Source organism: Varanus komodoensis, unplaced genomic scaffold (genome assembly GCF_004798865.1).
Source record: "Varanus komodoensis strain SLA01 unplaced genomic scaffold, ASM479886v1 scaffold71, whole genome shotgun sequence".
NCBI classification, from domain to species: Eukaryota; Metazoa; Chordata; class Lepidosauria; order Squamata; family Varanidae; genus Varanus; species Varanus komodoensis.
This window is the reverse complement of record NW_025336360.1, coordinates 852027-922851: the sequence shown is the minus strand read 5'-3', so window position 1 is coordinate 922851 and position 70825 is coordinate 852027. Positions and strand designations below refer to the sequence as shown.

Below are 70825 nucleotides of genomic sequence, written 5' to 3'. Positions count from 1 at the left end.
TAACCATCAGGAAGTTCTTCCCGGCATCCAACCTAAAGACCAGTTCCTTTAGCTGTGCCCCATTGGATCACATCCTTTCCTCTCCCTCAGGGGAGAACAGCTCACGGCCCTCCTCCACATGACATCCCCTCACATAGTCATAAGCTGTTAGAAGATCCCCTCGGAGTCTCCTCTTCTCCAGGCTGAAAAGACACAGTTCCCTCCATCTGTCCTCACATCCCACCCCTTTCGGCCTGGCTGCCGTTCTTGTGACCCTGCACCGGACGGATTCCAACATGGCAGGTCCATTTGCCTTTGGCTCTGGATTCCCTGGAATGCAGTCGTGAAGATCTCCTCAAAACCGAACTGGGGCCATGGGCTAAACAAGTTGTGATACCCACCACAAGAGAGAGAAAATTTTTCCTTGCTACCGGCTACCATATAAATTCCCCCCCAAGAAATAAACAACGGATTGTGCCCATGCTTAGAAATACTTCTGCTTTCTTTGGCTTGCATATAAAGAAAAGTTTTATTGTACTTCCTGAATTGTAATTTTCATGCAATTATTTATGATGACTGAAATTAAAAGGGTCTTTATAGCTTATCGATTCAGAATTTTGTCTTTTATAGTAAATTGGAGAGTTTTAAAAGAGCTTGTGTTGGTTTTTGTATCTTTCAGAAGCATAAGGCCAAGAAGAGGAAGTATGTGAATTCACATATATTTTCCTGTGATGCTATCTTCATGCTATTACAGGATATGCAGTGACATGAAGGATGTGTCCTTATCTTATAAAGGGGGGGGGAGGAGACAGTACCCCCTCCCGCCAAATAATTGGTTAATGATAACCTCCAATTTTGCTCTCCAAATTTCCCCAAAGCCGCAGTGAACTTAAGATGCATCATCTGCCTGGAGCGCAGCAGTGCAAACCCAGTTTGAAATCCTGGGTTCATAAACTCAGTTAAGAACACAAGAAGAGCCACTCAGGATCAGACCCAGGCTCCAGGGTTCACACAGTGGCCACCTGGCTGCTCGTGGGAACCCAAGAGCCGACGCGAGTACAACGGCGTTTTTCGGCCTGTGTTTCTTGGAGACTGGCGACCCTAGCACACCGTCCTGCTTCTGAGGATCCAGTGGCCATCAGGACCACCGAATTCCTCCAGGAATCTGCCCAATCTCCTTTCAGAGCCATCCGGACTGGTGGCCATCACTTCAGCATGGGGAGTCTTAGGTAAGCCACTACAACTCCAAATGACTCCTTTGCAGTGTGGATTCGGCAGAGATCGCAGGTTTGTTGCAAGGATAACTGGAGGTGCTTATGAATCACTCAAGGCTTGTCAGTTCCACTCTTTGCAATGTGGGTGCTGCTGGGAAGCAACCCGGAGAGACAAGTTTGCTCTCACGATTAGGAGACCAGATACAGAGAAAGGAAAGAGGCAATTTCAGCAGTTGGGCAGGAGAGACAATTCCAGCTGCCGTAGCTTGTCCGGAGAAGACCATCAATGCCAGGGAAAGTCAAAGGCACAGGAAGGGAAAGGGCGGCTATGAGAGCGAACAGTTCCATCAGGGAAGTCACAGCCTGCGCCTGCCAAGGACACGCCATTCCAGCGGGCAGGCATTGCTGTAAGTCAGAAACAAATTCATGGCACATCCCAGGATCAGCTTGAACGATAAACCACGTCTTTTGCATTTTCCGCCACTTCACAGTGGCAGAAGGTGCAGAAGCCTTGTCCTTTCTGGCTACCCTAGTTTGCAATAGCCCAGCCATTGTATTTATTTCTGTCTTCATCACATTTCTATGCCGCTCCATAGCCAAAGGCTCGCTGGGTGGCTCACGGTGCAGTATAAAATACAAATAAAAATAAATAACAACAGCAAACCAAAACCATAAACCGTAAAATACAATATAAATACAACAAAGGCACAGGACAGGGGGAAATAAACACAATGAACCAATAATAACAACCAATAAAACAATAAGCCAGCGGCAAACGAGGTCCAATCTAAAAACAAATGCTAAATCAAAAAGTCTTGCCTCGGCACGGGAAGCAAGATAAAGTGGGCGCCGGTTGTAAACCAACGTCAGCTATGGGGCAGCAAATGGGTTCATTTCCTGGCCCTACTAGCAGCAGTCAGCGATGTGGTGAGGAAGCCAACCGTGGCGACGGTGGTGCGGGCAGCATAATGGCGAGCTGCTTTCTTTTGCAAAAGCGTGGCATTCTGCCCACGTGCATTCTCTGGGCCAGCAGGAAAAGATTCGCACTGCCGTGGTGTGGAATAAAAGGCTTCGGCGAACGGGGCGGCATAAACATGTTTTAATAAATAAATAAAATATTTAAAATAAAATACTAAAACAACCAGCGCAATGGTGCTAGGGGAGGGAAGAATGCTCCTGATCATTCCCAGAGAAGCTGGAGACTGTTTATTAATTATCGGAATAGATTCTGGCCTTGGGAATGAATTACCAATCTATGACAGGTGTGTAGAGCTGCAGACTTGGAAGAGTCTAGAAGGACTGTACCAGGGAAGAGTGTGTGTGTGTGTGTGTGTGTGTGTGTGTGTGTGTGTGTGTGTGATGAAAAATAGCATGAAAGAAAAGAAAGCTGGCAAAGATCCAGCACTCAACGTTGCATTCTCAGAGGAAGCAACGAGAGGGAGACACCAAGGCACACGCTTGTTCCACAAGCCAGAGGTTACCGATGTGGCTCATGACCCAGAGGGGCAGGGGAATTCCTGTCCCCCAGACTGCAAGGTCCCTGCATGGAACCGGGGCTTGGCCTGGCTGGCCTCCACCTTCTCTTCCACCTCCCCCACCCTGACTTGCGATGGTGCCAGGTAGATCACCTCTCGTCTCAGCCTGGGGGCCAGGAGGGGCTCCGTGCGGGATTCCCCTGCTGGTACAATGCACGCCCAGAGCAGGACATCTGTGGTGGCTCTCTCCCCTGCCTCCTCAGTCCACGCCTTTTTTGCTCACTCCGCATGCAGATGGCTTCTCAAAATTCTCCAGCATGCAGGATTTCTTCGCGGGCGCCCTCTTGCTCCTTCCCTCCAGTGGGAGCAGAAGTTCTCCCGCGTTTTCTCAAGGGTGGCGCTTCCATCAGCAGTGGCAGCTGCCTTTCTCCTTAAGCAGGCGTGTCGCGCCAGCGCTCTTTCCATAGCATGGTTGCTCTGGCATTCTCCACATTTTGCATCTTTCCAGAGCACCATGTGTGCGTGTGCGTAAGTGGGGAGGGGGAAATGCTAGCCGCCCCCCGAAACTGGACAATATCTGGGGCGAACCATCTGCAAAGCCGTCTTCTCTTGTATCCTTGTATCCTTTGCATCCTTCTCCAGATTTCTCTCAGATCACCGCCTTCTGAGAAATTTTGTCCATGCTCTCCTTTACGCCAGCAAACCCCTGTTTTCTCAACATAAACACCCTTTCCGCATTCCCCCCACTGCTTTTATTTCTGCCTTTCTGCACCAAAGGTTACGAAGCAGAACCGTCATGCTGGACACCTTTTCCGTCCTGGTATGATGTGCAGAGTGATGAGTGAGGCAGGAATGGTGTTCCAGCGCAAACGCTCTCAGGCAGGAAATGGCACACCTTTCATCACGTGCTGTTTAGCAAGCCGAGTCCAGTGGACGATTTCAGTGCAGAGTTTCAAGGAAATCAATGACTTGAGGAGAATGGATAAGAACATATGAAAAACCCTGCAGGATCAGACCGAGGGTCCGCCTGCCTGGCACTTCGTGCACTCAGTGGATCCCTCCAGCAGGATGGGTGCGAGACCCCCTCCTGCCCAAGCAACTGGTGCAGCAGGCAGGCCAGCCCTGGGGAAGGAGGTAGCCCCTGGCCAGCAAGGCTAGTAGCCGCTAGTGGCCTCCCCCATCCATGAATCTGCCCAATCCCCTTCACCCGGATTAATGGTCATCGTCATTTCCTGTGGCAGCAAATTCCATAGTTTAACTATAGGCCATATGAAGGAGGACTTCCTTTTATTTGTCCTAAACCTCCCTCTCATCAGCTTCATGGGGTGATCCGGGGTTCCAGTGTTATGGCAGAAGGGGAAAAATCCCTCCCTCTCTACTTTCTCAACGCTATATAGCATCTTCAACACCTGTCTCCCGTCTGCCCTTCCTCTTCCTCAACCAAACAGCCCCAGTTGTTGTAGCCACTCCAGCCCCCTCATCCTCCTTGTGGCCCTTCTCTGCACCTTCTCCCATTCTAAAATCTCCTTTTGCACAGAAGGCGACCAGAACAGAACACAAATTTCCAAGTGCAGTTGCATAAGAGGAGTAAAGATTTGCATAAGAGGAGTAAAATTCCGGCAGTTCTGTTTTCTATTCTGCTCCTAATGATGCCAAGCATGGACTCCTCCCCCCCGCCCCGCCACTGTGCCCTGAGCCCACATGTTCATCCAGCTGCCCCCCCACCCTAGATCCCTTTCCTGCCCAGCTCAGATCCCATCAGGCTGTACGTGAAGCTGGGCTTTTTCTTGTCACTGGCTTATCCTTGCTTCTACTATTAAAGAGCAAATCTGTAACCTTAAGCTCTCTCTCTCTCTAAATGTATTTGGTTGTGTAATCCCATCTCACTTGGCTGGTGCACATGGACACCCGTCCTTGAGGCTTTTGTGGCAAACCTCATGGTGAAGGGAGGGGACATCTTTACTTTCTTGGGGGACTTACTTATTTTTTCAGCTATTCTACATCCCATTTTTGAGATGTTATGGTCAAAGCAGAGAGAAAGCTCAGTCAAGCCATCTAAGTACAGCAGAGAAACAAACTGAGAAATCAGAAAAAACACCAGGGAAGAAAACAACCACAGTGAAACAGATGGAGCCCAGGGCAGGACTCATGAGAGTTCAAGGCCTTCTCGAACAAAGGGGTCTGAGCTATGCGCTGGATGCGAGGGGATTCTACGATGGAGGTACCACCACAAGCAACTGGCTCTGGTGTTCACTGTGGTACCTCCGATGGAGACAAGGTGCTTTCAGGCAACTTCGGACATGCAGAAAGGTTCAAATGGGCTGGCCCAAGCTGTTTCCTCCAGAGATGATGGGCGAGACGCGTCCTCTGTATTCCACAGACAAAAGCCCACCGGTCTGTCTTCTTGAGTCCAGCATCCTCCATCCTGTCTGAAGGTTCCTGGCGAGCTTCGAGAGCACAAGGCAGACCTTGAACTAGCAGCTTCCTTCTCCGACTCCTTGTGGCCAATCTCTTGATGGGACCATTTCCCAACCCACTGACCCAAGCACAGTTTCTGACAATAATAGAAGGAAATTTTCGCCCCACACCCTGAAGATACAGGGGGTATTTTTCCCTCTGTCTTGGAAAGGAGCAGAAACTCTGCCCTATTTTGGAAGTGAAGAAAAGTACCTGCAAAATTGAAGGGCCAAAGTTGGTTCAATCCTAGCTCGGCCTTCTTTCCACGTTTCCCTGCTTCTTTTTCGATCTGCATGAATGCCCACATTAGGTTATTGTTCATTTTTATGCTTACACTATCCTTGCATTTGGGGAGGGAAGTGTGAAAATGTGAGCAAAAATTCTTTACAAATTAAAAATTTGGCTTGAGATTGGAGGCTTACACTGATCCGGATAGTTCTATTGACCATTTTTGACTGTACTATATAATTCTGCAATTCTAAGGTTAAAATCCATATTGCACACATCGCGGCTGGACAGCCATCTGCCAGGGATGCTGGAGCTTGGAGTCCTGCATGGAGCAGGGGGTTGGATCCAATGACCTTCTTGGCCCCTTCCAGCTCTACTATTCTCTGATTCTATGAACATCGTTACTGAAATATATATTAAAAGACATGCTTGGATATTAAAATGCACATTCCTAAGTGCATGCTCTCAAAATATCTTGTTTTCATTTCATTTTGAGAAAAAATGCGCAAGTACCTGCCATTTAACATGCGGGAAGTGAAGAATGAGTAATACTGGAAGTTCATGCCTGTCTCTGCGAAAGAGCTACCGATTGCATTCAGCGGGACTTTGCAAGAGTAGGGCTTGAAACATGTCTACTCAGAAGTAAGCCGCATTCCCAGGTAAGAGTGCATAGATTGCAAGCAGGAATCCAATCCTTGCCATGTCTACCTAGGCAGGACTTCCTCCAATTCAGTGTGCATAGGCTGCATTCTGAAGTTGCAACCTGATGCTGTTTGGACATTAGAAGGGGCTGCAAATCTCAGCATACCCCAGTCAACCGTGCTTGACGCTGCAGGACTTTTGGTTGTGCCATAAACATGTTTAGAATGGCTTCTTTCATTGCAACTTTTGTATTAATCTGGAAAGTGGTTGTTCGCTTGGTTGGGGTCAGGATCCAGAAATTCAGACTCCACAAGCATCCTTCACGTATACCAAAGAAATCAAAAAGGTCTGAAATCTAGACTGCTTGTGCCTTGGTTTTAATCCTGTCTGCAAGAGGCCTAATAGACAGTAAATATATTTTTACATCCAAAAAGGTTATAAATATTATGTTTTGAACATTACATTGCTCTCTTCTTTCTCTCGCTCTCTCTCCCCCTCCCTCCCTTCCATCTATCCAATCTTTATTTCCTTCCTTCCTTCCATCCAATCTTTCCTTCCTTCCTTCCTTCCTTCCTTCCTTCCTTCCTTCCTTCCTTCCTTCCTTCCTTCCATCCATCCAATCTTTCCTTCCGTCCTTCCATCCAATCTTTCCTTCCTTCATCCATCCAATCTTTATTTCCTTCCTTCCTTCCATCCAATCTTTCCTTCCTTCCTTCCTTCCTTCCTTCCTTCCTTCCTTCCTTCCTCTCTCGCTCTCTCGCTCTCACTCTCGCTTGCTCCTTTTTTGTGCACAAGCTAAAAGCTGTGCTGGTAGAGATAATCCAGTGATGCTTCCCCTGGAGTAGAACACAGCATCAAATATTTAATAAAAGGCTTTCTCCAGCTTTGAGCATCAAATATTTAAATGGGGGAAGGGAATCCACTCCTGGAGCAGAAAGCGTCTATGTGAAAGGGGAAAAATACACATAGAAACCACAATCTGTGAAAGGTCCATGAATGAAGAGATGGTCATAGAGACACTTGAAGAATTTGACTCTTGTGAATTCGGGTGCATAGTGGCCTTTTCCGCCTCTCTTGGACTTCTCTGCAGTTCAGGGTAATATTCCCCCTCACATTTTGCCTTCTCCAAATTTTACAAGGCAGGTCTTCATTAAAAAAGTCAACAATCTGTATTTTTGGATAAAATACGATATAAATTGATATTTTATAATGCACAGTGTCTTAGGATCATCTTCTGAGGCTCTTCTCCAGATTTCTCCTTCAGGAGATTTTGGCAAGTTGGCAGTAAGGCGAAGGGCCAGCTTGGTGGTGGCCCCCAGTTTTGGAAAGCGCTTGCCACAGAGGGCTGCCTGGCGCTAACATTGTCATCTGTCTGGGACAAAGATAAGGCGTTCCTTCTCTGCTGAGGCCCGGATGACACGGGTGGGGCTTTCAATGTCAGCGTATCGTTTCCTGGCATTCTTGCACAATTTAGTCATTTCAGAATGTTCTGAATTTTACTATGCCAAAACCTTCATATTTGGCATCATTATATGTTTTCTGGCACCAGGTTAAGACCTTTTTATTTAATCAATATTTTAATAAGTTTTAATATTGAATTTTATCATCATATTTTAATTGCAGCCAGAGTGGGTCGTTAATTAATTTATTTTATGTTAGATATTTGTATTTTATTGTGTAAGCCGTCCTGAGGCTCTTGCAAAGGACGGCATACAAATATCCTAAATAAATATAAATAAACAAACAAACATTATATTTTGGAATTTTCATCTTTTGTGGCCTCCCCAGTGAACTTCAGCTATTGAACAGTTCAGTCATGTCATGTGAAGTGAATTATTTTGCAAGAGAAGGCATTCTGAAATCGACGCTTAACTATTTTTGTGTGGATTTTAAAAGAAAAGGGCAAGTTGGTATGGAGTGAGAGTGTGAACACTGACGGAACTGACAGACTAGAAGGGATTCTGTTTGAGGGTGTGCCTTTTTTGAGTGCCATCGGTCTCTGGTAAATTTAGGGTTGGCTTCACAGTGAACATAAAATAGTGGCCTTTCCCATCGGAACAGCTGTATGCAGGATGACGTATTCCGACATACGCTGGGCTGCTGCCAAAATCAGCCACCCTTGCTCCTTCTCTCCCTTCCCTAAGGGGCAGTAAAATTTTGGGATGCCCAAATGCCACTTCGTTTCTTTCTCTGTTATGCCCCTGACTGACTGTTTTCTGCATCTCACACCTCCCAACTTCTGCTTTATAAGGCACATTGTGTGGACAATTCCTCTCTCCGTGTTATGGGTTAGGGAATTCCCATATATACCTGCACAGAATTAAGTCCCCCAGAACACAGCCCGGGAGACTTTCAGGTCGATGGACAGAAAGTAAACTTGGTGGGAGTACGTTGGGAGACCTCCTTTGGGAACAGTGTTAGTCCATTAAGTTTATGTCCTGGCTTTTTCCTCTTGTGCGGAACCTGAGGTGGCTTTCTCAGCTTCATTTGAACCTCACACCAACCCTGTGATGTAGGTTGCGCTGAGCATGAGACTGGCCCGAGGCCCCCCAGTGGGCTTCAGCGCAGTGGGCTCTCCCCGGTCCCCCTCCGTGGCTTTGCCCATCCTCACATCCCTGCACTTCTCTCTCATCACTTCCCGCCCCGTGCCTGATTCTCACCCAGTCATCTTCTGCTACCTGAAGCGCCTCCCCTCCCCAAAAGCCACCCTCTCCGGGAAGCCTTTGGGCCATGCCGGTGCCGGACAGATGCGTTGAACCACAACTCCCATGATCCCCTGCCCGGGGCTGCTGAGAGTTTTGGTCCAACACATCTGGAATAGACCAGGTTGGGAAAAGCTGCTGTAGAAAGTGACTTCCAAGTTTCAGAGCCAGGTACTTTCCGAGCCTCTCTGTACAGCCTGCCGTGACAGCCTTGATCTTCTTTCCTGGAACTCTTGATGATTTAACTACCAAAATTGCTTCTCGCTTCTTTATCCCTCCCCCAACTGCCGGCTGCCGATGCAGATGTGGATTAGTCATTCTCTTGCTGTGCCAAAATCTGACGGAGCACATTCCACTTTTAAATCTCCAGCTGAGATGTGATCTATGGCAGATTTGCAACCAGGCTGGAAGTTCTTCTTTGGATGAGTTTGGGTCGAAACAAGGCCATCTTTGAGGAGGGTGGGCTCTTATCAGCCTCTTCTCATTTCTCTTTATTTAGTTATTTGAAGCAGCGAGTTTTATAGCAAGAATGAAAGGGAGAGAAGCATTTCCCTCACTCTGAGTTGACTTCGATTATCACTCGGTGATGTCATCACAAAGCCAAGTCAGGGAAGATGTTCTGCCTTCAATCTGATGGCACCTGGGACCATTATCCACAGCACCCTGGCCCTACTGTTTTGCTCTTGTTCATTTGCAAAATGTGCACCTTAGGTATAGAAGGCTGAAGCTGTGTGTGTGTGTGTGTGTGTGTGTGTGCCCACATGTCTGTGCACACACACACATCTTGGTGGCTGGAAGTGCAGAATTTCAGCTCATTGCTGGGCGTTGGAAAGGGAAGCTACCAGTACCTGAGGAAGGGACAACCTATTCTCCCATGTTATCCTGCTTGGGGTTTGAGATCTTGGGAAAGGTCCTTCTCCTGGTTCCAGAAGCGGGCCTGGTGGGGACATGAAATGTGTTTTTTCTGTGGCCATTTCCAAGCTTTGAAGCTCCTGCTGAGAAATGCTATGATGACCGATCTCTATTCTTCTTCCACTGACAAGTCACAGTTCTTGTGTTCAAACAGGCCATTGATGTGTGAGCTTATGGTTGCATTTATCTTGTTCCCAACTCCCAGTTTGCATTGCATAAGTTTTCTAATTTACATACATTTCCCCAGAAGATTGAATCACCCTCACTTTAGCTCATGAAGGAAATTAGTTAGGATCCTGTGTGTTAAGTTCTAATTAAGATTTTTTTCCAGCTGTATTTATTATTGTTTGGTTTCCTTGTGGTAGAAAGCAGGGCCATACAGTATATTAAAACATTTTAACAAGCGAACACAGAGAGAATGGATGCTGTTTCGCTCTTTGGACCAAAGTTTCTGGAGTCAGCAGTCTCAGCCGTCTTACCCTCGTAAGCACCTCTGCACACACTGAGTTGTGCGGAAGATTTCAACCACGCAGGTATCCATTCCCAATCACTCAGCGCCAGCAAAACGAAATTGCCTCTTTTTGTCTCTGCACAGCACGATTTGGGAGAGGCAAGGCTTACCAAGGGCGGCCCAGGCAGCTGCGGGTCCGTACAGGAATCTTTGGCTCGACATTTGAGCAACCAGGCTGGGATGAAATGACACGTCCCCATTATTGGTTTCCACCCCACATTGGCTTCCTGCCCTCCTCTTCCTCCTGACCCTTTTCTCTTGCCAAGAAGTGCAAAGGGAGAATGCTGCAAGGTGGCCTGCTGAGAACACCTCGCTCCGAGGCAACCCTGGGTCACTCCAAGGGCGGAGGATGGCTGGCGGCAGGGCCAGGAGACCCCGTGGAGAGCTGCTTGTCCACACGGCATCCTGGAGCCAGGCTCCGGCCGTCCCCATTGCCTGCCCTTTGCCGGGAAACAGCTGCCGCAGCGCAGTGGAGAACGACAAAGGCAAAATGCAGGTTGTCCCCACCGCTCGCTTTTTGCCACGTGGAGTAAAAGGAATTTCTACCGCCTACCCTGAGCTGGCCTCCTTCTCATAGCTTCTGAATTGCCCTGCCTTGTACTGCTTTAGTTGCCCTGAGCATCAATCCGAGGGTGAGGTGCAGGAAGGGAAAGCCCTAGCTAAGGGGGTGGAAGAGGCCCTTGTCACTGGGAATTTGATCCACACGCCGTGAATTTCTCTCCTTCCTTTTGCTCCAAGAACTGACAAGGTTGCTCACCATCAAAAAGCATGTACAGCATGCAAACTGACCACAACAACAACCCGAACCAGCAAATTTTCAGACTATCGGCGGAAGTTGTCAAGTTCATAACCGCGGAGTCTTCACTATTTAGCAAGAGAGAAGACCAGCATGCTCGGAAAAGTCAAAGGCAGAAGTCAGAAGACCAAATGTGAGATGGGCTGAATCCGTAAAGGAAGCCTCGGCCTTGGATTGGGAAGAGCTGTCATGGAGAAGAGGTTCTGGGGTGCTTTCATTCATGGGTTACTGTAAGTCAAAGGTGGCCTGACAGCACATAACCACAGCAAATTTAGCAAGAAAAGTTACACGGTGATTTGTAAAGCCAAACCCTTTACCTGCTGCTGTGTATTGGTCAGTCCATCCAGGAATGAACCTTGTGGCATCTCAATGATAAAACTAAGATAATCATAAAATTATCCTGACATAAGGATTTCTGGATTTTAATCCACCTTCGATGAAAGACTAAGAGGCAATAAAAAGCTCTCCCATGGGTGGGAACCCAGAATAAGGGCAATCCAGGAATCCAGAGATGGGCTGACTCCAGTGCTAACTGATGTGCTTTCTTCCTGAGCATAATCCCAAAACTGACCCATTGGAATCAGGCGCAAAAAGGGATTCCCCTTGCATTCCATGAATCCTACAGTGGGTCGAACTGGCTTGTTCCCAGTCTTGACCATGATGGGCCAATCCCCACTCCATGTATTGTATAATCGAGGCTCACCTAGAGAGAGGTGAGCAAAGACCTGCCCATCCACATCACCCACCACCCTTTGACCAGCGATGTTCCTTGTGATGTGACACCACTGGGAGAGGGAAAGCTTTCTGGATCTACTGCAGAGCTCCCCATGATCATACTGATTGACCCTTCTGCTCACACCTGCCATAAAGCTCGGGGTGTGTGTGTGTGTGTGTGTGTGTGTGGAAACGCTTCCTTCAGCTGGTGTTGTGGTCACAGCGAAGGAGGTGTTCCACGGCCACACGGTCTTTGCCATTGAGGAAGCCCTACCAGAGCCGTTCCTTTGCTAGCTCAGAGACGTCGTTGGAGTTCCCACCAGCTTTCTAGAAGAATCCCCAGAGTTTACTCAGGAACAAGGGTATGATCCTGAGACGCATGACACAGCCGTAGCCCATGACAAAGCAGGTCTAGCTGCATCTGGAGACAGGAAGTGCGCAGGCTCTCTCTTCTCCCCCAGCCTTTTACTGGTCTATATGTCATCACCATCTTGGGTGCCAAGGTGAAATTTCAACACCGGCTTCCTGTGTTCGTTCTGGCCAAGCCGCCCACCCCACCAATGTGCTGCCAGACACAAATGCCGTCCCAGCTGCAGCTCCCAAAAGTGCTGACCCACGGAACGTCAGCCTCCTGAATCAGTAGCCCTGCAAAGCATGAATCACCGCAGGCCGGTGATTCCTGACATGTCCCAGGAAGGCTGTAAGTCTTCCCGAAATATCGGGGAATTCTTGACATATCCCGGAGAGGCTGTATGTGCTATTCAGCATGGGGGAGAACCACTTGTCTGGGGTGGGGCCACGTGGTCCTTTCAGGGAAACGGCCTCATGCGTGAGGCTCTCTCTGCTTGCAGTGGCTGCCATCGCGCTCGTGTGCCTCTCGTTATTCCCGCCCCTTGGGGACAGGGAATGGGGGAAGGAGTGAGGAGGAAGGAGGAAGGGGCATCTCCTGCCCTCTGACCCTGCTTGGCCCAGAGAAGAGCAGGCTGGACAAGCCCGTTGCAGTGGCGAAAGGGAGCAGCAAGCCTGGGGCCCTTTTGTCAGTGGCCCCTCATTGGGACGTGGGCCCCTGGCAAGTGCCCAACCATGCCCACCGTCCACACTGGCCCTTGAGGATGCTGACGTATTCTCTCTGGGGTAAGAGAGAGCAGGGCGCTGGATGCCAGCTGCTGGGAGGGTGAGAGGAAGGGCGGCTCCCTCCGTCCCCCCCCCCCCCCCCCCCCCCCCCGCCCCCCCCCCCCCGGGGGGTCCCCCCTCCCCCCCCTCTTCAGGGGGGGGGAGAAGCCCATCACCCAGAGGGGCTGCTTGTAGGCATCTCAACAGCATTATGTCTGAATCCAACCATCAGCGTGGGGGGCTGCAGTGGGACCCGCCTGCAGGCGGACGAGACAACCTGCTCCAGCACAGGCCTTCTTGTGCTCCCACCGGAGGGAGCCATTTCCCCTCTTCTGGGCAGAAGACATGTTGCTGGGGCGTTGGGCAGAGAGGGGCTTTTCGAAGCCCGGGGCCCGGAAACTAGGAACCAAAATGGTGAGCAAGCAGACCTGAGGTGTTCAGAGCCTCCCCATGTAGGAACAGTCTGTCTTCCGCTGCATCTCTTCCCAGGGTCCCCGTGCCTGCTGCTTCCTGGGAACGTCCCGCATTTTGTTGCCAGAGGTCGCTCTAATGGTGTTTATGGGGCCTGAATCCGGGATTTGGAGGCGTCCGACTGCCGAACGTGTCTGAGCCCGCCGTGGCCTGGCCGTCGGTCCGGAAGCTCCATTCCCCAGCACATTGAGAAGAGGCCCTTTGGGGCATCACAGAGTCAGGGCCTGTTTGGTGCTGGCCCCACACTGCGGGGATTCAACCCCCACACCCTGGAAACAGGAGTAGCCCCTTCTTTGGAGAGTGTAAAGAAAAATGTTGCTCTCGGCCTGCTTTGTATTAATTGCTCTTTTATTAATTCACAACTACCACCCAGTGTAACTAGGAGAGCGTAAGCAGAAGTCGGGATGATTAAGGCATCTCATGCCCCACCCCGACTGGCCGCCCAATGAGGTGACAAACAAGCTAACACAAACAATAAAAGTGGGATGAATAAACGTTCCACGAGCAAAGGGCCTGTTTTAGAGGCTCCAGCTCTCCAAGAAAGCTACTGGTTCGGATCCAAGATTCGTCTTGCACAAGAGGTACCGATTTTCAGTGAGTGGGGGGGGGGCTTCCTGCCCCTCCACCCATGTGGGGGGTCCTCCATCCCACCCACTGCAGTTCACGAATGCAGCGAGGTCTCCCCAGAATTTTCAGGGTGCCGTGGGAAGGAGGCCGGGCAGGGAGCACACCTGGCATCGTGCAGAAGCTCCAAAATAGATCTGGATGCAACCCACAACCCGCAGCCCGCTGCCGTGCAATATGGGAGGGACCTGTGGCCAGCTGTGGCTTCGCTGACCCCTCCACCCCATCCTATTCCCTTCCCCACATCAGTGTTTTTTCATACCCCACCTGCAGTCCCTCAGCACAATATCCATGGAGCATAATCTGCCTAGGTTGGGCTTGGGGGGGGGGGGAATTCTCCCTCCCTCCCTCCCTTCCTCCCAGACTTCCATTCCCAGACTCTGCCGCACCCCTAACACCCCACTTCCTCTGTGTGGGTGATTCGGTTTTGGCTATATTTGCCACAGGTCAGATATTGCCTGAAATCTAGAAATAGAAAGATCACGAAAGAACCGCAAGCTATCGCATTAAGTTGGCCTTCTATGTGTGGGCATGAGAAGAAAAAGCTTATTTGTTTTCTTACAGGCACGGTTATTTCTCCTGGCTCTCAATACGTGCTGTAGGTGGCCTTTTTAATGTTTTGAAAATCCACAAAAGCGCAACGGATTTTACTTCACAGACGGACTTGAATTGTTCCGCCCTGCAACTAAGTACAGAAACTGTGTAAAACTTCCATTAATCACACAGAACTGCAGGTAAAAGTTATACTTATACGTCTTGGTTTTAGGGCTTTAATGTGATCTGTTATTTCATCCATTTCATGTGCAGTTTTTCTTTTTTAAATGTTGCCTTTGACTCATTTTATGGTTTCCTTACAAATCACCTGACTTGCTGGTTGAACAGTCGGGTGATTGCAAAACTACATTAAAAAGATAAAGTGGATCCGGACTTGCTATTTTCCAGACTTTAGGTCATTCCTGTTCTGTCTCCCTAGTTGGACAGCAGCGTAACTTACAGAATTGTTCTTACCTTCCTCCGCAACGATATGGAGAGACAGACTCCCAATCAGGAAAAGGACGAGCTGCATTTTCAGAAACATCCTTGATCCTTGTTCTTTCCTTTAAGAAAAGCCAGCTGCAAATTCCAGCCTTGAGCAAGCACGGATGCCAAACCTCGTCTTGTTTTGCAAAACTTTGTTTGGGTTTTCGCGTTCTCCTCCTCCTGCGGGGTTTGGGGCGTCTTTGGTTTCTCAGCAGCGCTGGCAAAGTGACGGCAAAGTTAATGAGTGCGGACTCGGCCCTCGCGCTCTTTAACTGTGGGCTGGGAGGGTATTCCGAGTGGTCCTGGACGGCGGGTCCGCCCTCCGCTCTCTGTTTGGTTGCCCATAAAAAATATGATCTCAGGTTTAAAGTTACAGGATGTTTGAGAAGATGCAAGGAAGGGTTATATTTAGTGAAGTGTGGAGAAGGGATTAAGCCAAAGGAGGTGAGGAAAAACCCACCCTCCTCAGAAAGCTCAGCGCATCATATGCCCAGTTTGTTCGGGGGGGGGAGGGGGGGCTGCCAGATCCTTTTTGCAATCTTTTTTTCAAGGCTGCACCGGGGGAAAGGAAACCTTCATGTGAGTCTCAAGGAGAAGAAAAAGCAACGGCCGTCTCCAAAGCCTGACATCAGTTTATCAGCACACGGAGGCCGTACAAAAAGTTCTTCCCAGAGTTTGGATTTCTGTTTTTTCTCATTTTTTAAGCTACCATGGAGGATTCCGACTTTGGAAAGAAGAAGTAATTTGGAATTTTCAGACTATGGGGTGAAACGGGAAATTTGTAAGTGTCTCTGGAACATGACAAGTGGCACTGTGTCCTCCCTGATCTTTTCTACAAAATAAAAGCAATCAGTGTTTGTGGAAATATCACTACATGCCCAATTCCAGCTCGTGTGTAGCAGCTCAGCGTGTTCATTTCTGGTTCAATTTGCCTCCCTTGAGTTCTCATATCTTGAAGTAAAGATGCTCTGTTTTTTTCTTGTATTCATTTATTTATTAAACATATACTCCCCCTTAGCCCACTGGGCTCTCTTGGCAGTTAATAAAATTTAAAAGACGCATTAAAAGCAATAAATAGTCATAATTAAACAATATAAACAATAGATTATAAACACTAAAAACAATACAACAAAATTTGACAACCCAGCAGCTATAATATTTATTTATTTAAAGCATTTTTATGCCGCCCCCATCACAGAAAGCCTCAGGGCGGCTTACAAATAACGACGGCGCCAGGCGGACCTCTCTGGGGAGCGCATTCCATAGGTGGGGCACCACCGCAGAGAAGGCCCTCCTCCGGGTACTCACCCTCCTAATATCTTTCACGGAGAGCTCCCGGAGAAGGGCCTCCTCCGCCAATCTCAGTGGGCGGGAGGGCAGATATGGATGCAAGCGCTCCTTTAGATAACAAGGTCCCAAGCCGTTGTTTAGGGCTTTATAGGTGATAAGCAACACCTTGAATTGGGCCCAGACTTCAATGGGGAGCCAGTGAAGCTGACGGAGAACATGTGAACATAATGCCCAGTCCCCATCAGCAGCCTGGCAGCTCTATTTTGAACCAATTGGAGTACCCGGTCCGTCTTCAAGGGCAGCCCCACGTAGAGTGTGTTACAGAAGTCCAATCGGGAAGCTACCAATGCATGTGTCACAGTCGCCAGGCAGTTGTTCTCCAGGTAGGGACGCAGCTGATGGATCAGCCGAAGCTGAAGGAAGGCGCTCCTCGCCACCGCTGTTACTTGAGCTTCTAATGACAGCTCTGGTTCGAGGAGCACTCCCAAGCTGCGAACCCTGTCCCTCAGAGGGAGTGCAACCCCATTCAAGACAAGGTCCAGGTCTCCCATCCCGAAGCCCGACCCGCCTACCAACGGGACCTCCGTCTTGTCTCAATTGAGCCTCAGTTTATTGGCCCTCATCCAGCCCATTACCTCGGCCAGGCACCGGTTCAGTACAGCCACTGCCTCACCTGGATTGGTGGAAAATGAGAGGTAGAGCTGGGTATCATCAGCGTACTGATGATTCCACAGCCCACAGCTCCTGATGACCTCTCCCAGCGGTTTCATGTAGATGTTGAATAGCAAGGGGGACAAAATGGACCCCTGCGGAACTCCGTGGCATAGCTGCCATGGCGCAGAGCCAAAGTCGCCCAGCACCACCTTCTGGAATCGGCCATTGAGATAGGAGTGGAACCACTGCAAAGCAGTGCCCTCAACTCCCAATCCTGCCAGCCTATCCAGAAGAATACCATGGTCAATGGTATCGAAAGCCACTGTGAGGTTCAGGAGAACCAACAGGGATGCACTCCCCCTGTCCTTCTCCCTGCACAGGTCATCGTACAGGGCGACCAAGGCAGATTCAGTACCATAATCGGGTCTGAAGCCGGACTGAAATGGGTCCAGATAATCAGTTTCATCCAAGAGTGCTTAGAGTTGTCCCGCCACCACCCACTCTAACACCTTGCCCAAGAACGGGATGTTGGCCACCGGTCAATAATTGGCAGCCACCTCTGGATCCAGGAATGCCTTCTTTAGAACTGGCCGGACTACTGCCTCCTTTAAAGGGACAGGTACCCGGCTGTCCCTTAGAGAGGTGTTGATAACCTCCAGGATCCAGGTCCCTATCCTGTCCTTGGCTTTCTTGAGTAGCCAAGATGGTCATGGGTCTAGTAAGCAAGTGGCAGGACGTACTTGTCCAAGCACCTTGTCCACATCATCAGGCCGCAGCAACTGAAATTCATCCATCAATTGTGGACCAGACGGCAGCATTGGCTCCTCCCCTGAAGGCTCTGAGTCACTAGTGGAGTCCAGCTCGTGATGAATCTGAGCGATTTTCTCCCTGAAATGCTTGGCCAAGTCGTCACAGTGGGCCTTCAAGGGTAGCACGAGATCTTTCTTTGGGCCCGGGTGTACCAGCCCCTGTACCACCCGAAATTGCTCTGCTGGACAGCATTGTGAGGAGGCAATGGAAGCAGAGAAGAATTTCTTCTTCGCCACCCTCACCGCCACAGCATAGGCCCAATAATGGGCTCTTAAGTGTGTTCAGTCAGATTCATCCCGTGATTTCCTCTACCTACGCTCTAGACATCTCCCAACCCACTTCATCTTCCGTAATTCAGGTGTATACCAAGGGGATGAACAGGCTCTGCCCGGCAGGAGAGGACGCTTAGGAGCGATCGTGTCAACAGCCCTGGTCATTTCCCCATTCCACAGTTCGACCAGAGCTTCGACAGGAGCACCAGCCTTATCAACCGGGAATTCTCCCAGGGCCTTCAGGAATCCATCCGGATCCATCCAGCTCCGGGGGCAGACCAGCACAATCGGGTCCACACCCTTGCAGAGGGAAAGGCCACTCTCGAGCTTAAACCACACGAGGAACTGATCTGACCATGACAGGGGTGTCAGACACAAGTTCCTCACTCTCAGATCACCCTCTTCCTGCCCCATTGAGAAAACCAGGTCCAGAGTGTGTCCACATTCATGGGTCGAGCCAATGACATGGGTCGGGCCAGTGTTGAGACAGCCCCATGGCCGCCATGGAGGCCATGAAGTCCTGAGCCGCCCCGGTCAGAACCATCTCGGCGTGGAGATTGAAGTCCCCCAGGACCAACATCCTGGGGGTCCTCAACACCAGGTCCGAGACGATCTCCGTCAGCTCAGGCAGGGAGTCTGTTGGGCAGAAGGGTGCACGGAACACCAACAGAATCCCCAGTCTGTCTCGGTCACCCAACGCCAGATAAAGGCAATCTAGACCCGGCCTTGAGAGAACAGGAAGCCCCGTGAGGGAGATGGAGGCTCAGTAAACCAAAGCGACCCCCCCTCCCCTCCCCTCCAGGCGTGGTCGGTGTTGGATCAGATATCAGATCAGATAATAAAATTTATTCACAGTCCAGCAGGAATAAAAACACTAAACAAATGTTACCTGTTAAAATGTTTGGACTGTAAAAAGGCTTTCATCACCTGGTGCCGAAAAGAGAACAATGATGGCTCCAGGAGCGCCTCCTTGGGAAGCATATTCCAAAGATGGGGTGCTACCCCCCTCGCTTCTTTGGCGGGGTTCCCTGAGAAGGACCTCAGTAGATGATTTTAAGGGCTGGGTAGGAACATATAGTGCAAAGCATTCCCTCAGGGAGCCTGGTCCCAATCCATTTAGGGCTTTAAATGTTAACACCAGCACTTGGAATTGGGCCTGAACTTCCACTGGCAGCCAATGTGGGTGAATGAGGACAAGTATCATAGGCTCTTGTGGGCTCTTGGAAGATGCCCCCCTCTCATCAAAACATTGCAGCTGCTCTTTAAAACACTCCTCCAGTCAAAGTTCCTTCTGCATCACTCATTGATTTCCCTTCGGTTTCCGTTTTGGTGCATCATCCTAGCAGTGACTCTTGAAAATATCACAGATCAACAAAATTTGGGTTGTTCTCAAATAAAACCCTGAAGTATAAAAACAGACGAATCCTGACACAAATGCTTAACTAAAGGCTAGAGGATAAAATCAGTAACAAAAAACAACAAGCATGCGAGAAACTTAACAACTGCTCAAACGAGCAGCCCTGGGGAAACAGCGTGTTAATGCGACGATTCCAGCGTTGGCCCTGGACAAGACTCCGGGGAGCTCATCTCGGCAAAAGAAGCCCTCCGTTCGGGGGCCCACCGTGTGCCTCCTCTAGCAGGGCTACCCCGAGAGGGGCATTGCCCAGAGAAGGGTCTTAGGGGCTGGGCAGGGGCAGGAGAGCACTGATGCCACCCCTGCCCTTGGAATGGTGCTTGAGAGCCAGAGTGGCGTTATGGCAAAGCACGGGGTCCTGTGGGCCAGACACAGCAAACCATTTTGCTGCTCCCTTTTGGAATAAGCGAAGCTTCCCATTTCCAAAGCGGCCCGTTTGTAGCACGTCGCACTGACCAAAAGACGGCTGGAACGCCGATTGTCCTGACAAGGTTCTGTCTCTGCTCCAACTGTATTGCACTTGGCAACTCAGTCTGAGCTAATGCATCCAGGCAGGGTAGCCAGACTTCAGGATCCAGCCCTCACATGGCCCTCCAGGGGGCCATGCCCCCTTCCTCCGGTCCTACATGCTTTTCCTTAGGATGGGAGTCGCCTTTTTTCTCAGGGTGCTGATGGACTACAGGCTAAACATGAGCCAGCAGTGTGACACAGCAGCCAAGAGGGCAAACGCCACCCTCGGATGCACGGCCAGAAGTGTGGCTTCCAGATCAAGGGAGGTGTTACTGCCGCTCTGTATGACTCTGGTGCGCCTGCAGCTGGAGTCCTGTTTTCAGTTTTGGGCCCCTCATTGCAAGACGGATATAGCAAGGTTGGAATCGGTGCAGCAACAGGCCCTCTCAGTGAGGGTGTTCAAGAATAGGCTGGACTTGCACATGGTGGGCATGTCATGAGTGGAGCTGGGGGTCAGACTAGATGGCCCGGGAGGCCCCTTCTGGCTTGCTCTGTTTCTATGTTTCTATGTTTTGTCTCAAGTGTTCAGGCTCAGTGCAGGGGCACCCCAAAGGGTGTGCCTGATCGCTCACGGGGAGAAACCCCCTGCAAAACAGAGCGAGCTTCACCCAGCCAGCCAGGCAAACCATTCCCTCACAGTACCTCCACTTTGTCTGGACTGAACAAAGCCATTCAGCCTGCCATGCTCCAAAATGGTTTGGATGGAGCGGTGCAGAAACAGGGCAACACGTTCTGTCGCTAGCCAGAGGGGAGTTGCTTGGCTAGCCAGGGAAGCAGCCGGCTCCATCTTTCTGTGCTCTGTCTTGCATTTTGGGCAGCCAAGGAGACAAATTTCCAGCAGTTTAGCAAGCTGCAGGACTGAGTAATTCAGCTTAGAAAAGAGACCAGATTATGAAAGGAAAACAAAAGCCTAGTTTATATGCAGGGGTTCCGCCTTCTCTGAGCTAAATTAAATCCAAACCTCACGAGGAAGAGCAGTGCCAGAAAACACACACAGAGCCTGTTGAATTCTCCCTGGGCAATTGCCGGTTTCATCTTGGGATGGGATGGTTCCTTCCTCCGGTTTCTTTACATTTCTCCATTTTACCCTGCCTGGTCCATCCGGCTTCTGGCATCACTCAGAGAATTTCTCACTCTGATTAAGGCGCTGGCATGCCTAGAATTCGCCCTCTTTCTCAGACACTACATTGCTCTTTACCATCACCTTTCCCAATTTTATACTGATGCTCCTTTTTTCATTGATAAAACTGATACCCCCCCCCCCGCCAAGTCATCTTGGGGCAAGCATGTGCAAAAATGCATCAGGGTTCATTTAGTTTTTGGGAAATGGCATACTGATGCCCTGTGAAGTTCGACACACACAGTTTCACATAAGGTGACACACAATCACAGTGATGTTCATTTATGTATGGTTTGCTTGCTTGGTTGGTTTTATTCCATTTTTCCAGATAATTATTGAGCCCCAAAAGGGGATCATGTCAATGAGAGAGAGAGAGAGAGACAATCCTCACATCAGGTCTATAAACTGCAGAGAAAGAAGAGACACACAGAAAGTGAGTGGAGGGAAAAGGAAGACAAGCAAGATCAGTTTTCCAAGGCCTGAACAAGGAGGTGAGCTGAAAGTGGGCATTTAAACCGAGAGACCCAGGAGAAGGGTGTAAGCTGCCTTGAGGTCTACCTGTGTTGTTTCCAAAAACCATCTCAGGGCGCAGGCGCGTGGCCACTGTAGCATATTCTTGGGAGGAGAGGACTCTTGGATTTTCCTTCCCAAAATTGTGCACACTGCTATGACTTTGGGAGGGGATCCTGAGATCTTGTTCCTCCTGCAGGCCCTCCCCTTGCCCCTCTCCTGCACTGCCCCTTTGCAGCTGTGACCGCCTGGGGTATGCTTGGCGAGGTCTAAGCACAGCCTTCTGGGGAGGAAAGGACCGGCTGGGCCATGGAAAATTTGTGTTTTCTGCAGCCATGGACCTGTCTCTACCCACATGCCTCATCCTGATGAGTCCAAAAGCCCATAGAATCATAGAATAGTAGAGTAGGAAGGGGCCACGGAGACCATCTAGTCCAACCCTCTGCTGCTGCAGGACACTGACTTATACCATCCCACTCAGATGGCTGTCCAGTTTCACCTTGAATGTCTCTGGTGTGGGAGCGCCCCCCACCTCTCCAGGAAGCTGGTCCCACTGGTGTATTGCTCTGACACTGAGGAAGATTTTCCTGATGTCCAGCCTGAATCTGGGTTGTCGCAACTTGAATTGATTATTCCATGTCCTGCACTCTGGGATCAGCAAGAAGAGACCATGACCTTCCTCTTTGTGACAGCCTTGGAGAGACTTCTAGAGGGACACCCTGGCCCCCCTCAGTCTTCTCTTCTCAAGGCTGAACATGCCCAGTTCCCTCAGTCTCTCCTGACAGAGCAGTGTTTCCAAACCCTGCATCATTTTTGTTGCCCTCCTCTGGACCCTTTCTAATTTTTCTGCATCTTTCTTAAATCTTGGTACCCAGAACTGCACACAGTATTCCAGGTGAGGTCTGACTAGTGAGGAGTATACAGGAACTCCTACTTCTCAGGATTTGGAAGTAATACTTCTGTTAATGCATCCCAAAATAGCATTTGCTCCTTTGGCGGCTGCATCCCATTGTTGGCTCAGGTTTAGCCTGTTGTCCACACTTACTCCAGGATCTAAACGGGAAGCCAGAGAGGCTCAGATGTTTAGCAGGTCTCAACCCAACTGAGTTGGGTCCTGAGGAAGAGAAATGTACTGGGGAATTGCTGTCCTGGCTTGCAGGACCCTCTGCGGATCGCCGCCCCCACTCGAACCTCTTTGGTGAGCCAAGTGCCCACCCTGTGCTTTCTTGAGATGTGTAAATCCAGTAAAGATGGATTGTTGGTGTGGTTGACAAGCCCCCAGGAGCAGTGTTCAGGTACAGCCTGCCTGGGCTGGAGCCCCGAATCTTGCATTGGAGCCCTGAATTTCTGGGAGACCCACCCTGCTGTCCTTGGGCACTTGCAGGAATAAGGCGAAGGCGATTATCTCTGTTGCATCTCAGCTTCGGGTGAGCCAGTTTTTGGTCCTGCGCTGCACACCTCCTGCTCTTTCCACACACGGTAGTTTGCTCTCGTGTTCTCCTTGTCCCTATTCAATACATCCATTTTTGCAAAAAGGGAGACAGGACCCTTTGAAGACAGACAGAGACGCACGTACTCAAAGCAGGGATTCCCAAGGAGAGCAGTGCTGCCCCCCGCAGGCGGTGGAGGGATCCGGGGGCAGTGAGGAAAAAGGGGTGCCAGGGGGGTTGATCCATCGCTCACCCACCCACCAAAGCTGCAGCACGTTTTAATAAGTGCATAAAGTATATATCAGTTTAATAACTGAACTGAAAATCTAATATTAAGCCATTCTTAAGAAATTGATTTTTTAGTTTCACATTTGTTGTTGCATTATTATCTCGTGCACTTTTCCTAGTAATTGCATTGCTATGCTATTTTTAAGGGTTTTTTCGCTGCACTTTGCTGTAATTGGCACGATTCCTTTACATTTGCAGTCAAGCAATAGACCTAATGCAGAGAGAGAGGCATGGGAGAGCCAGGGTTGTCTCATAAGAGGAAACAAGTTTGGGGATCACTCTTCCAGAGCACATGTCAGTTGGCATGTGGAAATTTGTCTATGCTAATCATGGACTGTCCTGGTTCTTTCGGGTACCTAGAAAGCCACCTAGAATGCACGGGCTATTTTAGGGTACCAGAAACAAAAGAACTCAAAAAAAGAAAGGGATAGCATTGGTAGCATTGGTTAACATTGGCCCCAAGTGAAATAATTGTCTTTTTCTGATCAGCTGCAATGCTCCCACTAAACCAACTAATGCTTGCACTGTAATTAATATTACCATTCTCTGCAAAGCTACTTAATGGAGGAATCTTTCTGCCTGATCAGAGGCAGCAGGCAATGAACAGCCAACACGGAGGCAGTACGTGCCTAGCAACATGGCTCACGGAAACTCAGCTGAACTAAACCCGCAGCTGTCGGGGTCTGAAAGGCTGGCTTTGTATCCCCGGCCAGCACTGAGCTGGTACCCTGCTTTCTTTTTATTTCTCCAGGCTAAGCATCCCACGAAACTCCCAAGAACCAAAGAAATGCTAAGCAAAGTTCATGACCCCCATTTCCCCACTGCAGTTCAATGTCTTCCTTGCCAAAATAACAGTTTCAACCCCCACCCCCACTCCTATTGCAATTAAAAAAAATGCATTCAAAGTTAAGGCCAGAACAAGAGGTTTGGTTAAGCATGCATCTCCTGCGAGTGTGCACGGACCTGATTTAAAAGGGGGTGCTTTAAGAGGGGGCTTGAGTCCTCCCCAGAAGATGGGGTGGGGTGTGAGGGTGAGAGAGAGAGAGACAGACATAAAAAATTGGAGGAAGTTTAAATGCCCCCCCTCTGAACTGGAGCCTACGTAACTCCGATACGAATTGAGGAATGGTGAGTTTTGCCTTAAGGCTGCTCCTGAGGACCGTGCAAGGGTGGATGAATCAGGAGCAGCTCCTGTATGTGAGTCCCACACTTTAAAAATTTCTAAATTTAAAGCTACGAAAGGCAGATTATAGTGTTGGGATGCTCCATTCTGAGCCAGGATTGCAACATGCCATTACGGTGGTTAAATAAAGAAAGCCCAGCTCGCAAACAACACAGAACAACGCGGCAATGGGAACGGTCATCCGCGCCGTGTCGGCCGGGTAACATCTTGAGCAGCAAACCTGGTGGAGAGCCAAGGGCACCGGATGGAGACAGGGCTGACCCAGGTCCGAATCCCAGCCCAGCCACGTGAAGCCCTCTTCCAAGGAGCAGCAAGAGCGGTCCGGTCGCCCGGAACGGCTTTGTCTTTGAAGGAGAAGGAAGAGACATACTTCCACAAACTTGGAATATTCCAAATCAAACTTGGGATAAGAGTTCAGGGGTTTCATTGGTTAGAGAAGCGGGGCCAAGCGTAGAACTGAATATGGTTGTTGAGTGTAAAAAAAGAGTGAGATGTGGACCCAGGGTGTCCAGTGTCCTGAATAATTGTTGTTTTAGTTTTGGATTTATAGAGGAAATGAAAAAAACCTTGATTAAGAGAGAGAGAGAGAGAGAGAGAGAGAGAGAGAGAGCGAGCAGTCAGGTCCACGTGCCCCTGGAGCAACTTGGAGGGAAACAAAGAATGAATTCACCGATCATGGGCTAGAACATCTGAAAGCCCAGGATGGAGGGGCCTGACCGAAATCCTCATAGCAACATTTCTACCTGCCCAGACTGGGTTATTCCCACAAGTGAGAGAATAGGAAATGCTGTGCTGGATCAGGCCCGATTTAGGCCTGAGTCCTTCAGGGCCCGATCCCTTGTGTGTGTGGACAGAAAAACACTCCACAGCCCGCAGTGTGCTGGAGCCGTCGCTTGCTCCCTTTGCGCGCCATCCAGCCTTGGAAGGCCATCGGCACGTTCAGAATCCCAGATCTGGGTTCCTGGGGACTTGCAGCTGGGACTCCAAAGACCATGCGCCTGCGCCCCGTCCCGCCAGCTGGGCCTGGGAGGAGGAAAACATGGTTTGCAGTGGTGCAGGGGCTCAGCGGCTCGGCTGAGGGCTTCCGCCACCTCCCGTTGGCGCCCCTGCCCTCTTTCCTCCTTCTCCGGCCTCACACCGGGGGGCTCGCAGTGCCCGGTGAGATGGTCACAGCTGCCTGGCCTTCCAGGCGTAGTTCAGGGGTTTCTGTGCACTGAGTGGAGAGCAGGGATCGGATCAGGACCCCAGTCCAGCCTCCCGTTGCGTCGGGTGGCCCAGAAGATGCCCCCGGGAAGCCCCGTGGCGAGACCTGTGGGTCGCGCACTGTCCGGCTGCCCTCCCACTTCTGGGCAAAACGTCCGCATTTGTTCATTTTATTTAACATTCATTTTAACAACTAATACTAGTTTAATAATACTGCTAATTTGTATACAGTTGTGCTTTTATTTTTTATTATTTGTATCAATTAAGAGAGGATATATTATGGAATGTGTTTATGTTATTTATAATATTTATTTATTTATTTATCAATTTATATCCTGCCTTTTTCCTACAAAGGACTCAAGGCAGCTTACATCTCCTCCTCCATCTTTTCACAACAACAACCCTGTGAGGTAGGTGGGGCTGAGAGTCGGTGACTGGCCCAAAGTCACCCAGGTGGCCCCATGGCTGAGCGGGGACTCGAACCCTATTATGTATTTTGGAATTTTATTCATGTAAGCAGTCCTGAGGCTCTTGCAAAGGATGGCATACAAATGTATTAATTAATTGATTAATTAACAGAGCCACAACTGGACCCCCCCCCTCCAAACATTTCCATTGGCTGCTGCTCATTGACTCAGTGAACTCTCTGTATAACCCATCAGTGTGGTTTTTTTAACATTTTTAATTGAAGAGGTCTTGAAAATATTATTAATAATATATGTGTCTACGTTTCTGCCCATGCGGGTCTGGCATCCGTGTTTGATGTGAGCTTAAAGTTAAACCTCCGGGATTCACACTAGAGGGAGACACAGTTTCGGAGATGGATGTCTTTGTTCATATCTGACAGATGTATGAGAACGACATTCCCGTTTGGAAAACAGGAACGTGACTCTTTTTAACCCTCAGTGCAAATGTGAGCATGAGCGCAGTTTTCTTTGTTTTTTTGCAATTTTGTGGAAGTGCATTTGTGTTCAAAGTGCAAACTTGCACAACTGCCTATTTTGACATCAATAATAATAATAATGATTATAATTATACTTATTTTATTATTTATTTCATTTCTATACCACCCCATAGCCTGCAGGATCTCTGGGCAGTGTACAAATTTAAAAGCCATATATACGTCCACATGGTGGGCATGTCGTGAGCGGAGCCGGCTGGAGCCGGGGGTCAGACTAGATGGCCCGGGAGACCCCTTCTGACTCACTCTGTTTTCTATGTTTCTATATACAGTTCATAAAATATTCATGTTAACAAACCCTAAGACAATAAAACCTTACAATGGGGCAACAACTGCAGGATGACAACCACAGCAATGAGAATAATTTAACCCTATGGCACAACAGCAAGTCATAAAACTGTATTTAAAGCTAGCACAACATGGCTTGATTATTGAAATAACTGGAAAATAAAAGGGTTTCATCAGGCACCAAAAAGATGGCGAGGATGGTGTACCACACTGGGAGCACATTCCAGAGATGGGGTACCGCTGCTGAAAGGGCCAGTCTTCTGGTTCTGGTTCTTCTTCTTCCCCCTTACTTCTTTGGGGGTGGGATTCCCTGAGAAGAAGCTCAGCAGATACTTATTTGCTGGTAAAACAAACAAGAGCTTCAGGAAAGAGTTTGCATATCACAAATTCCCTGAGATGGTGGTAAGAATTATTTATAAATATACAACCTACTCTCTAGGGTTTTGTTGCAGTTTATACTTTGGTCTCAACTATTTCATGCTGCACTGTATTTTACACTTTAAATTGCTTTTAAATTGCTGCGAACTGCCCGGACGGCATCAGCAACCGGACGGTGCAAACTTGTCGCCGGTACAGAAATACCGCAACTAAGTTGAAAGGAATTCCGGAACATGTGTGGGCGCAGCTCGGTGCAGCTTCCAGCCCGGGGCTTTAGGTCTTTCTCGGGCAGCCGTTTGCCATGGGCGTGCGGAGTTGTGGGTCCGAATGAGATGGTAAGGCAGGTCCCCCTCTCTCTGTGTGCATGCAAGTGGGGGCATGGACACAGCTTCAGTTGTGTATAGACTTTGTGTCTGTGTGCTGTACGTTGGAGAAGAGGACGCCGGTGTTTGAGGTTCCATCCGTGTGCGCGCACACGCGCTTGTTGGCGATTTCCCCAATGCAGAAATGTTTTTGCCTCACTGCTGGCCACGGTGGGCCATGTGGCGTGTTCATGCGGGTGCGCGCAAATAGGACGTCTGGGGTTAGTGCTGGGGGCTGCAGATGGCTTGCCCAGGGGCCGCCGTGTCCTTCGCGTGCCCTTGCAGAGCGCCTGGCCGCCCAGGACGGCTGCGAGCAGAGGACTGCAGGAAAACAGGGCAAGTGGCTTCGCTCTGTGGACCGGGCCCGGCAGAGGGGCAGCAGCCCGGCAGAAGTGCAGGGGAAATGGAGCACTTTGGGCTTCTTGCCCAAGCCCCAAAGCCACCTGGGAACCATCAATGATTTCACTATTATTGCTTTTCCTGTTAGCTGCACTAGATGTAAAAGCCAAAATAAACTGGGAGTGGGAGAGAAGTCGTGTTTTTTTAAATGCGGTGTTAACTCCTACAGAGCAATTCTGAGATCCCATGATATGGGGAGACACCTTTTGTCCTAGGAAGTCTTTACTGGATCAGAAAGGACCAGCAGTTTGAACAAAATGGAGCTGTTTTCGGCATAAGCTAATAGCCTGGAAGACAGAAATAAATGTTGATAGGTTGAAGTGCTGTGCAGAAATCAATGGAATGAAATTTAATAGGGACAAATGCAAGTTCTGCACCTAGGAAAAACATAGAAACAGAAACAGATCAAGTCAGAAGGGGCCTCCCAGGCCAGCTAGTCTGACCCCCCGGCTCCAGCCAGCTCCGCTCACGACATGCCCACCATGTGCATGTCCAGCCTATCCTTGAACATCCGCACCAATGGGGCCTCCACGACCTCCCGTGGAAGCCCATTCCACACCCTCGGGGTCCTGACTCTCAGGAAGTGCTTCCTGGCATCCAAACGGAACCTTGGCTCCCTGAGATTTGCTCCGTTGGAGCGCGTCCTGCCTTCCTCTGCAGGGGAGAACAGGTCTCTCCCCACCTCCGTGTGACACCCCCTCACATGCCTGGATGTCGCCAACAGATCCCCTCTGAGTCTCCTCTTCTCCAGGCTGAAGAGGCCCAGTTCCCTCAGTCTCGCCTCATACGGCATCCCCTGCAAACCGGCCACCAACCTTGTGGCCCTACGCTGCACTGACTCCAACCTGGCTATATCCTTCCTGTAATGAGGGGCCCAGAACTGAGCACAATACTCCACTTGCGGGTGCACCAGAGTCGTATAGAGTGGTAGTGATACCTCTCTCGATCTAGAAGCCACACTTCTGGCTATGGCTCCAAGAGTCACATGGCTCATGTTCATCCTGCAGTCAGCCAGCACGCGAGGTCCCTTCCACAGGTGCTGCTCTCCAGCCACTTGTCCCCTGGCCTGTACTCATGACAAGTGCAGGTTGGAAACCAAAAGCATTGTTACGTTTGGCTCAACCATGCTGCAAGTGAGAGGGATCTTGGGATTGCTGTAGATCACAGGAAGAGCAGGAGCCAACAGGGTGATGTGGCTGCCAAAAGGGCAAATGCTAGTTTAGGCTGCATTACTAGTTGCCCTTCACTCAGCAGTGGTTGGGCCCCATCCGGAGCGCTGTGTCCGGTTCTGGGCACCACAGTTGAAGAAAGATGCAGGCAAGCTGGGAAGGGTTCGGAGGAGGGCACCAGGGACGATCCGGGGACTGGAGACAAAGCCCTGTGAAGAGAGACTGAGGGAACCTTGGGAAGAGAAGACTGAGGGAAGATAGGAAAGCATTCTACAAGCACTTGAAGTGCGGTCACAAAGAGGAAGGACACGATCTCTTCCCCATCATCCCAGAATGCAGGGCAGGGAATTACAGCTCAAGTGACAGGAAGCCAGATTCTTTCTGACGACCAGGGAAAACTTACTGGTATTCAAGGAAATCAGCAATGGAACCCATGACCTGGGGAGCTGGTGGGCTCTCCCACCCTGGAGGCATTCAAGAGAAAGCTGGACAACCATTTGAGACGGATGCTGAAGCTGGGACCCCGCACTGAGCCGCGGGGGGGCCCAACAGCCTTCTTAGTCCCTTCAACCCTGTGAGTCTGTAGTTCTGTGACTGCGTGAATGGCACCATCAAGAACCATCACTAAAGAACTTTATTTTGCAAAAAGAGAAAGATTCTTCTGGAACCATAAAGTACAGCGGATTTATTCTGGCACCAGCTTTTGTGGACTGCAGCCTGCTTCATCAGATGTCCGGGGTGTTATGAGGAATTCATTAAGCTAGGTTCCTGCATTTAGACTTGGTGATATAATACACTGAGTTGAATTTAGGGCAGAGAGAAAGTCAGCTGGAGTCTGAGGAGCTTAGCTGAGATAATCCGGTGGCTTCCTAAGTGCAAACCAGATTTCTCACACATGGCTAAATTGTATGCCACAAATTAGGAAAAGTAGCACCCAGTCCAAGAGGTCACCAGCATGGTTAATCTGCAGTGTGGAGAAAAATTTAGAAAAAGAGAAAGGTTCCTTCAGAGAATGGAAGTCTTGTCCAAAGGAGGAACACAAAAGACAGCACAGACTTGCACAAGGGAAATGCAAGCAGACTATAAGGGATTTGAACAAGCTTTTCGAGGAGCATCTCACAAGCAACATCAAGGGCAACAACAAGGAACCCTTTCGACAAATCAGGATCAAGAAACCAGCTGCAGAGGGAGGATGATAAGGGAGTTAAAGGAGCACTAAATGAGGATAACGAGATTGCGGAGAAGCAGAATGCATTTTTTTCCTCTGTCTTCACTACAGAGATGATGCGACGAACCCGCCTCTGAGTTGTATTCTCAGGAACAGAGTTTGAGGAACTTGAGAAGTTAACGCTGAGCAAAGATGAAGTTCTCAGCCTTACTGGCAAATCGAAAGCTAATAAATCACCTGGCCCAGATGGTGACTCAGTTTGCAACTGTGCTGAAAGAGGCAACACAACAATATTGTGTTGCCGTGATGGCATGATGGGCTTCAGATACTGTGTTCAGTTGTGGTCACTGCATCTAAAAGGGGATATTGTAGAGTTGGACAAAGGACAGAGAAGGACAACTAAAATGACCAAGCAGCTGGAGCAATGGAAAGGATACGGAAGCTGTGCTTTTTTTAGCTTAGGAAGGAGGCGAGGAAGAGTCGGCAGGGTGGAGCTGCACACAGTTATGCGCGCCGTAGAGAAAGTGGAAAGGGAGATGCGTCTTCCCCTTCCCATAATGCCAGACTCCAAAGGGGCCATCCCAGGAAGCGGGTGGGTGGGAGGGGCAGGGCAGTTCAAAGGAAGAACTTCATTGCACGTGGTCCAGCTGTGCGATTCATTTCCATGGGGTGGCTGCGAGGAGAATCCTTTGGGGTGGCTTGGAAAGGGGAAAGGATGAATTCCTGGAGCAAGAGGAGGCTGTCTGTGGCTGCCAGTCCTGGCTGCTAAATGCCACCTCCAGTATCACAGGCTTCTATGCACCAGTTGTGTGTGTGTGTGGGGGGGTGGAGAGCGTTGTTGGTGGAGAGTGTTGTTGTGCTCATGTCCCGCTTGTGGGATCTTGTGGGTAGCTGGTTGCTCTCTGCAATGCACACTTGCCCTGATCCCACAGGGCTCCAGTGGCCTTTTCAGCCAGCAAACAGGCCATAATATCACAATCCTTCTGTGCATTCCACACATGCAGCCCCCTAGGAGCCCCCCCCCCCCCCTTTACACGAAAGCTAGACACCTGGTCAGGGCTGGTGGAGATGGCCGAGGCCCCCCAGCATTGCGTTCCTCCACTGCCAAAGCACAGCCTCCTGCCTGCTGAACCCCCCTCCTCTGGTGCTGTTGCCCAGGCAACCCACCCAGTTCCCTTTCCCACCCGCCACAGCTCCCCATTCGCCTACCAGCTGCACCACCAAGGCCACCCACCCAGCCCTCTGCCTGCTGGCCAAGCCCTCCCTGAAGCAGCCTTCCAACAAAGCTGCTGCCACCCCAGCTGCCCCCCTGCAACCCAGAGCCAAAGCTGCTTGCCACGGCTCCTGCCCCCTCCCTTCGTTGCACCTTGGTGGCCTCATGGGCCAGCCCCTCTCCAGGGCCCTGTCTGAGAGCTTCGGGCCACTCCCACGCAAAGACAGGCTCCCGAACCCTCGGAGCATCTCTGGTCAGCTGCCGTGGTGCAGAGAAGGCCTGAAACGGGAGGAGGACATTCTGGCAGGGGCTGTCGTGAGCTGGGCGTCCCTTCCCAATGAAGGCAATCGCCCCAGCAATCGCTGCAAGAGTCTTTATTCCAAATAGCTACACGTATTCACACACACCAGAAGCACACTCAAGGGAGGCAGTTGACCTCTCTCTCTGACTGACATCCCCCCACACTTGGCTATGATCCCTTCAGGGCCTGTTTCTGGGGGGCACTTGCTGCCACTCCAAGCACCCCAGCCAACAAGTGCGCCTGCGTGGTCGAGCATCCCAAACAACCCCAGAAACCTCCCCTGCCTGCTCTCTACCGGCTTCTTTCTTTCTCACAATTAAGAACAGGACGGGCCGTGTTTGTCCTTGAAGGCTTTGATCCTGCGCTGCCTCAGCCTGCCCCGCTGGGGGTAGGTCTCCACCTGGCGTCCCACTAGTCTCAACACTTGCAGGATCAGGCTGAGAACTCTGACCCTCTGCTGGGGCAATCATTAACGTCCCTTCTTCTAAGCCTCAGCTGTGGTTCCCACCAGAGCCCCCTCCCCACCCACCCCCGTGCGTGCCTGGGAGTCTCATCCGAGCGCACGCGCATGACGGGCTGGACCAGGTTTCTTTGGCTCCCTGGGCCCTTGGCTACTCTCCACCCATGCCAAGACCTGAGGCTGGCCTGAATCCAGGCTGGCTAGTGGTCCCCGTCAGACTGTAATTCAGGGGCTGCTGCATCTCAGTTGAAACGATAGAAGAACCCTTAAAAAAGCAGAGAAGGGCTTGGAAAAGGTGCATTAAGAATCAGCAGCTGGGCAGCAGGTGAAGAAGGCGTGCAGAACAGCAGAGAAGAACAGGATCAGCAATAGAGAAGTTGTGTGCAGAGGCAGATATCAAGTATGGGTGCTCATTTATAGGTATAGATGATCATTAAGATTTAAACAGAAATACAAAACATCTCGCCATGGTGGGGAAAGCTGAGCCAGAAGGCAAAGTTACTTTCGCTCGGGATGCAGTTATGGGGTGGGGTGGGGAAGAATATTTCCACCAAGGGACCCAATTCGGAGTTGGGGGACTGAGCAATAGAGACTCAAGAGCACCATTGAGGAGGCTAGGCTTGGGAAGAGGCCTGGGCGAGCCCAAAGGTATGCACTGAAGGGCCTGCGGGTCCCGCTGCATGAGCCCCAGGATCTGGGGACCCCTGGTGCAGCGTTTTCCTCTCGCCCTGATCAGTTGTATCGGCGGTGGGGAGCACAAGAAGAGCAAGGAGCGTCACACTCCCCCGGCACACACTCCCCGCTTTTCTCACTCTTGAACATCTGACTCGGTGTGCCGAAGCCAAGCGCAGAACACTTGTGTCATCACGGAGTGAAAGCGGGGAAAGGAAAGCTGAGCTTAATTGCAGGGATACTCGACCAAATCGATTTAGAAAGCTGTGCTTGTTAACTGTTAGGGCTGCGTGCACAATTCTGCCATTTTTGGTTTACAGCCGAGTCGTCCAACCCCCCACACCCAACACTGGCCGTGGGGCAATTGCTGCATAAGCTGATTTAATCCGCCCTGACAATTCACCCTTCATATTAGCAAGGCAAGTGAGACGTCAAAGAGTATCAAGTCACAAGCAGGCTGCTTTCTTGTCCTGGGGGAGCATGCAGGGAGCGACCCTCCGTTCTCGCTGGGCCGAGGAGCTCATTCTGAACGGGGAGCAGAACCGCTGTGGTGTGAACCTGACGGATCGATTAGCACAGCGCATTACATCCAGAGCAGTGTCTCAATTTCAAGCTGATGTGGAGAGCTGCTGCAGAATTACCAGTTCAGCTTGGGTGGATCTCCGAGACAGAATGGCTTGCTTCTTCCTTCAGCGGGTAGGGCGAGGGACACGAAGGAGCTCGACCCAGCCCCAGAGCGACTTCAGGCTGCATCAACTTGGCCCAAACCACTTCAGGAGAAGGAGGACCGCTTCAGTGGCTTGTCTTTCTCCAGGAGCCAATGAGGTGACCATGGAAAGCCCAGGAGAAACCTCCTCAAATGTTGGTCCCCAGCAAGATACACTTTTCCCGAACCTGAAGTTTCCATTTGGAGATGATGGTCAACACCCTCTTACTGACTCCATGAATTTCATTCGTCGGAAGGGTTCCTTCTCTCTCTGCAGCCAGCTGCAGCTTTAGGTTGGGATTTAGACTGGGGAGATGCTGGTGGAAGGACGTTCAACGTCCCCTCTCCCAGGCTGCTCCTACTCCGGTCTTTCAAAGACAAACCCTTCAAGAAATCTTAGGGTGTGATCGTATGATCTGTAACTACCTGAGGCACCATGCAAAGTCTATTTATTATAATTATATCCCACTGTTTTTCTTTCCAGGAACTGAAGGTGGCTTACATAATTATCCTCTTTCTCTCAATCTTATCCTCACAACAATGACCCTGTAAGGTGGGCTGGGCTGGGCTGAGACTGTGGCTCAGCATCACCCAGTGATCTCCATGGCTGAGTGGGGATTAGAAGCCAGATCTCCTGAGTCCCAGTCTTGCCCTTTTAACCATCACACAACCCTGGCTCTCGAAGCTCAGATATGGCAGCTTGGAGGTTGCATTTAGCCATGGGCCTTTGCAAAATTTACAAAAGACATAATAGAGTACAAGGCAAATTTGTTAGTAGCAGATGTCAAGACTGATAAAATAGTCATAAAGATAAAATAAAGCCTAGTTTAATCATAATCAACTAGCTCCTCCTTCCAGGCCACCTGCAAGCTAATCTTCATAGCTGCCAAAGCGAACTGAGACGCTCTATAGGATACGTAAGCATCGTTATCTGATAACAGAAAAACAATCTTCTCGGTTTCCGAGTATGTATCAGTGGCAGATAAAATTCCAGCTAAGAATTTATCTCTTGCAGCTCTATATAGTGAACTGGATATCATGTAATGGGGAAGGTTCTCCACCATAGGAAAACCACGAATGCACACACAACGCTCTATAGGAGTGCGAGAATAACAACCTTCCGAAAGGGCTGCTTGCCTGGGTTGAAAATGCAAAGCAGCAAAAGACTCTCTGGGGTCATAATTGGGGAAATTGGCTAAATAGCCAGATCTAGAGGGATCGAAATTGATTAATTTGTGCTTTAGATTGTATTTATTTATTTAAATTGTTCATACCCCTCCCTTTTCAGGGTCTCCTTTAAAATTAAAGAACAATTTAGCAATGGATCTGAAATGTTGATCCATTCCCTAATTGAGTATGAGACCCCCTAAAAGATAATCTGGAATGGAATATCTTGGGAGGATGGTATTGAGAAAATCAGTACCCCTAGAAACTTTGGAATAGTGCAAGTTATCTATTTGGCAACTTGTAGATTTGGAACTCAAAGATTTGTTCTTTTTTCCATATTTTATGACAACCAGAGGTCCTTCTGCCCTAAGAGAGAGAAGCCCCATTTCAGCTCTCATCAGAAGGGCTAGAACTCACCTTAAAATTGATTTTGAATTACCTCCAGCTTAGCCAGGAATCCTTCTTCCAAACCCAGACCTGAGCTCCACATAGGAGATGAGGAACTACCTTTCTTATAAATAATTTCAGTGCCGGGTCAATCAAACTCCAGCCCTTTGCAAAGAAAAAATGCAAAACTGAGCCCGCCGTCCTTCATGTTGAGGATTCAATGGTTGCAAGGTGAGTTTTCCAATTCAGAGTCGCTGTGAAAGTTACACCAAGATCTTTCAAGCAGCTGCATCGTTTGCCTGTATTGCCAAGGATATTCCAGTCAGATATTTTGGGCATTCGCTTGAAGAACATTACCTTGTGTAGTTTAAATTGAGAGTGTCTTCATCACCGTATTGTAAATGTCTTCTCAGGTCAATTTTAGTTGCAGAAATGGAAACCATATGGGCATTTTTCATGTACAGGGTCATGGACGTGGGCAATTGGGAAATGCAGCCTATCGGTGGGACATTGCAGTAGGTGGGAACTGTGGCCTGGACTACCTGTGAAGGCCCCTCCCAGACTCCGAGCCTCCGGTGCCCCCGGGTGGTTTTGCTCTGCATCTGAGTACGTGTTGGCAGATGTGCCTTGGCAGCCGGCCTCTTGCGAAGTCAGCAGCTTGCCAAAGAGCATCAATGCGCCATTGGGGCTGTCCTGATGGGAAAACCCTTCCCTGCTGATGGTGCACCTTTCCCAACTTGCCACGGACAAGAGAACATGTGGGCTCTGCTTTCAGGGAGGTGCCAAGCGGGCTGAGACCAGGGGGCTTCCCCTCATGGCAAACGATTCAAGACTTCAGAGAAAAGAGGCATATTGTTTGCACTGGTCCAACAAAGCTCTCCCCAACCACAACGAGGCGGGTTGCCCCGGCTCCTTCCCACCCTGCTCCATGGCCAGGCCAGGCCATGATCATTTCCATGGCAACTGGATAGACGGCAGCATTCTAACCTGCTCCTCATTCCACCTTCACTGTGCTTGCCACCTGGCTTCCTGACAAAGGAGGGGATCCATACGGTTCCTTATCCATTGCAGCTTTTATCTCGAGCTTCCTAGGAGCCATCCATGGTGCTGAAAAGCCCCGCTCTGCCCCCCCAGAGATTCAGCACTCTGACACACCATGGGGGGTTCCCAGGAAACAGGTGCACTGTGGAATGAGAGGTTGGCAGATGGAACATGTTGCACAAACTTTTGGCAGAAGTCTTTGGCTTTTAATCTGCCTTCCTGCTAGTTTCCCGGCTTGTGTAACTCCGCTGAACCTTGAGACGTTTGAAAGATATTTAGTACATTCGCAGCCTGGACCTGCGTTCCCAGTTCGAATGACCTCCATGCCCAATTATAAGGCAGGCAGTGCTGGGCCAGCCCCTCTAGTGTGAAATAGACCACATGGTGGGCATGTCATGAGCGGAGCCGGCTGGAGCCGGGGGTCAGACTAGATGGCCCAGGAAGCCCCTTCTGACTCGCCCTGCTTCTCTGTTTCGATATGGCTTAATGTTGCATCTCCTTTCGTGCTGTTTCATTCCCTTGCTCCCTTTTGCTCCGGCTCACCAACCACATGTGTGTCTGGCTAAGAGGAGCCTCAAGAACTGCTTGCTTGCTTTCCTGGTCTGGAATCGCCTTGCTATGGGATGGGCTGGGGCTGGTGTTTTGTTTCTCTCCATGAGGGTTTTCTATCCAGCCTGGCTTCGGATTTCTCGGGACTGCTGTCCTTCCAGGACAAGGCGTCTCCCTTGGAGTCTGGAATGGTCGCGTGGGGAGGAAAGGCAGTTGAACTGCATCTGCCACCCAACTGTACGATCTCCATTGGACCCGCCTGCTTTGAAACACACGATCAGATGCCTCCACACACGCTGAGCTCAAGCGTACGGATGAATCTGCCCTCTTCACATAGACCGTTTATCAAACACGATCCTTATCCTTTGGGGTGAGAAAAAGCCCATCCCGTCATGCCTGGCATCCCTCAGGCAGCCATGCTGGTTGAGCAACGTGGGAGTGGATGGGGATGCGGTGGCCACCATTCCTGGAACGCACCCCGGAGCCACGCTGATCTGGACTCCGAGTCGGAGGACGACGGGGAGGAGGCGGAGGGGGCTTGGGAGTGTGGCACTCCGGGCGCTGGCATGTAAGGAGTGCCACTTATCCCCGGCCACTCTCCCCCCCCCTCACATGAGCAGGTAGGCTCTGAGAATGGCCAGGGTGCACTGGGAGCAAGGAGAGGAGCGCTGGGAGTCGAGGAGCCCTGTGACCCCGGGGCCTGGTGCCAGGAAAGGAGGAAACGCCGATTAGAGGAGAGGTGGGTAGAAAGGAGGTGGCTCACTTCCGGATGGGCCCTTTGGAAGGGACTGGGCCCAGACCTACTGAAACGGAAGGCATCTGGAAATAGTTGTTTAGAATGGGTTCTTTAAAAAATTATAAGAACACAGTTGCAAAATACATCACACAATGAAAAGAAACACACGAAACACAAAGAACCCTGTATGAACAAGACAAGACACTCAGTGCCCGGGGACCAGGGCTTTATAATATTTTCCCCTTGATTTTAATTCTTCTTCCTCTAACTCTAACTTTCTGCTATTTCAGGAATGCCCTCTTCTATCCAAAATTGCATTGCATCAGCTGAAGGGCTAATACCCTTTCCTTTTATTAGTACATATTCAATAAACAGACCTCATATATCATTAAAATAATTCTTTGTCAATCTTTTTTTACCCTAATCCCACACACAAACTTATCATCAACAGCTATATCCCAGACTTCTTTACACCTTTCAATTAATTGAAGATCCCGTTTCGCCTTCCAATTCTTTGCTATTATCAGTTTTGACTGATGGAATGGGTTCAACAAGGCACTCAGTGCATGCTCAGAGATAGATTCTGTGGAGGTTGTGTTTATTGAGTATCTTTGATGAATAAAGAGCTTTTGCAAAGACTTGGTCTGTTGCCTTGAACCTGCAGAGGGAGGAAAACTTGGCATATGGAAGGAGTTGTAAATTTTTTTTCAGTCTAAACATGTTCAGAGTAACAGCACAAACCAATGTGGTAACCTGGAACTTCCTGGACGTGCAAGGTTAGAAACATGGAAACAGAGCAAGGAAGGCAGAGTGAGTCAGAAGGGGCCTCCCGGGCCATCTAGTCTGACCCCCGGCTTCAGCTGGCTCCACTCACAACATGCCCACCATGTGCATGTCCAGCCTATCCTTGAACACCCACACCAATGGGGCCTCAACGACCTCCCATGGGAGCCCATTCCATACCCTCGGGGTCCTGACTGTCAGGAAGGGCTTCCTGACACTCAAATGGAACCTTGGCTCCCTGAGCTTTGCTCCCTTGGAGCGCGTCCTGCCTTCCTCTGCAGGGGAGAACAGGTCTCTGCCCACCTCCGTGTGACACCCCCTCACATACCTGTATGTTGCCAACAGATCCCCTCTGAGTCTCCTCTTCTCCAGGCTGAAGAGACCCAGTTCCCTCAGCCTCGCCTCAGCCTACGGCATCCCCTGCAAACCGGCCACCAACCTTGTGGCCCTGCGCTGCACTGACTCCAACCTGGCTACATCCTTCCTGTAATAAAGGGCATTCCCATAAGAAGGGAAAGGAATGCAGGGGCAACGGCCATGTCTGTACATTTCCCATCCTGGGAAAGACGGGGAAGAGGGCAAGTGCCCTGGATGTCAAGGAGGGCGTGTGTTGAGTGTTATGCTGAAGTGTGTCTCCTCCCCCTCACCCATCACCTGGAAAGGTCCTCGTACCTCCAGCTCCAGAGGTCCTTCCAACCTCAGGTGGAAGGCAGGTGGAGTCCCTGGTGTGAGACAGGGGCAGGTGAGGGCCAATGGCCCAGAGCACTTTGAGCAAGCCCCCTTGTGGGCCAAGGGAGGGCACTTGGAGGCCCCCTGGAGTGCATTTCTGCAGCTGGAGCTGAGAATCAGCCTTTCCTTTGGGCATCCACGAAAACTGTCCCTCTTCAAGACACACCACTCCCGTTATGCATTCTCACACTCTAGTCAACGAATTTGGAAAAATGTGCAAGCAAGTGGACACTTTTCCTTTGAAATGTGATCTTTCCCTGTTGGATGTCAAGGAAGACAACCTGCATCCAGATCGTGCCAGCGTCTGGACGCGTGCAAACCTGCCTTGGACAACAGGAAACAACGCAGATGCAGCGTGCCCCGAGAGCCCTCATGCTGGTCGTGGCTTTCGGTACCCATGAAGAAGCCCCGGGCCGGGGAGAATTTTCTTGCTCTTTCTGCAGTGCTAATCCTCGGTGCAACAGGCAAGAAATGAAAGGTACCTCGGGTGGATTTTTAGAACTTTTATTTTCACGTTCCTCGAAGGCTTTCTCTTGATTCTGCCTGCACTCGCCTCCATTCCATTTCAGTCCATTAACCTGCAGCATTAGAAGTAAAATGGAGAGAGAGCACTGAGTCCAACTCGTGTGTGTGTGTGTGTTTCCCTTCGGGGAATGCTGGGGCTGAGCTGAGTTCCAACACAGTTTGAGTCTGTGATGTGGAGACAGCTTGCTAAGGGAAGGACAGTTCTGCCAAACCTTGGCTGCTTACAGACCGTGAGTGGCTTGAAATGACATGGGCGTTTTAGTGCCTGTTTCTGAACAAACGGTAGTGTGAGGGATGGAAGAAAGCCTGCATTATTTTTGTATCCAGCACCTCTGCAGGGTGGGGAGGTGGAGCTGGGCTCGCAGGGCCTGAGGTTGCCTGCATGGAAAGCTCCTTTGGTCTTTATAGTGCTGAGTTTGGATGCCAGTTTTCCCAGAGCCCTTAGCAAGATGCCCACAGTGGGCCTCCTCTTGCCCCCTCGTGCTGCAGCCTGTTGGTATATGGGAAGAAGAAGTCAAAGAAACTGCTGGGTCTTCTCCTTGCTTGCACACACATGGGCAAGGAAACAGAAACAGAGACAGAGCGAGTCAGAAGGTGCCTCCCAGGCCATCTAGTCTGACCCCCGGCTCCAGCCAGCTCCACTCACGACATGCCCACCATGTGCATGTCCAGCCTATCCTTGAACACCCGCACCGATGGGGCCTCAACCAGCTCCCGTGGAAGCCCACTCCACACCTAGGGACAGGGGACTGAAGACTGGCAGGGCATCCCATCATCCTAGGCTGGGCAGTGCCCAGCAAAAAGGAAAGAATGGATGGCTTTATTGAAATCAGAATAACCTGCAGCTACCTGTGGTTCTGCCTCTAATGTGTGGTGTGGTAGCTGGACTGGGACCTGGGAGAGCCGGGCTGTCGCCCCATTGGCCATGAAGCTCGCTGGGTGTCTTTGGGTCAGGAATGCTTCTCAGCCTAACCCGAGAGCCAGTGTGGTGCCGTGGTTAAGAGCGCAGGGCTAGGACTCAGGCGATCTGGCCCTGCTCCACCATGGAGCCAAGTGGGTGACTTTGGACCAGTCACAGACTCTTGGCCCAACCTACCTCGCAGGGTTGTTGTTATGGGGATAAAACAGAGCAGTGGAAGGAGAATGATGTCAGCTGCTTTGAGTGCTTTTAAAAAAGATAAAAGGAGGACCATAAATCTAATAAGTAAACAAATGGCCTACCTTGCAGGATTGTTGTGAGGATAAAATAAACGGGGGGGGGGGAAGGATTGTGTGCACCACCTTGGGTTCCTGTAGGAGGAATTTAGGTGGAATAAAAATGCTTTCATTTTTTACAATTGCATAATCAAGATGGATGCCTCTAGCAAAAAGAAGAGACTCTATTTTCTCAATATCTGCTGGATTAATGTTATTGCATAAGGTCTCTGTATGATGCATCTGAATCTCAGACACCTTTTTGTAAGTACTACAAAACAGACCAGATAATCATGAGTGCCAAGCAAGCTGCAAATAGGAAAATAAAGCGCTTATAGTCATTTGGGCTCCTTATTTCTCAACACGTCAAGGTCCAGGAAAGTGGATTTGCGGGAAAGCAGGTTAGAGAGAGGACAAGGAGGGATTTTGACCTAGGGAAGAATTTGGGGTTCATAATGCCCACCTTTTATTCAATGTATTTTGAAGCCAGAAGCCAGAAAACCATCACTGGTTCACGTCAGTTTCCAGTTCCTTTGGACTGAAATTCAATTGATCTTTACCCAGAAAAGCAAACCCTACTAAAATTCCCCACATCCCCCATCCTGTCTGTAAGAGGTGCTTTTCGCAGCTCATTTGCCCCACAGGTGCCCGTCTTTGGCATGGTGTTTCACGGGTCGGGTGCGCCCAGGGCAGCTTGCTCGTTGGTACAGCACCACACAAAGGGTGTTCACATCGCCATGCGTGCCACTGTTGGCAGTTTCATGTTTGCTGATGTTACAGTGCGCATGAGTTCCTACTGATGTGCCCATTGACCTTCTTGGGGGGGGGGGGGGCTGCCAGGATACAAAGAAAGAGAAAACTACTGCGAATTGTGCATGCAGTGGTCTCGCTTCGGAATCCAGTGCCGCTGGCTCAGCACCCATCCAGAAGAGGAGCGGGCAGGTCACAGAAATCGCCAGCGAGAGCACGAAGACCGGTTCATCCCCACGTCCTGAAGATCTCGCCGGTCCCCGATGAGCCACCCTTGCTGGGAGGCGGCCCCCGCATTCTTCACGAAGTCGTGAACCGTCTCCAAGGGCTGCCTCCTACAAGGGCTGCTGCAGCAGTCTAGCCAGCCCTGGCAGATGGCACGTGGTGGTCAGCAGAGAGCCCTGCGCGAAAGCAGCCTCTTCCCTGCCCCTTTCGCTTCCCTTTCCCAGACTAATCTCGACGACAGACCCCCATATCAGAAAAACACACCGCGGGGGGGGGAGAAGGGGGGGCCACGCTGCCTCCGCCCGCCTCGCGCCCTGGACGCGCTCGCCAAAGCACGCGCGCGGCCAGGTCGGCGCCAGCGCAAGCAGCCTCCGTCCCACGGCCCCGCCTGGCGCGGCCCCGCTGCCTGCTGGCCGCCCCCTCTCCTTCCCGCCGGGGGCTCGCCGGTGCCCGGCCGCCCCCCGCACTGCCCCGTCCCGGGGCGCCCCGCCCCGCCCCGCAGAAAGCATCCCGTGGCGTCCCCCGCCCTCCCCGCCTCCTCTCCAGCGCGCTGCTATCTGATCCACGATATGTGATCTCCGGGCTGCAAGCACACCTTCCAAGCACGCGCGTCCGCGATCGCCAGCATGTAGCCGGCGCGCCGAGCGGGATGCCCTTCCCGTAGCGGCGGCGGCGGCGGCGGCGGCGCTCCCCTCGGTCGGCTGAGCCTGACGATGACCCTTCGCCCCCCGCCCTGCCGCCTCCCTCCCTCGCTCGTTCTCTGCTTGGTCTTGCTCCCCCTCGGGTACTGCTGCCCGCCCGTCTGTCGCTGCATGGACTACCACACCATCGACTGCCGGGACCAAGGGCTCCCGCGCGTCCCCAGCCCCTTCCCGCTGGACGTCCGGAAGCTCCTCATCGCAGGCAACCGCATCCAGCAGATCCCGGCGGACTTCTTCATCTTCTACAGCGACCTCGTCTACCTGGACTTCAGGAACAACTCCATCGCCACCCTGGAGGAAGGCACGTTCAGCAGCTCCAGCAAGCTGGTGTATCTGGACCTGAGCTACAACAACCTGACACAGCTCGACGCCGGCATCTTCAAGTCCGCCGAGAAGCTGATCAAGCTCAGCCTGGGCAACAACAACCTGGCGGAGGTGGACGAGGCGGCCTTCGAGAGCCTGGAGCAGCTCCAGGTGCTGGAGCTGAACGACAACAACCTGCAGACGCTGAACGTGGCCGCCCTGGACGCGCTGCCCAACCTCCGCGCCCTTCGCCTGGAGGGGAACCCCTGGCTGTGCGACTGCGACTTCGCCAGCCTTTTCAGCTGGCTAGAGGACAACGCGCCCAAGCTCCAGAAGGGTAAGTGCCGGTCCGCTGAGGACGTCCGTTCACGTGCCGTTCCTGTCCGTCTGAATGTCCGTCTGCCTTTCTGCGCGCAGGCTGCTCCTCGCGGACAGGTGCTCTCAGCCTCGGTCTGTGATTCCTCGCAGCAAATATAGGCGGCTCAGCCACATCTTAATTGCATTTCTGAGCCAAAGGCGGACGCGTGGGGAGTCGCTCCGTCCAGAAACGAGATCCCGTCCATTAGCAGCACAGTGAGAATCCATAACAGTGCAAGCCAGAGAGAGGCAGGGGACCTTGCGGAAGAGATTCACCCCGTGGGAAGTCTCTTGCCGGCTGTGTGCATGAACCGAGCGCATTTTTGCCTGCGATCAGCATTCCGCGTGCGAAGGGTTTGTGAAACCGTGTCGGGGATCCCTGTTGTGGAACTGCTTTGGTTGCACAGGGGGGATCAGGAAGGTCGTGTGTGGCACGAAGGGCTCCTTCCAAATGGGTTGTGGCCAAGAATCCAGCTTCTACTACCAAACACACATCTTGCCACCAAGGTGGAGATGTGGAGTGGTGTTAATTTGTGGTCTGGTCTCTGCAAACTAAATCAATTGGCTTGCGTTTATTCATGTTTACATGTTAAAATTATCTTTCTTCCATTCTGTGGAACTGGAACGACTGTTTCCAGCCTTGTTTGTCAGAGAAGAGCAGGCAGATTCTCACAAAGCAGAGAAAGGGGGAAACTGTGTGTGTGTGTAGACTTGGGTGCAAGGTTCACGGGGATTGGTATATTGGTAATAAATCTCCATCTCCCGACGACAGGAAATGTGGTTTGCCCACTTGGGCAGGCAAGAAATGGGCATAATTTTTTCCCTGTTGGGAAACTATTGGAGGCCCTCTTTAGGGGCTCCAGATGCAGCAGGAGCACTGCAACAATTCTGAGTCAAAAGACGGCGAACATTCGTGAAAGTCCTCAAGGGAGCATCTGTGCGGCTTCAGCAAGGTGCACGTCTCCAGGACCACCCTGGATCCCTCTGCCACTTCGCATCCGCTGATGGGGAACAGGGACTTGGGGCAGCGTGTGGGCCTCCCTGCGAGGCCTTTGGGAAGCTTTTGGCGAAGCACTGGATTGCACTGGCTCTTTTTCAGAGCACATGTGTCCCCACAAGGACTCCTCCTCTGGTACATTGAGAGGCCACGCGTGGGCCCTCCTCTGACTTGCGTGGGCGTGTGAGTGTGTGCGAAGGGCCAGTTCCAGTGGTGGGCAGAAGGGAGGGCAAAAATCGAAAGCTCAGACATGCCCCCACTGAATGCTCTTGCTGCCAGACACCTGCCCGCAGTCCTTCCCTCATGGACGTTGGCCAGTCCGTTGTGCAAAGCAGCCATCCCCCAAAGCCTCTCCCAGGCTTTCCCACCGTCTTTGTGGCCTCCTTAGAGGGAGGAAAATACAGTAAAAAATGTGTGACCGTGATTTGCTGCCCGAAGACTTCGGTCTATTCTCTTTTCCGCTCTGTGTGCCTCACAGAGCCACCTTAAGCCTACCCAAAGGTACAGTTCAGCAGGGGAGACTGGGGCTCCCTTTTCGCTGGATCGCGATCTTCTCCACTGCAGCTTTCATAGTGAGCATTGCAGGAGTGAACTGTGATGCAACCACTATCACCAAAACGGGTGTGCCACCATGAAGCACCATGGATATCTCCTAGAAAGCTCAAAATACAAGCCACATGCAGAAGAAGGCCCAGTGCACATGAGCTGCCAACTAGGACCACATGGAAAGGCAGAGAAAGGCGGAAAAGGGACCGGGAAAGCAAGAGATCCTTGCTTCACAGACGTGCTCTTTGTCCTGCAAACAAACTGAGGAAAGTGCCTGGTTAAATGCCTCGTATAGAGAAGCTCTGAGGCTTGGGAGAAGCATTTCAAGTCTTGAATGGGGGAAACTGTGTCAAAGCTGGGAAATCAGCACACAGTGGATGATTAAGGGAAAGGGGTGGCAGCTATGAAAAGGAACCATTGCTCTCTGGGGAGCCCTGGAAAATCAGACTGGGATCAGAGCTCTGCAGGTTGATAATGCCGATGATGATATGATATGATATAATAAATATAATAATATTTCTACCCCAGTCATCAGCCCAAAGGCTCCCCAGTTCTGAATACGCTGCACAGCATATGACCTTCCCTATTTATCTGGGCCACTTATTTACTTCGGCTGCATCTCCCTGGAGACATCAGCATCTCTCGCTCGATTTCAAGGATGCCTTTTGAAATTCACTTAATTGAACACAGGGCTTCTGCCTCCTCTTCAAACCCATGACTGGAACAGAGCATACCTCCCATGTCTGTTGCGCAAAACTCTAGCCATCATTCCTGGTCAATGAAAGTGTTTTTATGGCTTTCAGAAGCGCTGTTCTCCTGCTTCACAGTTCAATCTCAGGAAGAAGCCTATCCCATTGAAGTAAATGGAGCCTGTTCCCAGCTGTGGAGCTGGGTCTCCAGCCTGACATTTCCTAGACCGGTTCCATACAGCAAGGTACACAATTTGCTTGCCAACCTGCGTGGGAGCCCAAAACTGCCCCGTGTCTCCTTGCTCGCACACGCGTGCACGCACACATGCTCACGTACCTCCTGTACAACCCTGCTTGCTTGTGTCATTGCCAGTTTTCCAGACTCTGGTGAAACTGAGAAGGTCAAGAGAAGAACTTTCCATCTCTCTGATGTCTCATTAAAGTTTGCACATTAAAAAGCTGCCACACGGGTGGATGCTGGCACCCTTACGTGACCTTTTGAAGGAAGCGGGGTGCGGGGAGCACTACTCTGGCAAAACGGCCCAGCAGAAACCAGACAGTCCTGCCAGGGACTCTGGGAATCCCAAGCCCTTCTCCAAAACCAAGAGGGTCGCTGCACTCATCTGCAGGGACTGGCTAAGGGAGTTCTTCTTAGCAACAGTGGGAAGTTATCCCTGTGTGAATCAGCCCTACTCCACAGTAGGAGGGAGAGAGAGAGAGAGAGAGGAAAGCTATTTGCCCTAGAGGGGAATATCCTATTTGCTGCAACTGTAAATTCCCCTTGGAGCCAAAAGCAGCTTTAGGAGGGTGGTTCTCAGGGGGATTGTGGCAGGCAAGAAAGGGTTAAGCCCGCTCCCCCTGGCTTTTGGTGGTCCCTCAATGGTGGCAATTTTTTAAAAAAGCTCCTTGATTGCATTCACAGCATCCACCGAAAGTGCAGCTTGGTCCAGAGGGACGTGTCCATACATGAAGGTGGGGGGAAAGAGGTGAAAAAAACCAATTGGAAATATTGCAGTTCCAGGGAGCTAACAGTGAATCGTTGATTACCCTCCACCCAAGAAAAAGTCTTTGTCCAGATATGGCAACTCCAGGGCAGATAACACACTTGTTGGCCTTTGTCCAAAGCAGAACCCTCTTTCTTACGGGATCCAGCAACTGATTTCATGGCCGAGTTACTTGCTATATTCAATGACTATCTTTAGCACCCATTGTAGGTTCTGGCTTGGTTCATTTCCTACTTCTGGAAACACTTCTAGTGCCGTTAGTTTCTGCACTGCCCTTTCCCGGCCTGCAAAACATCTTGGATAGTTTAGGTGTGTTTGTGTGTGTGGCTGCAACAAAACCATCTTCCCACCAGAAAGCAAGATCCTTCCATGCTGCAGAGCAACTGCAGAGAATTCCGTTCTGTTATTGTATCAACAGTTCAGTCGATCCCACTTTCCACACCTCTGGCATTGCAGCGTGATGAGGAGAACTGCTAATTATAATTGCAGTTCTCACTGAATGTTCCAGTGAGATGACCGAAGAACCCGTGATTTAGGGTCGTCCCCCAGTGGAGGCGTTCAAGATACAGCTGGACCTTTTTCAGGGATGCTTTGATTCTCAGGGCTGCAATGAGTAGGGTGTTGGACCAGACGCCTCCGTGTGTGGTGGAGTCTGGCTTGGGACAGGAATCCTTTGGCTTTCGTTGACTCAGTTCCCCAGACTCAGCCCGACTTTCTCTCCGGCCCAGATCTGCCTCACACCAAGGGCTCGCTTGGGCATCCCGTGTGCAAGAGGAATTCTGATTCCCTTCTGCCCACGTGACTTGTGGGCCCTTTTCTGCTAAGAAGGGACCTGCTTGCAGACTTGGTCTCAGCTGGACTCGCTTCCGTGCTGGGGCTGAGCACGGGAAAGAAGTCTGGCGAGCGTGGGAGAGCCATTCTCCAGCCAGATCTCCGCTTCCCGGCTGGCGGCCCCTTCGGACTCTTCCAGCGCTTCTGTTCTCTGATTCTGGAGCACGTGCAAGTCCTTGCATGACCTGCCCACCTTCTGCTGATCCGCAGTTTTCCCACCTCTCCGTTACTGATATGTGCCTGCTGAGCCCCCCCCCGCCCCCCCCCCCCGCCTGCTCTCACGTGCAAGGGCCGGCTGCTCAGGCGCTGAGCCGTGCAGTGAGCCATTGAGGATTTGAGCAGCTCAAAGCAAACCAGGCTCTGGAGAGCTGATCCCCAGGGATCCCGTGGCGTCCTCCCCGGGACCGATCCTGCACGCATCCCTGTGCAAGGGCGCAGTGCTGCCCCTTTCTGAGGCTGGGCTCTCCAGGCAGGGGCGGTGGATTTTTATCCCCCACGGGCCTCTCTCAGCGTGCAACCGGTTCGGGACTGCATGCCGCTGTGGCGTCTTTATCCCAGCATCTCCCTGTGCACGAATGGGGAGATTCACACACCTCCATGAGGAGGGATCCCATCACGCACCTCCTCTGTTCCTTGCCCAGCTGTTCTGCAGTTTCCGAAGCACCAATCAGAGGGCAGGAGGGAAGGTACTTTTAATGGAGGGAGGTGCCACATGGCAAAGCCTCTTCCATGTGAGTTCCCCCCATTCCCAGTTGCGCTGGGGTCAAAGAGTGCAATTCCTGAACACCTTCATACTGCAGCTCCCCCCCCACCATGGGGCAAAGGTCTCTGCGAATTAGTTGTAGGAGAGGTGGAAGAAAAAGTGGTCTTTCCAGCTCAGTGAAATTCTCCAAAGATCACTTTAAGGCTTACTTTAGGTGGCTCTTGTTTTAGCTTCTCTCTCTCTCTCTCTCTCTCTCTCTCTCTCTCTCTCTCTCTCTCTCTCTCTGACTCTTTCAAATAGAGAAGCTCACAGTTCCCTCCTGCATTGACTACAGCATGAAAAGTAGATCTTGGGGGGCAGGGAGGCAGGGAATGTATATTTCAAAGTATGCATTAAAAACAAATGCACATTTTCTAACATAATTGCAAATCTGGGAATTCACTAACTTCCCCCTTTCTCTTAAACGAAGTTCTCCTGCTTGTGTTTGCATTCAAGATCACAAATATGATTTTCTTCTCATGATTTGCAAACAGAAACAAAATTCGCCCACTCCTTGAGCATGCAGGAGGGGTGGAAACTTGGCCAACCTGTTGTCTTAGAGGGTACACAACAGCAATCTCGTCGACTTGGGTCGCATTTCGTTCTGCACAATCATTATGATGCTTCTTTGAATAATGGAAGACACTAATGGCATTTCCCCCTCCAAAAAGCAAGCAAGCCTTGATCTGCTTCTGGTAGAGGCAGGTCTGTGCTGAGTCAAAGCCATTTGCTCTTGTGCTAGCACAGTTCCCTGAAGAAGCACAGCAGCTGAGCGCCGGATGTCTGGCAGGACTAGAAATGCCAGCAATCTGGTTCAGGCTGGTTATGTTCACGCAGGATTTCCTGCCGAACTTCATCAGCTGTGCCTTCCGACAGTCTTGGTACAGAATCAAAGTCATGATGGTGTCGTTGCCAGGAGCTAAAGCCTTCTCGGGGGAAACTCCTGCCTCCTTGCTGAGGACTTCACACAATGCCAGTTATTAAAAAAAAAAAAATCCCAACAATGAGAAATTAGGGGTTTGCTCCAATTAGGGTTTCCAGTTCCAAAATGTTCAAAATTAGGGTTTTGGGGGATTGGTTCTTGCTTCAATCCTAGTTAGGCTCCAATTGACAGTGAGTGGGATTTTGTAGCCCAGTTCTAACTTAGAACCATGAAGCCCATTAAGCAACTCTGCACATGCCTCTTTAATTTCACGTATTTTTATTTCTTTAATTTTATGCTCCCATTTGGGATCGATGCAGGACTTGCTTTGCCCACAAATAATGAAAAAGTCTTTCCCGAATGTCAGAATAAGAACGGAAGGGCCTTTCTGTTTCCAGGTGATGGTTCTCTGGTCTTGGAGGGGAAAACCAGGAAAGTCTGTTGGCCAATCGGTTATAGAATAAGCTTTCAGGGGCTAGAAGCCACAGGGGATTTTATTCGGACTTTTACAGCTGTAGCTGCAGAGAGGGAGAAAAATGACGAGAACAGATGCTTTGCCCTACCATCTCCATCAGGCTGGGCCAGAATGGCCCATCATCATCTTCATCATGCATCCGTCATATAGCATCTTTCATTGCTATATCGAGGAGGGTGTTCAAGGATAGGCTAGACATGCACATGGTGGGCTTATCGTGAGTGGAGCCGGCTGGAGCCGGGGGTCAGACTAGATGGCCCGGGAGACCCCTTCTGACTCCCTCTGTTTCTATGTTTCTATATACTGCCTGTAGCCAAAGGTTTCTAAGCAATTCACAACTTTTTAGTCACCCATCCAGGTTTCAGCTAGGCCTAACCCTGCTTAGCTTCCAAGATTAGGCAGGATCAGGCACTTCAGGCTATATGGAAGGTGATCAGGTGGCAATCTGAACATTTCATTCAAACTACCCCCTCTGTGTTTCATGAACTGTTAGGTATTTTTCATTCTGTTGCCTGTTCATGGATGTAACAGGCTTTCATTCCATTTGTGCCAGTGTGTGTTAAAATGTGCACAAACACTGATGCATGTGAGAGCAAATTCACAGTTGCACGGGCATTAGTGCAAGTGTGAATTTGCACAAGTCTCTCCAACCCCCAAAGTGTTTTACAATAAACCTGTAGCTCCAAGCAACTTCGAAAAAAACAGAAAAAGGAAGGGCAGGTCGCATTCCTGGCAGCCTGAACTCACACGAATCCCTTGTGGGTTTTCCTGACATTCCTTGCTGCCATTTTAGATGCCCCCGGCCAGAAGCAAATGAAATGAAGGTGCACAAGGCTATCCGTGGCTGCTTGGTCTTGTTGTCCAAATGCAGCCCCCAGTATCATTTGCCGGGGAGCATGGGCAGTGGGGGTGTGGATTCCCTCCGGGCAGCTGCTGTGGTAAGAACAGTGTTGGACTGGTTGGCCCTGGGCCTGATCCGGCAGGGTTCTTATCCTCTGAAGCCCCATGCTGAAGGTCGCCTACTCATATGCATGCCCCGCATCCCACCTGGATTCCTGAGTGCAGAAGCCCAGCAGTTATGTTCTTCTGGGTGCAATTTCATGCTCCCTGCAGTCGTTCATGCTCAACACGCAGAGCGCGGTTTGCCTGGCAAACACTGGCTCTGGAGAAGGAGCCTCTGGGCCCACCACCTTCCCCTTCCCCACTTTAGCCCTACACAGGAGCAGACAAACCTCTTGGGAGGGATACAGACACTGATAGCTGCATCCAAGCACACAGGTATGCAAAATAACCCAGAAAACAAGGACAAGTCCAGGCTGAGACTGCACCGCCTCTCGACCCTGGGAAGTTAATTGCAAGCCTGCCGTGAGGGCAAAGATCCAATAGTTCCTTTGCGTGCCCTGCTTCGCTCTCGGCTTCCTACGTTCACACACACACACAGAGCAAGCAGTACAGGAAGAGTGTTTGCAGGAAGCCCAGGAGCCCTCCTGGTTTTGAGTGTTTCCTGCTGGGAAGACGCCAGACTTTCCCTCTTTATCAGGAAATGCTCTGGCCAAATTTCTCTTTTGTGGCCTTGTATTTCTGCTTCTTTTTGATGTGTAAGTGACCAAGCTGCCTCACCAATTGGTCCAGAAAGATGCCTTCCTTTCCAACCATGCTGCAAGTCACATGATGAAAGGAAGGTGACAAGGTGACTCCCATTCTCACGGGGAGAAGTGTCCCCTTCTCCATCCATGAGACACAGGTGTGTCCTCACACGAACTTCCTTGTCGACCTCAGCCTGCAAGTGGGCCAATCTTTATGGATTTATTTACAAGGGATCTTCAAACAGTTCCCACACTTTTAAAACCCCATTTATTAAGAATTTCAAAAACAAATTACATCACTTGTCTACATAGCTAACCTTCCTTTGCAATGCATTTCCCCCAGAGTTGTACCAATTTTTAATGCCATCAGCAAAAAACATGTAAAATATATTTATAAAATATAAAAGTGTGGGAACTTTTTGCAGACCCTTCGTATTTTGCATAATGTCTCAAAGCCCAGTGAAGTTTATTCGAGCATGTCTTTTGGTCTCTTCTGTTTTGTCTGGTCTTGGAGGAGGCCGCAGCCAATAAATACACCTTCTTGTGGATGGGTGGAAGCGACGGACTCACCTGCTGTTTAGCAATGGAGAGAGAGAGAAAACATTTCTTAAGACACAGCAGGAAGGAGAGTTTAAGTCAGAAGAGGTCATGGATGAGGGAAAGGAGACACCGCAGTTGCACTTCAAGGACTACTTAAAACTCTAATTAAAAGTAATGTTAAAAATGCATTAGCCATTAGTAAACAAGGTCACTCCTGCTCTACTCCAGCCATGCCCACAGAAGAGCTAAAATGGCAACATCTACAAAACGCTTAAATAAATATGTCCAGCCTCAAGGTCTAGAATTGCCCTTGGTCTTGTGTCGCCTGTACTTTTCACTGAACTGATTTCTCCTGTACAACAAGAACAACCCAGAGTGTCCCGAACGGTTTTTCAGGACCCCAGGAAATTGCAGAGAGGTGAGCTAAGGAGAGCATGACTTTATCCGCACTGCTGTCGCATTGAGAAAGAATGTCAAGGGGACTGATGCACATCTTTCCTGCCCTGCTTCCCTTTGTGTGGCGACAGAGAGAACTGTGCTGGAACAGTTCCAGATTCTAGTTTGCTAGAACTGATAGGAAACCAAGGGGTGGATATCTGTCTTTGCTTCGTAACAGAACACGATGTTATCTTTTATGGCATCTTCCACTGGAGCTGGCATCGCAGGTACCCACACGGCAGAACTGTGGAAAATTCAGAGTGAATGCCTTATTCTGCTGGTGGCTGGCAGTGAAATGAGGTATTATCAGCCCTTCTCTTCTAGGCTGCATTCCTCTTCCTGCATAAGGAAAGCCCTCAACCCCCCGAACTCTGGTCCTAAAGCTTTGGAAAGCATGGCGGAAAAGTCAGTTTGGAACTCCTTGGTCAATGGAAGGTGTCCATGTAGCTCTTGCCTCTGGTACACCAGCCCTGATCTTAGCCAGTTCCCTCTCCGTGGATGCTCAAGAGCATGACAAAGACTCTTGATGCCACTGAATTTGCTGATTACTTGGCTTTTTGGTCACACCTGTCCATTAGCGATGCTCACCTCCACACTGACCTTGGATTGCTTTCATACTCATTTGACTGCAACTCTGCGCACACACTGCCCCTAAATTATGGCATCTCTGGTCATCTCTCGATTTGGTTTTTAATACCATTTCATGCTCATTTTGAAGAGTCTTTGGTGGGTGATGCGGGACGTCTGTAAGATATCTGATTCCTCTTTTCTATGATCATAATTTTCATTTTTTTCTTTAGAGGTTTGTAAAGTTTAGCATAGTAAATACTCAGTTTGTTTTTGACATTTTTTTGGACCTAAAAATATTATACCGGTAATATTCAATCTCAGGTAAAAGCAGTTACTTCAGTAAAATTGGGAAGATCCCTGTGTGTAGGGGACAAGCAATTTTCTTTTTCTGGGTTAAATGTGATTCCATGGAATGTCAAGGATTCTGGAAACTAAAGAAGCAGAAGAGAAGGGTCTCTAAGATGAAGGAATTTAACGCCCCTGTGACTTCTCTCCTTCTCCTTCTCCATGAAAACCATTTGGATGTAGAATTCTTGAGAAAAAGTGGGTCAGCTGGCAGTGGGGTCTTTGTAACAGATACTCTGACATGTTTTAAAGGGGTTGCTATTTTTATTCATAAGCGACTCTCTTTTTCAGGGCAAGCATTCTTTTTGGTCCTGGTGGTTGCTTGTGGATTAGGTTCAGAAAATATATGACTGTTTGGAAAGTAATTGCTATGATGAAAGCATATGAGCCTAATAAGTTACGTTTTGTGTATCTTTTAGCAAATTAGTTGGCATCACTTACAAGTGTGTAAGGTGGGCAGGGACTTTAATGAGATTTAGGATCCCCTGCTCCTTTGCTGATAGACTAGACCTTCATGGCTGTATTTGGCTTAAGTGATGCTTGGAGAATTCTGCACCCTGGCGAAAGAGACCACACTTCCATGCCATTAGATTTTTAAGAAAGATTTTAATAAGATTTTTTTCTGCCTTGCTACATCAAATACATGTTTTATAAGACCGATAGGCTTGTAGTGTCCTGCCATGCTCCAGTTGGCTTGGAGGTGTAATTTTCAGATTTGCCACCTGCCCTCTGAGCTTTAACAATTCTCTTCTTAACAATGAGCTGCTTACAAGTCATATTTCTGCTGCAATACATGGGTGTTTCAAATTAACAAGGGTGCTGTTGATTCTTGCAGCACTGAATTAGAGGCCAATTTTTTTTTTTTTTTTGAATGGGACCAGATTATTGTCTGTGCTTTGTGTCACATGTAGAAACAAGATTGCAAGACAGATCTGTCAACAAAAGGGTGGCATTTCTTACACCCAATTTGCCGTATGCCCAAATGCATGACATAAGCAGGAGTTGCAGAAAGTTAAACATGAGTCCATTAATATCTGTTTGCTGCAGGCAGAATTTTGCTCAATCTTATCTTTTTCTTCCATGTTTAAATTTCTTTTACCTCCTCTGAGGTCAAGGAAATTGTGAAAACAGTCGCAACCATGAATGCTGGGGAGATCATGCGTTCCAGACGGCTTCCCACTGGAGTGGCAGAAAGCATTTTCCAATCTATGAATTCTAAAGCCTCATCATGTTCATGATCATATTTTGGGGAAATGAATTATCCCTCTTCAACATGAAGTGATGATTATAATACAGGGTTTCCTGATCCCAGCTGGGTTCATACATATTATGCTAACTATTGAGCCATCCCATTAGTTAATGGGATATTAATGTATTACCTGACTTTCTGACCAATAGATTACAAGATGTTATCGTTAGACATTGGTTCTAACTCAGAGTGATGTATGAATGCATTGGATAGAGAGCTAGAGAGACGGACAGACAGACAGACAGACAGGGAAAAGGGAACGGAGCTTTGATTCAGACCACCTTCTGCAAGTGTGTCATCCCTAGCGGAATGAAATAATGCGGCCCTTGAGGAAGAATTATTCTGTCCCAGTCATCCAAATGCATCCTTTGCTGTATTAAAATAGTCCGGAGAAGGTAAAATCGGGGTGAGCAGCTGCCAAGCGTAATCCTGAGAAGTTCATCCTTTCCATTTAGCTGTCTGCGGATGGATTCTGGGTTGTCTTCTGCAGGCATTCAGGTCTGAGACATCCCTTCTCTTTTCTTTGTGAGAACAGCTGCAGGCAAGCTCAGAGAGCCGTTTTGTCCCTCACTTAAGCGTTCAAGACTCCCTTACAATGTATTCAGATTTCCCAGAAAGGAGCAAGGGAAGAAAGAAGATGTCGCTGGAAGCGAAATGCCATGCCAGCAATAAGTGGGTCACATTCTGTTTGTAAACGGGGGGCTAAAAGGGCTGAGGGTGTACAAAATAGCAAAAGGCATGGCTCAGCTCCTGGGCTCTGTGATGGGAGCTCGCCTGCCTGCAGTGCTTATACCTGTTCTGTTTCATTAATGGATTTATCTTCTTGGCTTAAAAAGGTCTTCCCCAGTTTGGTGCCTTCCAGACACATTTGGACTGCAATGTCCAGAATTCCCAGTCCATGGCCCTGCTGGATGGGAATTCTGGGAGTTGTGGTCCAAATGCCTCTGAAGGCCATGAGGTTGGGCAAGGCTAGCTCAAAATACTTATTGGCCACTTGCAAGGGCAAAACAGCAAGGTTGATGCAATTGATAAAACTATAGTCACTGTGACAAACATTGAACTGAGCGGGGATTAAAATCCAAGTCACAAATGCAGCACAACCTGAAATGAAAAAAGGAAAGAGTTGAGTCTTCGGAGCTTTCCTAAAAGCTTCTGCTGATGGGAGGAAGGGTTCCCAACTGGCAACCCATTCCACGGCTACGGGGCCACTGTGGAAAAGACCCTTCCCCTTGTGCTTGCTGACCTGACTGCCATCAGGGGTGAACAAACAGTAGCTCTGCTTTTAAGCATATTTATTCCTTATGTGCAAGCTTTAATCCACATTTGGTTTTAATCCTGCTTTAACGGATGCATTTCAATTACAGTTTTGTCTTGCATCTACATTTTGGTTGTCAGCTGATCTAAGCACTAGTTCTAGGGGAAAGGTGAGCTATAAATTTAATCAGCTGATGCACTAAGAGACACAAACAGATTAAATCCCCGCCACATCCACTGAGCGGATTGATCCCACACAAAAGCAGGGATGAACACGATGCACCCATTTCCTTCTGCTGCAGCTTGTCGGGTTTGCTCTCATCTAGTTTCATAGAAACAGAAGCAGAGAAAAAGACCTAGTCAGAAGAGGCCTCCCGGGCCATCCAGTCTGACCACAGCTCAAGCTGGCTCCACTCATGACATGCCCACCATGTGCATGTCCAGCCTGTCCTTGGACACTCTCACTGATGGGGCCTCAACCTCCTCCTGTGGAAGCCCATTCCACACCCTCGGGGTCCTGACTGTCAGGAAGTGCTTCCTGGCATCCAAACTGAACCTTGGTTCCCTGAGCTTTGCTCCGTTGGGGCGCATCCTGCCTTCCTCTGCAGGGGAGAACAGGTCTCTACCCACCTCCGTGTGACACCCCCTCACATACCTGTATGTCGCCAACAGATCCCCTCTGAGTCTCCTCTTCTCCAGGCTGAAGAGACCCCGTTCCCTCAGTCTTGCCTCATACGGCATCCCCTGCAATCCGGCCACCAACCTTATGGCCCTGCGCTGCACTGACTCCAACCTGGCTACATCCTTCCTGTAATGTGGAGCCCAGAACTGTTTCCACACCCCTGAATGTCAGATTCCCTGCAAACACAGAAGGTTTGATTCTAGGCACTCTAATGCCACTCCTTTCGCTTCTGCTATGGGTCTGGTCCGGAGAAGGCACTGGGGTCCAAGCTACCCAGCAAGGAGGAGGCCCTCCTTTATGGATCATGGGCCATCTGTCAGATGCAGATATAAGTGCCTGAGGATGCTTTCAGATAGACAGCAAGCAAGCAAGCATAGTTGGCTTCCTTGCGCAGTCATGCGGCTGACATCACCCAGTTGCTCAGTTGCTCAACTTGCAAGAGTTGCTCAGTCTGTTTATTTATTACATTATTTTAGCATGCCGCTTTAGCTATAAGGTTCCCTGGGTTACAAGTAAAATATGCAATCAATAAAATGACAATATATAATCAAACACTAAAATCACCTTACAGAACAAGTAAAAACCACACCAGTGTTTGCTTCAAAGAAACTACATTAGCACAAGAGGCATAACCACAGTCTATAACCAGATGTAAAGTTTTAAAACCTTTATCTGAACACTTGAAATACTGTGAAAATAGGAAGGTCTTTGCCCGGTGCTGAGAAGAGTACAGAAAAGGCGCCAGTCGCTCGGATACTTGTGCTTTCCCTGCCCCAGGCAGAAAGCTGGTCGTTTCTAACCATGCTATGCATTTTCTAGAGGTCCCTTTGCCTTCCAGAAGCAGTGAGAAAGCCCCGAGAGCTGCCGGCTGTGACAGGACAAGGGAGGGAGGTGGAGGAGCTCCTGCAGTCTCAGTAATCCTTACCCAAGGATATCGTGAGTTCATGGAACCCAGGAATTTGATCAGCCTGAGGTTCCTCGCAGGGCTTCAGGCTGGACAGATGCCTGGGCTAATGCTCAGGAGAGGCTGTTGACTCCGACATCAGAGGGACTGTAGGAACTCTCCATGGTGCTGAACACCCCCCCCCCCCCGCAAAAGAGGCTCACCTCCATGGAGCACCAAAGATCAAGTTAGCCATCCTGTGGCCCTTCCAAGATGGAAAGGGTGGGGTATGAATAGGGATAGGTGAGCAATGCATTTGGGGTGGAATCCTTTGGGCTCAGCTCCCTGGACTCCGGCCCACTTCGCGGGGCCTTGATTCTGAGCTCCTGGTAGGTACACCCAGAATCCATAGGGCTGGGGCCCCTGCAGCAGTCCAGACAGTTGGTACCTGCGATCTAGAAGAAGGGCAGTTCTGGGGTCACATGGGGCTCACTCCTGGGAAGCTCTGCATGTCTGCTGGCCACCTGGGCTGCAGCACCTGATGCAGGAAAGGCTGATCGCGTGGCTCGCCAGGTGCAAAACCCGGCACAATCACCTTGCATGCGGTGTCCCCCTTCTGAGCCCCGGCAGCAGTTCTTGCAGTGTGAGACCTTCTTCCCATAAGCATTCACAGGCTTCCTCTTGACTCGGCTTGCTTTGCAAGACTGGGCTCAGCATGAGAGGAAGCCTGCAAGATGCCGCTAGGTTCTCCCCCAGTTCAAGATATAAATGCAAACCATGAGGAGGAGGAGGAGGAGGATCTGAAGCAACTGAAGAATGAAGCAAACCATTCTTGCACAGTCCACTGTTCAGAAAATGGAAACATGGAGCAATAGGGAATGTTCAGTGCACCAGCTGTGCTTTGAAAACAAGGCCGTGGAATCTCAAACTTCACAAGCCCCTCGTTCTTCTCGGGCATTTCAAAAGCAACTTCTCATAAAGAGCATGAGTTGGAATGTGCACCTGTCATATTGTTCTTTCAATTATCCAATTAAAGTCATGGTTTGTTTGGCCTGACCTCGGACGTCTGGCAGTGGTACTGCAACTCTAGCAAGGTTTAGAAAATCTAATTACAAGGCATTCTGGTGCTAAGTAAAGTACCTGAGAGATGAAGGGTAAGCCAGCAAAGAGACATTGGAATTTGGGACACCCTTTCAAGTGAGGCCAAGTTAAGCCCCGGCTAAATTTCGCTTTCCGGATGGGCAAAATCCAAGCCGCATCCTGCAGGGCTGCATGTCACCTGCTCCCTAAGGACATTCAGTGCGGGGAGGATTGTTCTAAAAGCAGAGAACAACAGCAACAAGAGAGAGAGATATTCTGGGTAGCCTGAAAATGGACACTCAACATTAGAGGTAAATAGGAGCAGAGCTAGGGTGGAGATTAAAGCAGTGGGAGAGCTGGTTGACCTTCATCTCTGGACTGAATAGTTTTATAGCCCCTACTTTCTCTAGATAAGAGGGGTGTCCAAAATAATCCATGGGGTGGAGGAAGATGGGAGGTGCTTTCCTCCCTCTCCTCTAATGCTAGAACCCAACTATGGGAAATCCCGGGCAGATCGAAGGAAGTACTTCTTTTCTTCACATGGTGCATAGTGAAACTGTGGAAGCCACTTCCATGGGATGCCATGACGGATGGACACCCATTTGGACAGCTTTAAAAGGGGGCTGGAGGCCTTCATGGAGGAGGGGGCTATCCATGACTACTAGTCCAGATGGTCAATTGCTCCAGGGTCAAAGGCAGTTTGCCTTTGAATACCGGCTGCTGGGGAATATGGGTGGGAGGGGTGAGTTTCCCAGCACAGCCACTTGGCCACTGTGTCAACAGAATGCGTGACGACGTGTGTCTCGGCCTGAGCCCACGGAAAACATCTGGTCCAACAGCCTCAGAAAAATGGGTGCTGGCAGAAACGTGCTAGGCAGCAAATTAGGTCCTCAGGTCCACGTGGCCAGTCACGAGCCGTGGGTCAGAGATGCTGTGCCCTACACGTCCTCTTCGCTCACCGGCTCCCCAAAGGAGAAGTATCCACAAGAGGCAGCATCACACGTGACACCATCGCCGGGACAGCTGGAGTCATTGGATAAGGTGCGACTCTGCCCAAAATATCAGCGGGGGCTTCCCTCTAATGCTCTCACACTTGCTCCAAGATGCACGGGTTCGGTTTCGGCTCCAAAAAGCCCATTCTCGGAAATGTGGAGGGTGCCTGCTGTGCGTGTACTTTAATTAGCCACCACTAAGACTCGACACACCGATCCCTTTCCTGCAGGGGATGGAATTTCTCAGAAGGAGAAAGCAAGAGCACAGTGACCCCGGGCTTGTGGGAAGGCTTCTGCTGAATCCTTTCCCTGCAGCATTTCCTTGTGCTGCCACGGGAGGAAAGGCAGGGCACCCATGTGATGATGAGGCTCACCTGTAGCCACCGCAATGATGGTGGTGATTTATTTAATTTCTATACCACCCAAGAGCCAAAGCCCTCTGGTTGGTTTTAATGGGGGGAGTGCGAAAAAATGGCATCAGGAAAATGGTCTGGGGGATTCCATGAGCTCCCTGCTCCGGCCAGGATGCTGCCAGTCGTCCCGGTGTGTATCCTTGCAAACAGGAAGAAGTTCTCATTTCCAGCATTTTAGATAGCCAGGACAGGCAGGAGGTAGCTTTGGATCTCCTAGCAGTTTTCTGGGAGATCTGAATTAAGCAGATTGGAAAGGGTTTCTGGCCTCCAGTTCTGTATCCTCCATTTAAAATTATACTGCAGAAATGAAGAAAACGTGTGGTATTCAGCAACGGATCTTCGTGAGCTGCGTCCAAACCTGGTGCTTGAAAGGAACTCCTGGGCTCAGACTTTGAAGTGTATGTTTTCCTCTACCACACGGAAATATTTCTGCTCACTGTATTTACTGGGTCCTCCTCCCAGGTATACAGTTATGAGATTGTAGACTAATCTCCTGGGGAAAAGATGCTGCATTTTGCCTCTTGCAAAATCCCATGAATTTAGGATGAAGCAGAAATCCATCACTTCGTTATTTTTAAGTGAACCGACCTATTTCACACTTCCTGCATTAAGACACAGTTTGACTCCAACTGTTTTGATTGCATGCCTTTGAATGTTGTGATGTAGTTCTCAGCTCAGAAAGTCATACTTTTTTTTAAAGGAGGAAATTGTGCTTTTTAGGGGGGGATGCATACATGCCTATTTTAAAGTAAATTTAAAGTATGCAGATACCCTACCTGTGACTTTGCTGAAGCTGGGCTAGGTTGCTTTGCCTGCTGCCTTTGGTTGACCCAGAAACGTTTTAGCTCTGCTGTCCACTCCCTACCTAGGTATTTATTGCAGATTCATGGAGCCCTTGGAGGCAACGTGCCCATCCGATTACTGCTGCGGTTGGGAAGAGTGAAGTCGAAACCCCAATAAATTCCAGCAACATCTGTCAATGAGCAGGAGACTAAGCCGAGGCAGCATCTGCCTTGTGATCCTTTGATCCCCGTGGCTGCCCTTGGGAGGGGGGGTGGCCACGGGAAGTGGCTTTGCTGCAGCCAGCAAAGGACGGCTTCGAGCCACAGGAAGTGGCTACAGGGCAGGAATGCTGCACCTGTTTTACAGGTGGGATGTTCCAGTCTCATTCCCTGCCCACTCCAGTCCTAAGACCCCCTGATCACAAGGCTGGAGGCCCTGAGACTTCTGCCAGTGACCTTAGAGACCCCTTCAGGATAGACACCCCAGGGCCCCAGAAGGGTTCAAAGCTCAGCAGGACTTGCTTGCAGGCATTTGTGGGATCTTTCCTGTGGCCTTCAGAAATTCCAGCAGAGCCAGGTTGTAACAGGGCGGTGGCAATGCAGCCTTGGGTGTACGCAAAGCCACGTGTGACTGTCGGTGAAGAAACCCCTGGCGACCTCAGCCTGCGCACAGTCTCACTCACACGGGGAGTCAAAGGAAAGTCCATTCTGCCTTCCTTCTAAAGAAGTCTGCCTGGCTTTTTTTTAAATCTGCATGTCGTATCTGCAGTTTGAAGCACATCCCTTAAACCTCTCTGCCTGGAAACAGGGTTGGGATGAACCTTCTTGGAATCGGCCCGCTAGCCCTCATGGACTTTCTCCCGCGCTCGGCCTGGTCTGGTAGGGAGTGGAGCTGCACACAGGGCTGCAGCGGGTGCTGCAAAGGGGGTTCTGCTCGCACAGCTATTGTGTTGGGCTCCTTTTCTGGGGGACCCACGAACACTGGCTGCAGGCCTCAGGAACTCAGACCCAGGGCCGTGACGCAGCTCTTTCCTCGGAGCTGAGCCAGGAAATCCATTGGATCCCCGGCCCCAGGAAGAATTCCTCCATGCCTTTACCTGGCAGTGGATTGGAAGCCATTGTGCTAAGTTCGAAAGACGTGATCGGAATGTCTGGTCCCGGTCGGCGACGCAGCTGTACATGTTCTCGCGTCTGGAGTGTCCAAACTGCAGGCTTTCTCGGCGAGACCTCTGGCTAGAAACCTTGGGTTAAAACCCATCACAAGACAAACACAGGGAAAGACTGTGGAGGGAAGGAGGGAGAGTGCTGCACTATAAAGTGTTTCTCTCCCCACAATGCAGTACGGGGAGCTAGCAAGGAGCTCAAAGCTTGAGGAAGGGCATTTTACCATCTCACCCCCACAAAAGCCCAGGTGGACCAAAGGGAACAAGCAAAGAAAGGGGTTCTTGCAACCGATGTGTGAAGGGTCAGGTCACCCCATGGCTTTCGGCTGCCTTGGATGCATGCAGCCTCTCAGCTGAGAGGCATGAAAGACAGTCAAGGGGGTTTATTTGGAACACGGCCCCATGTTCCTCAGACAGCAAACGCCTTATGATCCCCGGCACGGGAACCCTTGCATCCTTAAACCAGGACTGTCTGGTGAGCCACCCCAGAGGGTGTTGCTGGCCAGGACCAACAGGACATAAATCCACTTCGAACCTGCCTGTGCTACTTTATAGCTAAATGTGCAAATTTAGAAATTATGTCTAGGTTTTAAGTCCAACAGGGCAAAGCCAGTCAAATCATGTCTCTTCCAAATAAAATCACTTCTTCAATTTATTTGCACCCAGGGTATCCCACCCCCACCCCCACCATCTCAATAGGCTGAGATTTTGATGGGGGGGGGGGTGTCGCAGCAAACGGGGAGAGTTAGCCCTTTCTTTCCCCTGCTTCGCTCTCCCCTGAAAATTGCATCCTGCGTAACAAAGCCGAGAAAAACAGTTCCATTATTGCTAAGAGACAGTCAGCACTCTGTGGACCCTGGAAAATAGAGCTGGGTCTGGGGGTGCATGAGATTTCACCCCCTTGCCTGCCTACATGGAGGTTCCATTTTATCTAGCTATCATTGCTGGCTGGGCTGTTCCGTTTCTCACTGAGGTTGCCTGGGCCCGGCTCACATTTTCCTCCTTCACCTGGCCTCACCCAAGATCGGGCACATCCTGGGCCCATGGCTGGCTGAGCAAATGAGGCCTCTTTGGGCAGCACGGCTCTGCCAGTCGGTATCTCTCTGACAAAGGACACCCCGGAAAACTGCAGGCATTGAGAGTGCACAGGAGTGTCTGCCAAGGAAACGCAGGCAGGGGGAAAAATTCTCTCTTTCTCATTGCATCTTGTCTCCGTGGCTGACCTAGATTTTGGGACAGAGGGCCTGGGAAAGCCGAGGAGGCCCCGCTCGGCTCCACGCCTCTTGAACAGCACGTCCTTCTCCAAGAGATGCTTCCCGCCCTCGCCCCTCCTCAGCTCCGCTGCGGTTCACCCAGCAGATGTGGCAAAGAGGAGAAGAAAAGTCAGGATGGAAAAGGCACCGTGGGCTGGAAAAGGCCCCCCCGTTGGGCTCCATTCCAAAGACTGTGTGTGATTTCCTTCAGGGGGTGATGGGGAGGGCGTGCATGGCACTGCCTTTGCAGGTTGTTCGAGGTTGAACGTCATTAATGGACTAACGATGTGGGGAATCGGGCAGCAAAACGTGGGTCCCCGGTGCCAGGGTCTGCCCATCCAGGAAGGCTCGTTGGAAGGCAAGAGGATTTCTAGTTCTATCAAATGATTGGGAAGAAAGGGAGAAACTGCCCATTTCCGGAGCGTGGAGAGGGCTGAAGCTGTGCGCAAACAGCATCTCAGAATACTTTACCCGATCTGTGGACAGGGAAGACACAGGAATCGTTCCGTGCTGCAGGAACTGGCCAGAGCAGATGCAGTAGGTGGGTTGGGTAAAAACAAGGACTTTTCTCTAGTTGCAGTTTTGATCTGGGCCAGGGAGTAGCTCAAGGAAGAAAAGGCTGTGCCTTGATTTATGGCTGAGCAATACGTGAGGGGAAGGACTCATTCTCGAGCTGAACGGAGCCTGCTCGTATTTGCCTGCCTGGGGGAGGGAGATGGCTCCCTCCCCCAGGCAGCTTGGGCCTTGGTTCTGGGGGATATGAGACCTGGGCGCTTCTCTCAGATCTCTGAATTATTTCTCTCTCACCCCTCTTCCTCTCTTCCCATCTTGCTCAGCCGCGTGAAACTGGAATCCTTCCAGTTCTTCAGTCTGCCCCTCAAAGCTGGCTGTTCCACGTATAATCGCCGAGTGATCCGTCCCTCCCTGCTGTAAGCACGGCCTTCCTGTTCGTTTTAATCTGCAATATGTTGCAATGATTCACTTCTGGTTTATCTCTCATTATACGCTCATCCCCCTTCCCAGTATCTCAGACATGCGACTTGCTTTGGGGTGTAATCCTGAGCACCCTCATTGGGGAGTAAGAGCTGTGGAGCTCAGTGGAAATTACCCATGAAAAATCTTTGCACAGGGCAAGAACAGCTGCAAACAGTATCTCACATTCTCCACCCTGTTTGTGGACAAGCCCACTTGGGGAGTCTGTCCATCAAATTTCTCCCGGGGTCTCCGGTTTCATGGATAATGGGGTTCACCCTTAAGCATTAGCAGGAATGCATGTAGGTTTCTTCCACCCACCCACCTGATACATTGTTCCGGATCATCATTATAGGGCACTGTGGGAGGGTGTGTGGCTGCCTCCCACCCCCGAATGGGATAAATATTGAGAGAGCATCTTGTGAGGTGTTCTTCCTCCTCTTTTGAGGGGATGAGAAAAGGAAAGCTCCTGGACATATGCTCCACGGTGCCTCAGAAATGGAAGCCCACCAAATGGAAATGGAAGCCCACCAAATCAGACCAGGGGAAAAGGTAGGGATCACCACCTTCTTGGCAGCCTACATGTTGTACTGAGTACCTGAGTACCTGAGTGTGAGAGGATGTGGACAACCTGATGTCACCTGACGTTCTCCCAAGCCAGCTTTGGTGCCTTCTGGATGTCTTCAGCCCGAGGGAGGTGATGGAACATCTCCCCTTTTAGTAAGGTTGTCCTCAAAATGTACAGGAGCCCGTGTGGCAAAGCCGGGGTGGAGCTAGCGAGGGGAATTGTCCTAGGCTGAATTGCAGAGTCAGAGAAAGGAGAACTAACACTGGGAGGATTTTATGGTTGGGATGAACCCTTTGGAATTCAGCCCTACAGTATCTGTGGACTTCCTCTCATGCTTGGCCAGGTCCTCCAAAGCAAGCTGAGTCAAAAGGAAGTCCATCAACGCTTCCGGGCCACTAGTGGCCCAACTGGCAACCTTCCCAGCCTCCATTCCTGGAGGCCAATCTACTGCTGGTTCAGTTCCTGGTATGTGTCTAGTGAACTCTTGGCATGCTCATTAGAAACTCGGGCTCTGGGCTGCTGGAAAGCAGGCCAGAGTCCAGGAACCAAACAATGGGATCCTGTGGATTTCCAGCCCGAGACAGACACCTCTCACTTTGCTATTTCATTTTCCCAGGGACTTTAGGATCTTTTTAGTACTTCTACTTCATTCTACTGCTGCTTCTCATTTTTTTACAGGGCAATGGAAACATTCCCTTCTTTGCTGCATCTTATATCATGGTTTTACTCTGCATCATGTTTGTATTTTGCACTTGATGTTTGTGCATATCATGTTTTGGACGTGTCGTTCACAGCCCAGGGACTTTGGCTTATGGGTGGTGTAAAAGCAAAAGTCAAACAAGATCCAGTCAGCAGGGACTGTTTCTGGCAAGGAATGATGGACGTAATGACCCAACACATCTGCTGCTTTAGGTCTGAAAATGATGACAAAAAGAGGATTAAAGAGGAGCTGTAAAGGTCAAAACGAACCTTCCACCAGAGAATTAGAAGTCGGGAGCTCTAAGCATGATTTGGAAGACCGAAAGGCATCTGTTGCCTCTGAAAAAGAGAAGAGTGTCAAGATGCCCCTTTCCTTCCCATGCTCAGACACGGGAGCTGAGATCAAGTCCGTGATCACTTGGGAACGTCAGTGCCTTCTTTGCACCAAGTCCCCAATGCATGTAGTTCTTTGTGCAAAGTATGTAATTCTTTGGCAAAGGATGCAAAGCTCACAAGCCACGTGCACAGATGTTTGGACCCGCATGCAGGAACTCTCTGTGCAAAGGGACCTGGGGCAGAGGGAAAGTGGTTTGGGATCTCGAACTGTCCTTCTTGCTCGCATCTGAGCCCTTCCCAGTTTGTCTGCATCTTTCTTGAACCGTGATGCCCAGAACTGGACACAGGACTCCAGAGGAGACCTTACTGGTGCTGAGTAAAGGGGAACTGGGACTTCACATGCTTCGGATGCAAATCTTCCATTGCTGCACTGCAAAATGGCATTAGCTTTTTTGCAGCCGCATCACCCTGTTTCCGCATGTCAGGAGCCAGGTTTCCCCTTTGCACTTTCAGAACAATCGATCATTCTTTGGCAAAAGCTCTTTATTCCCCCACATACATCCAGGAAGCCCCATCACCATAGAAAGAGCCCCTGAGCATGCTCAGAGCAGTTTGTTGAACTCAGTCTGGCAAGGACTTCTGAGAACCCTCCTTTTGAGTAACCCTGTGTCTCTGGGAGGGTCCTTTTGGAGGGAGGCAAGCCGGGGGTCAGACTGGATGGCCCAGGAGGCCCCTTCTGACTCGCTCTGTTTCTCCGTTTCTTTGCTATACACCGCCCCACCCGTGGAGTAGCCCTTCTCTCATGCGTCATGGGGGTCAAAACTCATGCCAGGCTCGTCTGGCTCCTAGAACCCCTGTCCCATGCCCCCCTCCCAGCATTTGCAGATCCTGGCTGTTCTCAGAGTCCACCTGCACACCTGGAGAGGACGGCCTCGAGGTAAGCCCTTCCGCTTCTTCCATGGGACACAAGGTGGCGCTGTGGGTTAAACTGTTGAGCCACCGAACTTGCTGACTGGAAAGCCAGCAATTTGAACCCGCCCGGTGGGGTGAGGTCCCACTGCCTTGCCCCAGCTTCTGCCCACCTAGCAGTCTGAAAGCATGAGAACGTGCAAGGAGATGAATAGGTACCCACTTCAGTGGAGAGCTGGCAACCTGCATGGAAGCAAGAAGGCCAGTTGGCGATGGACCTGTAGCAACAGCGGCAGCTCAGAAGATGCTGACACGGCTGCAGGTTAATGCTAGCTGCTTCGTGTGCAAACTAGTCCACCCCACCCCATGGATGAAGCATAAGCATGACCTGAATCGCTAGCAAACATAGGCAGCCAACTCACTCTGTTCTAGCAGTGCGGGCTCCCTGGCTAAACTGTATCGACACCATACAAAACAAATAAATAAAACTTCTTCCATCGTGATATCTGGAGACCTCATTTCCCAGGGCCCATCCTCCCCATCTGAAGAGCCCAGACCTCCAACCTTGAAATGCTCACCAAGAACCAATTGCCTCTTTCCTTCCCAACAACTCCTGCCCATTTCGTGATCTACAGCAATTCCAAGATCCTCCTCGTTTGTAGTATTGCTGAGCCAAGGATCCTCCATCTTTTTGCTTTCCTTTTCCTCACTGCAGAACTTGGCATTTACCCTATTAAATTTCCTTCTGTTGCTTTCAGGCCAGAGCTCGAGCCGATTTGTCTCTTTCATGGACCAAATGGCCCCTGTTAGGCATAATTCCATGGCAAGCAGCATAGAATCACACCGATGGAAAAAGGTATTGCCAGAAACGAAGGAATAATGCATCTTTGTCTCTCTCTTTCTCTCCATGCAGGTCTCAATGAAATCCAGTGCACTGTTCCTGTGGAGGAAATCACAGTATATCTCAGCGAATTATCAGAAGCCAGTTTCAGGGATTGCAAATTTAATCTGTCGCTCACGGACCTTATTATCATAATCTTCTCCGGCGTTGCCGTCTCCATCGCCGCAATTGCCTCCAGCTTCATTTTGGCACTGATTGTGAACTGCTTCCAAAGATGTGCCCCCAGTAAAGATGATGATGAAGATGAAGATGAGGAAGACTGAACCCCACTCTGTTTCCACATGGCTGGATGAGCCGGTGTTTTCCCACAGATGGCAGCAAAAATGTATTTCACCAGGCAAGAAATATCTAAGGGCTGAGCACTTCTCCCAGGGGCTCGGTGGAATTTGCCTGTCAGTTTCCTAGGGAATGTGGCAAGGACTTTTGGCAGGATACAGACCTTTCTGGCTGCAGCACTTGTGCTCGCCCTTGGGTAAAAATAATTGTGAGACAAAAGAAGGGAAGCCTTCCAAGAGAAGATCAGAAGCAGCCAACAAGGGCATGAGGGTTTAGATCTGAATTTCTAGTTGGTGGCTTATTTTTAATGCTTTGTATTTTAGATTTTCCTCCATTCAGGTGTTAGCTAAGTAACCATCCCTCTTGTGTGGGGTGAAATTTAGCAAGAATAGCAATATACATGTGAACCAGTAAGCATCAAGCAAGAAACTGGAATTATTGGCCCTTCTGTAAGGGCAGAGTGTCGTTCATGATGCACTGGAAGCATCGTCTTCTGGTCTCCTCTCCTGTTGCCACTGTGTCCCAAGATGCTGAACTGATTCATCAGAACTTTATTTACTGCAAATGCCTATAAACAATCCGTCACTGGTGTCTGGAGAACGTTGCGGCCCTGTTGACCTTGCGCAATCACAGGATTTGAGTTGTTTTGGCTTTGGGGCAATTGACATCTGTTTGTGATAACAACAACACACACACACTTCCCTGTTTTGGAATGCAATGGGCAGACAACTACAAACTTTTCTGGACAAGTTCTATTTTTACCCAAATAGTTCCACAAGCGTGGTTTCAACATCTGCCAAGTTCTAAATGGGAAGCAGGTGGGCTGAGAAGCAAATTCTTCTTGTGTGATCGAAGGCTGTTCTTGGTCCACCAAGGTGGAACTGAAAGCAGCAGTGAAAATGTCATTTCCATGCTGCTGATGTGTTGCAAAAAGGAAGAAATGACGGCTTGGTGTGTGCTTTGCTTAGAAGTTTCTCCTTGTTGGGAACAGAACCAGCCTTCATTCAGAATGAGCTGTTTGAGATCTTGCTTTAAGACACCAAAGTCCACACCTTGCTGCCAATCTCTGGTTTCTTTCAAACAGGAACGCAGAACAAAGCCCCAGGTAGATATGCATCCCTAATTTCCCCTATCCAAATTTGCCTCTGGACTTCAGAGCTGCGAATTTCCCAGTCTTAGAAAGAAATTCCCAGTAGAAATAACGTACTGGGAATTCTCCTTTGCTTCATTAAAACAAACAAATAAATAAATGCATCGCTGTTTTTTCCACAGCATTGTGCAGGTGCCATTTGCTGCTGTTTTCGGTTCCTTCAGCTTCATAATTTATCCACTGTCCCACTTTTTATTAAAATCACGCACCAGTATGTAGATAACGCAAAGGCAGCCTTGCCATTCCAATGTCACAGTATCATAGAATCATAGAATAGTGGAGTTGGAAAGGGCCAAGAAGGCCATCGGGTCCAACCTACTGCTGCTGCAGGACACTGATTTATACCATCCCACTCAGATGGCTGTCCAGTTTCACCTTGAATGTCTCCACTGTGGGAGAGCCCCCCACCTCTCCAGGCAGCTGGTTCCACTGTCGTCTTGCTCTGACAGTGAGGAAGCTTTTCCTGATTTCTAGCCTGAATCTGTTTGTCACAGCTTGACTTGATTATTCCTTGTCCTGCATTCTGGTATCAGCAAGGAGAGATCTTGACCTTCCTCTTTGTGACAGCCTTTGAGGCACTTTGATCTCATGTCCCCCTCAGTCTTCTCTTCTCCTGGCTGAAAATGCCCAGTTCTTTCAGTCTGTCCTCGCAGGGCAGTGTTTCCAAACCCTGGGTCATTTTCTCTGCCCTCCTCTGGACCCTTTCTAAGTTTTCTGCATCTTTCTTAAATCTTGGTGCCCAGAACTGGTTAAACTGGCTAAACTGCTGCCATAACCAGCTAAGCCCTAATCCTAAACCTGCAGAGTACACAAAAGAACAACGCTGTCGCCATTGCATCGCCCTCCCATGCGAGTGTGTTGTTGAACAGCTTCTGATCAATGCTCACGTGGGCATGCGTAAGGCAAGGGGAAAGAGAAGGGGTGCAAAAGAAACGCAGGAGCTTGAGCTTGAGTTCGTGTGCACGTGGTGTGCATTCCGAAGGACAGGCTCTCCTCTTGTTGAACGGGAGTCTGGGAGGTGTGGAAAGCAGGGCAGAAGGAACCAGGGAAACAGCAGAAGAGCCCTCTGGCAATTCAGAAGGAGAAATAAGTTCTTTGCCAGCTCTTTCTTTGTGCCATCGTTGCCCATGGGGAAAGGAACCTGCCCGTGCCTCTTAGATTTAGAGTTTTAATTAGAAGCCGGAAGGACCGTCATGCAGTCCCCTGACACAGCGAGAGATTAGCTGGGCAAACACATTTTCCCCAGTCTGTATTCCCAAGAACTGTGCACGGAGCAAGTGGCACTTGCAGGAGAACGAGCAGGTTGGCCATGGTGATTTCTTCCATCCAGAGCCCTCCTGGCTTGACATTTTTGCCCCTGCTCCGCATCTTGGAATTTGGCAGGGGGTGAAGGAAGAGGGCAGAGGCTATTTATTTAAATGCATGCTTTTATTTAGGAGTATGTGATTTAGGCATGTCTCCTGATGGCACCAGCAGCGACTGGCAGGGCATTCTAAGGAAGGGCAGGGCTTTCAGCACCATGGACAGTGGTGGAGGGAACCTGGTGCCTGCCTTGCCTGCCTCGCCAGCAAGCAGAGAGTTGGTGGGCCCCGAGGATGCCTTGCGCTACAACTCCCAGTATTCCCCAGCAAGTCAATGAGGAAGCGCATGTCCCAAAGCCCACCTCCTTCATGGAAATTTGCTTGAGAATTAAAGGGGCCATGCCCAGTTTTCATGTTCTGGTGGGTTGACTAACATCCTGTCACTGTCAGGAGAAGGAATGTTTTCGTCTCCGGTTTATCAGCTTTCTGAAGTGGCGGCCAGGCTCAGGTGCTCAGGCCTAGAGTCCCCCCAACCTCCACATGCCCAGATGCCTGCGCACTGGTTTTAATGAACGCAGATGTGATTCACAAGCATGGTGGTGTGAGGAATCCGCTCTGGATGGGAACCTGTTGGATTCCCTCAGCTCAGCTCGCTGACTCTAGCCTGGGTTTTCTGCAGCTGCGAGCTTTACTTCCAAGCGTTCCCTCAGGTGCCCACCAAGAACTGGGCCCACCTGACTTTCAACCTCTGTTTGTGTTGCATGTGCTATGGAATCATAGAATTATAGAATAGTAGAGCTGGAAGGGGCCTGAGGGTCATCAGGCCTGACCCCCTGCTCAGTGCAGGACTCTCAGTTAAACCATCCCTCTCAGAGGGCTGTCCAGCTGCCTCTTGAATGCATCCAGTGTGGGAGAGCCCCCCGCCTCTCCAGGCCATGGGCTCCATTGCTGTACTGCTCTAACAGTCAGGATTTCTTTTCCTGATGTTTAGCCGGAATCTGACTTTCTGGAAATTGTGCCCCTTATCTCATGCCCCTACACTTTGGGATGATTCATTCATTTTATTTGTTGGTTTATTTATTTTCTCAAGACATGAGAAAAATAATCATGTCAGGAAGGAACTGAAAGCCAAAGTACGATTTTCCCAAAAATCGATCTAAGCATAATTTCTAAGTATAATTTTCCCACCCAGCCACGTGAACTCCATGACA

At 50.1% G+C, this 70825-nt stretch overlaps 2 protein-coding genes across 2 annotated transcripts in view; one reads left to right on the top strand and one right to left on the bottom strand.

Moving 5' to 3' along the window:
• PDPN (podoplanin) overlaps positions 1–15091 on the bottom strand; it is a 24345-nt gene extending 9254 nt beyond the window's left edge. Inside the window, exon 1 of the mRNA XM_044452349.1 lies at positions 14847–15091. Within this exon, the coding sequence (XP_044308284.1) occupies positions 14847–14916 (70 nt within the window). The 5' untranslated portion in view covers positions 14917–15091. The remainder of the gene's footprint in view (positions 1–14846) is intronic.
• Positions 15092–42418: 27327 nt separating this feature from the next.
• Positions 42419–67150, top strand: LRRC38 (leucine rich repeat containing 38). Its single transcript, XM_044452304.1, has 2 exons — positions 42419–43046; positions 66900–67150. The coding sequence occupies exons 1-2, from the start codon at positions 42419–42421 to the stop codon at positions 67148–67150; spliced, it is 879 nt and encodes a 292-aa protein (XP_044308239.1).
• The last annotated feature ends 3675 nt before the right edge of the window (positions 67151–70825 follow it).

Excerpts from the sequence above, each read along its gene's own strand:
- LRRC38 (XM_044452304.1), top strand. The coding sequence starts at position 42,419 with ATGACCCTTCGCCCCCCGCCCTGCCGCCTCCCTCCCTCGCTCGTTCTC. Across the intron at positions 43,047-66,899 it reads CGCGCCCAAGCTCCAGAAGG|GTCTCAATGAAATCCAGTGC; the intron begins GTAAGTGCCGGT and ends CTCTCCATGCAG.